This window comes from Ambystoma mexicanum, chromosome 6p (assembly GCF_040938575.1).
Source record: "Ambystoma mexicanum isolate Mex_15411 chromosome 6p, UKY_AmexF1_1, whole genome shotgun sequence".
Lineage (NCBI taxonomy): Eukaryota > Metazoa > Chordata > Amphibia > Caudata > Ambystomatidae > Ambystoma > Ambystoma mexicanum.
The window spans coordinates 388,917,748-388,989,836 of NC_090935.1; positions in this window are offsets into that span (position 1 = coordinate 388,917,748).

Here is a 72,089-nt window from a genome sequence, read left to right on the forward strand (position 1 = left end):
TAATACAGCTAAAGGCTTGAATTATGCTCTTCTTACGGCCCCCCCCTTTGCTGAGCCCACTAGAGCGTGTCGGCTCCCAGGACACGAATAGCACCTAATGGATAGCAAGGTCCGGAATGCAACTCTTCCCCTGCGTATGAAGCTCGCTTCCAAGAACAGAAGCGCAGTGTTCTATTCAACAACTGAAAGATGCCTTCGCACTCACAAATTGCGAATTGTTACTAGAATAGATGTTTGAAGGTGTCATAGTTGTCGGAGATGTCCATCATCACACCAAGTTCAAAGAAACCCAATTAAAGGGGGGTGTTAAACATGTCATAGCTGATTGTTTCATATGCATTTTGTATATATGTAACTGATGTACGTAATTCACTCTCTTGCATCTCTCGAGGTCTAGAGATACACGTCGCGGGACGTGAGACCGAGTTGGCCAACTGAGACTTTTGCTTTGCATTAAACCCTAGCTTTGGGAATACAACCTCGTGTCTGGCGTATCTATCATGTGTGGTGACTCGCCTTGTTTCCATAGACGTCAGGGTCCCCTAGGGGCCCCTTTCACCCACACCCCGGTCATGCCCTGTGTCTCCCTGCTGTTGCCCCCACCCCCCGCTCATGCCCTGTGTCTCCCTCGTGTTCCCCCCACCCCCAGCTCATGCCCCGTGTCTCCCTGCTGTTGCCCCCCACCCCCCTCTCATGCCCCTTGTCTCTCTCCTGTTACCCCTACCCCCCTCTCATGCCCCGTGTCTCTCTCCTGTTGCCCCCCACCCCCTGGTCATACCCTGTGTCTCCAAGCTGTTGGCCCCCACCCCCCGGTCATGCCCCGTGTCTCTCTCCTGTTACCCCCCACCCCAATCATGCCCTGTGTCTCCCTGCTGTTGCCCCCCACCCCCCGCTCATGCCCTGTGTCTCTCTCCTGTTACCCCCCACCCCTCTCTCATGCCCCGTGTCTCTCTCCTGTTGCCCCCCACCTCCCGGTCATGCCCCGTGTCTCCCTGCTGTTGCCCCCCCGCTCATGCCCCGTGTCTCTCTGTTACCCCCCCGTGTCAAGCCCCGTGTCCCCCTGCTGTTGCCCCCACCCCCCGCTCATGCCCCGTGTCTCCCTGCTGTTGCCCCCCACCCCCGCTCATGCCCTGTGTCTCCCTGCTGTTGACCCCCACCCCCCGCTCATGCCCCGTGTCTCCCTCCTGTTACCCCCCACCCCCCGCTCATGCCCTGTGTCTCTCTCCTGTTACCCCCCCACCCCCCTCTCATGCCCCGTGTCTCCTTCCTGGTCCCCCCTACCCATGCCGTGTTGTGTTCTCTTTATACACCCCGCCTTCCCTTTCCATGGTGTCCATCTTGGTAAAAGATTTTACTTCCTACACCGGGACGCCACAGGCGTTCCGGTTTGGGAAGAAAAATCTTTTTTTTTACCACCCCGGGTTCCCACTTTGAGAACTTAGGATGCTAGTGGTCTTCATCCATTGAAAAGGGCGTTATGGTTACGTTGCACTAATACAAACTATGAAATTCAATTAAAAAAATGTGTTAAAGGGACGTTATGGTTAAGTTGCACTAATAAAAAACTATGAAATTCAATGAACAAACGTTGTTTAAGGGACGTTATGGTTAAGATGCACTAATAAAAACCTATGAAAATCAATGAAAAAACTTTGTTAAAGGTACGTTATGGTAAAATTTGCACTATTAGAAACCAATGAAATTCAGTGAAAAAACGTTGTTAAGGGGACGTTATAGTTAAGTTGCGCTATTAAAAACCTATGAAATTCAGTGAAAAAACGTTGTTAAAGGGACGTTATGGTTAAGTTGCGCTACTAAAAACCTATGAAATTCATTGAAAAAACTTTGTTAAAGGGACGTTATGGTTAAGTTGCGCTTCTAAAAACCTATGAAATTCAATGAAAAAACTTTGTTAAAGGGACGTTATGGTTCCAAGTAAAACCGAAAAACCCTTGAAATTCGCCAGTTATGGTAAACTAAGCAACCATAACTCGCACCACCACCATGCACTGCTAAGCCTAACACCCAGGACATCAAAGATGAAATCACAAATGTCATTGATGACATCACTGATGACATCACATGTGCATTTACCTTTCATGAAAAGTCTGTACAAGGGATTCTTAGTGTAATGTTAATTAAAAAAAGCGTCAAAGATTATTGGAATAAATATCAAGTGCTAATCAGTGCATTAAGCTATGCATTAATATAAATAGCATTCTATTATTAACTTCAATCCAGTATACTAAGGTACTCATGTAGAAACATAGGCATTGTGTGCAGCATATATGATGGAGGTGCAATATTCATAAGCTTGCCATGTTGAATAGTGAAATGATAACTTTTTCCATATTATAGTTTAGCGTACAGTGAAACTTGTGATAAGTAGGTAATAAAACCCACTTACTACATAATTGCATTATTATAGACAAATCACAAAGAGACAACACCACATACAAATATGAATATATACAAGGGAATTGAAGTAAGAAACAAAACAGCAATAGTAGCAGAAAGTGTTCATAACCTAACTGATTACCTTTATGCAGAGAAATGATTGCTCTGTTTCAAAGCTGTTACTTACCCTATCTATATATATCACATGATGTGTCTGGACCCTAAGGAAAATAGTGTGAGTAAAACATATAAAAATATGAGCATATACAGGGAAAGTACAGTAATAAAAAAACATAAAAACTATCAGAAAGTGCTGATAACTCTACTGATAATTTCAATGCACAAAAAGGATTGATGTCTTTCAAGGTTGTGTCTTCCCCTATGTATATGTTTCATATGATATGACTGGACCATAAGGGAATTATTGTAAGAACATACTTGAAGGATAAGTCTACAAATATAGTACATTTACAATTTTTAGTTCCTGACTGTTACTGAAGAAAATCATGTGGCCTAGATATGTCAGGAAAGGAAAAAAGGGAGCGTCAGACATTGGATGTCATCAGTGATGTCATCAATGACATTTGTGATGTCATCTTTGATGTCCTGGGTGTTAGGCTTAGCAGTGCACCGTGGTGGCGTGAGTTATGGTTGTTTAGCTTACCATAACTGGCGAATTTCAAGGGTTTTTCGGTTTTACTTGGAACCATAACATCCCTTTAACAAAGTTTTAAAGGTACGTTATGGTAACCTGAATTTCACAGGTTTTTAGTAGCGCAACTTAACCATAACGTCCCTTTAACAAAGTTTTTTCACTAAATATATATATATGTATCCAACCCAAGGGGGTTTTATAGCCAGATCTCTCAATGCCAGAGAATATGCTCTGAGTGAGACCAGTCTAGGAACTACTTCAAAACGAGAGTCAGGTTTCACTGGCCTGATCCTTAGCTCATACTTAATCAACCCCAGATTACATTTTGTATGATTGGAAAACGTTCTGCTAAAGACAGTTGTTTCAGTAGTTTGTTTTACATATTCTTCTGCTGTCTGCAGACACTAAAAAGTATTGCCTCTCCATACGTCTGCTGCATAATGAACTATCACCCTTTCCATTCTGACTCTATTTAGAAAACAAATGGCATCATTCTTCCTTGTACCTATAATCCTAGGTGAGACATCAAGGTGAGAAATATATACATTAAATGCTGGAGGGAGAGTGGTGTCCTGATGTGTAACACAGTGTCATCCATGTAACTCAGGAGTGGTGTTGGACCAATCCTAGCTTATGGTACATACACATCTCTGCCACCAACCGATTGGGAAGTGAGTTTGTTTAAAGATTAAAAAGGAGGGGTGCCAACAAACTCCCATTTTGGACACATGTTCTTACTCCGAGTCCTGCAGTTCACTCCCTTTTTAGGCCAAATTTGAAAGGATAATAATATCCAGTATGGGTGATGGAAAACTCCATATCCACCAGTAGTCTCTGCAACCTCAGCAGAGGACAACTCCCTGAAACCGGTGAAAAATGCAGATTTTCAGAAATAATATTACCCTGCTAACAGTTAAAGATTAACATCCTGATCAACAGTGCTGATTGCTTGCCTGAAAAGTACACTGATATGGTTCCTGTATATAATTACTATCAAGCCAATCTACAAGTCTACAGTAAATAAGCTTAGAAATCATTTTTGAGGTAGCTCCAGTAAGGATATAAAACCAGTAACTTATAGCCAAGAAGCAATTAGTGTCTGACGAGCAACAGTAGCCTTTAAAGATTCCAGCTAAGAAGCATTTAGCTTCTAGAGATTCTACAAAGCTCCAGTCACCTTTAAAGATCGGAGCTAAGAAGCATTTTGCATTAACTATGCAGTTGACTAATGGTTCCCAGAGTTCTAGAGGATGCTTAAAATGAACAACAGGCACAGAATCGATGACCCTTTTGGCCAAAAGCCCTTTGATGATGAGAAGACCAGCAAATGTGAGCTCATTTACCAAAGATGAGACTCATCAAAGTGCACAACAGCCACAATTGAAAATATTAGAGGCTTAATAGTGGGTAAACTGGCAAACTATGCCGCCGGTCTTAACCCTATCTTTCTGGGTAATGTGCCGAAAATGTCAATATTTCTGAATCTAAATTCACCCCGATACAATGGGTCAAACTATCTGCATAATCAATTTTGGAATTCTTTCTGCATACCCCGTGGTCCCTTGCACATCTATTGTGGTAAAGTGGTGTGTGAACATTTCGGTAAGTATACTCTAGATGTGATGTAATTTTTACCACTGAGACGACTAACATTTCATGTTATTTTCCTACGTTGTCGTAACTAGGATCGATCACTGACAAATGAATTTAGTCTTTAAATTGAATACATTTCTCGCACTTATTGCAAATCAAAGTGTTCATAGTTTACGTGTCTTTCACTTTTGACTAACAAACAATATTTGTCTATGGCCCGAACCGTTCTGTCTTGAATGGGTGTTCACTTTTGTAATGTGTTGATACTTCAAAGCACAAGTACATTTTTTCAGAAATCTACTTTTCAAAGGGCAACTGTGCCATCGAAATTAGGATGCATTTTCAAGTAAATCGGTACACTTATCTGGTTCATTTCATTACAATATTTCTGTTTTTCTTTCACATGTGGTACAGGCAGGTGGCCTACCGTTCGTTTACATGCAGCGTCATTGGAGGCTTGGATTACGCGCTCGATGTGTAATACCCTCCTGTGACATTGGAGCCATTTGTACCAAATTCCCCAGTGACAGCGGACAGTGCAGGGGATTTTTAAACACTGTGCTCCAATCTCATGTATACAATTTGTAGTTTGATTATGCCATCAACATCACCAAACTAAATAAAATACAAATGAGCATATACAAATAGTTGCTTGAATTATTCAGTGAGTCTGTGGGGGTCATGAAAGAATGGTTGGTGTCCTTTTGCGCTCACCTCATGCCCATCCATCCCCCTCCTGTATCAATAATGGAAGTTCTTTACTGTGGCCTTGTGCACACAACGTGGCTGGGAGGATGGGAATGCTCAAGGTGCCAAACACCATCTACAACTCAAAAGGATGTTCTACACGATGACCATTGTTCTCACGGCCCTTCCAGACCTGGTGTCTCCAGACTCCCCTTTCAAGACCCCACTCCAGCAATCAACATAAGTTTGTATCCCTTGAGCTGTGTTCTGGGCCTTTTGCGCTGGCCTAATGCCCATCCAGTATCAATGGCAGTTCACACCTATGACCATGCACTACTGAGGGGATTGGGTGGGTTGGAACACTCAAGGTGCCAAACACCATGTCACTTCAAAGGGGTCGCCCGCATGGTGGTCATTGTCCACATGGCCTCCCCAAACCGAGTGTCTCCAGGCTCCCCTTTCAAGTACCCGTCCCTGCAATCATCATACGTTTGTGTCCCTTGAGCAGTGTTCCAGGCCTTTTGTGCATGCCTCATGCCCATCTATCCCCCCTCCAGTATCAATGGCAGTTCACACCTGTGGCCGTCCGCTCACAAGGGGGCTGAGTAGGTGGGAACACTCAAGGTGCAAAACATCATGTACACATCAAAGGGATCTTCCACACTGTGACCATTGTCCACATGGCCTCTTCAGACCCAGTGTCTCCAGACTCCCCTCTTCAAGACCCTGACCCAGCAATCAACATAGGTTTGTGTCCCTTGAGTAGTGGTCCAGGCCTTTTGCGCTGGCCTCATGCCCATCCAGTACCAATGGCAGTTCACACCTATGACCATGCGCTACTGAGGGAACTGGGTGGGTTGGAACACTCAAGGTGCCAAACACCATGTACACTTCAAAGGGGTCTCCCGCATGGTGGTCATTGTCCACATGGCCTCCCCAAACCAAGTGTCTCCAATCTCCCTTTCAAGTACCAGTCCCTGCAATCACCATAAGTTTGTGTCCCTTGAGCAGTGTTCCGGGCCTTTTGTGCACGCCTCATTCCCATCCTTCCCCCTCCAGTATCAATGGCAGTTCACACCTGTGGCCGTCCGCTCACAAGGGTCTACCTCACAAGGGTGCTGGGTGGGTGGGAACTCTCAAGGTGCAAAACATCATGTACACATCAAAGGGATCTTCCGCACTGTGACCATTGTCCACATGGCCTCTCCAGACCCAGTGTCTCCAGACTCCCCTCTTCACCAACCGTGTTCACTATTACTAGCCGTGTATTGAAGTAACTCATCAAACTGGCCCACCTTGCCCCTGACAGTGGGCCACTTTGATAAAATAAAAAAGGCCCACGTAAGCATTTTGCATTTGTGGTTCAGCCCTGCCACTATTGCCCTATAGGCAGTATGAGCAGGCCTATGCCTGTGCGCTCGCAAAGGGGGCTAGGTGGGTGGGTATGGCAGATGTGAAAGATTGGCATCGAGGATGAGTGGGTGTCAACCAACACGTCACACATTCACATACACACCCACTTTTCTAAGCCTTTTTAAACACCTTGACATTTACCAGGGGAACATCTCTGCATTCCACAAGGTATATCATCATTGAGCTACCTGTTCCTGGGCTACCTGTTCCATGGCTACTTGTTCCTCGGCTTGCTGAATCGGCTTATTTGTTCATCCAAGTAAGGGCAGGTCACCTATGTGGTTCTGTATATTCATTGATCGCTTGTCTTAAAGTTTCAATCAATTTCCACCTAGTGTACACAGTATTCTATTTTTCATTTATCTCAAAGACTTGACCGTTATCGATTCTATGATGTATTTTGTTCTCGGTAAATAGCACATTACATCACTGTGCATTGTAACAGAATGGAATGATTCCTGGTCCATGTTTGAAAGCAAGTTTTGTTTTGGTGCCAGAAAGTTAATTCAATGGATCAGTAATACGTTACAATTTGCATTATATCAATCAGTTCTGGCAGAAGTGATCATCTTGTTAATTAGACTAGGTTACACAGGTTTTCTTTCTTTCTTTAAAGCAAACTTTACAGACAAAGCTGTGAAATAGTTGCTTATTCACATTCATAAATGATTATTTGTAATAATAATTAGATTTTTTCTACAGATTTTACAGACTTTTCAAGAATGCCTTCATGAATCGTTTTCGGTTGCCCTTCTGTGAGCCATGACAAAACTCTGGGCACAGTTCTGCATATAGTCCCACAGGATATCGATTTAATAAGAAGATGGATTACAAATTGCATTTTTCCAGTGGACAAGGTTGAAAGTAGAGCCCAGGCTGTCTTGGGAGATGTGAGGGCCAATCGATTCCACCTCTGCAGCCTGCACTTTACCGACGATATGGACGAACAATGCAAGTACACAAAAAGCGTTGACTCTGAATTCTTCGTAAATTGCTTGCAAATGCTAATCCGACTCAATTTCGTCACACGCTGCCGCATGTGAGTAGTGGACGATGAATTTGTTATGTTTGTTGATATGTAGGACAGTGGTCTATATAAATATGTTTTCTCAATGATCTCTCGATTAATTTAAAATAGTGTATTGAAAAGGTAACTTTATGAACGGATTAGAGTTTTTCTGTTTTTAGTTCCATCAAAGTTGTATTGCTCAAGTTTTCCTAGTTACCAGAATTACCCAACTTTTTAAATGTTTCACTTTAGACTACTTTCTTTATCCATGCTTTCGGGACACTCTAATAAATCAGTGAAATGTGACACTTAGTAAAAACTTTCATTAGTGCCCTTTAAAAGTCACCTTATGGTTTCCAAATGTGTGCTGGTTGATATGTCCTTCTTTACATAGAGCTCACTGATGGAAGCACAGACCCTCACCAGTGACAAAACCACCGACAAGTCTAGTATCCCAATGGTGAGCCTAACCCACATGCACAAAGTGATATTTTAGAGCGTTGGATGTGGCCACATTTCTAATAATAATGTACCTTTTCCATTGTACTCTTTTCTGACAATGCACTGAAAATGAAGGAGCAAGATTCTTCATCAATTCCATTTCCGGAGTCAACATCAACCTTACTCGCCTATCAAGTAATTATATTGTACTAGTCCTTTTCATGCAAATGAACAATAGGTGCATGTGTTATGCTTGGAATTTGAACATATTGAAAATGATTATGTATAGTATTGTGGCATGCATGCGTGTCTTTCAGTATGTACCATCGTCTGCATCTCATGTTTTCGGTTTAATTTTGCTTTTACATCCATATTAAACAAGTACTATTTTATAGGGGGATGCTGAAACTTTGACTACAATCAGTTCCATGTTTGCAACAGGCCCAAAGTATGAGGTATGCGTACCTAGTTTCATTGCTACAATGAATGTAAATCCTACAAAAGATATCATTTAAGACTGAAAAGCATGTAACCTTGCACTGTTTCAAACATTTCAGATTGTGGTTCTAAAATTACACTTCCTCCCTAATGCAGAATAGATTTCAAAGGAAACATTACAAAGAAAACTACCTTTGAAGGCAACATTAATCACTATGTTTTGCAGGGTGATCTCAAATCAAGTCCATGTGTCATCTCGGAAGGTTATCAGGTGATATCTGAAATGTATATTCTGACCAAATCACGTACACAGTTTTCGAGCATATGTTCATACAAATGTTCTATTTGTGTTGCAACAACAAACCATATAGTATAACGTTCACAATCATTTTAAAATACTTTGTGAGGAAGTGCTCTGTGGGATGAAAGATTTTACATTTAAGTTCCATTGACATTTAATTTTTTTTACAAATTCTTCTCTCCAAGGAATGTACTGAAAATGTCGAATTTGAAGAGACACATGGACCAGAGGTATACATAACCTAATAAGAAATACAATTGAGCATCACATTGGATTGGGATTCCATTTTTATAATGTTGTAATGTTTTGAAGTCCGTCAAGTTGGTTTCATTTACGGATATGTATATATGTTTGTTTGTCTCGAAAAGAAATGTGCTTGGTTTAAATCATATAAAAAACGCTCTTTTTATAGCTTGATGTTGCGGTCGACAAAGCGAAGTTCACAGTTTTGAAGCGATTTAAGAAAACAAGGGTAAAGAACAAATCAGTTTGTTTTTGAGATCTTTTTAAGCAGATTTTTTAGTCATATTATGTTTTTAGTTGGAAAATCATATCTTCTGTATGTGTGTTATACATTGAGCATGTTTTTCTCTAAATCTGATAGAGGCCCGTAAAGGAATCGGAGTACAAAGACTCAGACAACAACTGAAAACAAAAATGTCACTTGCCAAACAGATTTCACAATGGAGCAACTACTATTTGAGGCCCAGCATCATCCAGCCAATAATCAGACTCATGATACATGTGTCCAGTGTCCAGAAAATGAATGGAATCTCACCTGCAAACTTTAGACAGTTACCATGGACCATTGCTACTTTGTGGAAAATCTCCCAGATGAAACTGAAGACAATGAAGATGAATTGCAATTGCTTACAGACTCTTTAACACAATCTACACACTCTAAAAATGTTCCACCCACCAAGCATTCAATGTTACCTGTTTCTCCAATTCATGTTGAAATATCACAGCCTGAACTACCAGAGGTTGAAGTATCAATGCAATTGACTGATGAATTTGCTCAAGATCTCGACTTCAGCATGCCTAATTTGGGGGAAGTGTCCACCACCGTTGAGTCACAAGACACAATACTGCACGACGATTGGCTATTAAAGGACCAAACATACAATTTATTTTACTGACTGCTGCCTGCTTGAAATTGTACAAATGATTAAATGTGATCATAAATTAAGAGGGAGCATATGCAGGGAGGCATTGGTGAATTTCTCTCATGTATTACAAGGCACCAACCTGAAAATACAGGCCAGCTGTGTCCACCTCCATAACACATTTTTATGGTCTGCTCAACCGATGCTTGGTAAAGTGCCTGCTGGAAATTTACTTTGTTCAGCTGCTTTACTGTTCAGCGGATCGACTTTCAGTAAGATTTCCAGTTTCTGTTAGTTTGTAGGACTTGAGTTCCTTGCTAAAACCCAGTAGTACAAATATCAGAGGGAATTCTTATTCCCTGCTATTAGTCATGCCTAGAAACTCAAACAGATGTCAATGGGCTGTACATTCTCTGGCAAAAGTGTTAGGCTAGCTTCCAACAGACAGTGTGACAGTCCAGGATTTTCTGCTAAGTACTGCACTTACCACTTTCAAGACATGGAAAGTAAAAAAATTGTGAGTTCAGTCATCGTGCAGGTGTCTGAATGAACATCGTCTGTGGCAATGGAGAAACATGGTTTCATTAAATCCATTGAACAACTGGAATCCAGGGGAATGCTAGACATGATAGCCACTGACAGGCATGTTTGAATTGAAAAGGCCATACAAGGGCAGTTTCCACACATTTAGCATCCATTTTATGTATGACACGTTGCAAATTCAATCAATAAAAAAATTGCAGCTGCTGGTACAAAAAGGGTTCAGAAAACCTTTTAAAGTGGTCTCAGTCTATCAGCAACCATCTTTGGTGAAGCTCCAAAATGTGTGATGGATCTCTAGAAATTTTGCTTGAAAAATGGCATTCTTTGATGCACCATTGTTCCAACGTACACTCACGGAGAGTAAACAGACATTTCCAACAAATGTGCACATGGGCCTTAATCGAAGGAGGAGGAACGCAAGAAGAAGTGGTTGGTGCCATGTTTCCCTCCACACACAGCACTTGAGAAGATTGTGCATGATAAACTGCTATCAAGAGACCTGAAGGGACTCACCCAATTCTGCCATACTGGAGATTTGGAGGTGTTCGATAATATGTGCCTAAAGTACGGGCCAAAAGGTTGCATTTTATCATAGATGGTATGGAGGCCAGAACAAGACTAGCTGTACTTGTGCACAATGAGAACGTCGGGAGGGAACAAGCAAAAACTTCAGGATCTTTCGGGATGCTTCGTTACCTCATGGCCTTTACAAAACAAAGCGAACAATGGGTGTACAAGCCAATATGCCAGACAATGGATTTTGAATTTGTGAAAGATCTGACATTGGGCCTCATTACAAGTTTGGCGGTAGCTTTGCCGGTAAAACCGGCACGCTGCTGCCAAACTTGCAAATTATTCTGGCTCCCGCGAATGGGCAATTACCGGGTCATTACGGCCCTGCTGGACCCATTAATTGTCCATTTGCGGGTGCCGGAATGAAATGATCCCCATTGCCATTTGAGCCCCATAGGGCTCAGTGGGTATGGGGAGGCCGAATGCACTGGTGTCATGATTTACAAATATTACGAACAAGCTAAAACAGCTGTGCCACAGAATACAAAGTACACGATTGCACAAGGGCTAGTGTCAGAAGACAAAGTTAGACATTTACTGTAAACAATATATTGTCATTGATAAACGCTTGTGGGTTCAGCGGAAAGCAAGTGCATAGCTTGTTCTGTGACTTTAGCAAAGCGATTAACAAGCCATGATAGATTCCTCTTCCTAACGACAGAATAGAAGCCTCTTGTCTTCAACGACTTAATGCCTTGAAAATACACGTGGTCTTGACACCATCATAGTAATACGCTATGGATGTTCTTTGGGCAAAAAACATGCATTCACATACAATGCGAGCGCGGCTTTCAAAAGACGGAATCAGACACTAGCTGTAAACTCACAGGCACTTGCCATTAGGGTCAGCTAAAGGTGAACAGTTTCCCCTTTCAAACAGAAGAAAGCCAACCACAAGTGGCAGCTTCCTGTTTTAAGATGAGCTCATAAGAGTCAAGAGATGCTGCTGCGCTGATAAGAAGCCAAAGTCAGGAAACACAATACCGAAATAGAAATACACGGTTAGAGTGGCTGAAGACAAGTGTAGCTGTTTCCCTCTGAAAAAAGGCATTCACTAGAATGAGGTTTTAAAGGGGTCAACGAGCGAATGACATGCTTTTCTCCTGTCCCTAACAGGAAGCACATTCACTGTAAGGTAAATATCCAAGAGGCGAAGACGGTACCTGTTGATTGAGTTTTCACATAGGTAAATCACGTGTGCAATGCAAACCGAAGCACAAGAGCAGGTTCACACTCTAGACTTTCTCTCCAGACCGAGGAAGTGATGCACATAGTATATGTAGGCTAAGTCACGCATGTTAATATAAAAAGCACAACAGACTAAGACCTAGGATGCAGCAGCAGGCAGCCACAAGCAGACCACAAGATCGTGGCGAGCTGGGAAGAGCGGTCAATAGCAGGTCACAGCAGCAAGCCCAGAAAATTGTGAGTTTCAAGTATGTTGGTTGAACCTTTTTTGCATATAACAAGACTGAAGGTGTATTTTATTATGTCACTCCACTCCTGATCATACCCTAGAATACCTTAGACAAACATAACATGAGCTCCATGATTGCTCGAGCTGGTGTTTTAAAATGATGAATTGTACTTTATCTTTGTTAAATGCGAATCATGTTTATAGCTTATTCAATAATGCTTTCTCTATATTTAACATTATGCTGTGTTGTCACTGCTCTAATCATAGTAGCTGTAATGATGATCAAATCTGGTAGAGACCAGAAATAATATTAAATGTATTGACTTTCTACCTTCCAGTGTCAGCTTCATATTTTTGAGTACTGCTTCATAATAAGGTTTCTCTGAGTCAAAACAAACTACACAATATTTTCTGGCTGTATTTTGGTCAATTATGACAAGAGGTGCAAACAGTTGGGAAACATCCAAAGCGCTAGGCCGGAACCCATGAGGTGCCTCTCATCATAATTTATGACTTTTTATTTTGTGCCCACGCCACACAGCCCTACCGAGGGTTGAAGGGGGCTGGCAGGGAATCATGCCCTAAAGGGCAATTAAGTCAGATGGCACCCCAATAAGATGCAACGTCTTAAAGATGACCAGAGCATTACTACTATTTAAATAACCTCATGTCCCAGTCACTGGAGAAGGACAGGGCAGATTTCTTTTTTCTCTTCTAAAAAAAAAAAAAAAAAACAATTTAGAGGTTAGAGTGCGCACAGAAGATGGCGCACAATGAAATCAATATTCCCATCCATTGCAGAATTGCTGTATATGATTGACTGAGAGCTGCCCAGTGTCATGCAGTGAACAAAAATTTCACAGTAGCAGTGGCACAACTTGGTGGACTACAAGCAGAATCGCACTTTACTTACTTAAAGACCCCAGGTAACAGAACAAATAATGTATATGCAACTCTCCTAGTGAGAGGGGACTTAGACACCATTCAGTATCGCCCATATCAGTATCCTGAATTAGCTCTTACACATACAAATCATGTCAACTGGTTTGGAGGTAATATAGTTTACCCACAAACAGGTGTAGGGATTGGCCCACTAGCTACACCTAATCTGTCACTAAAATTCTTAGCTCAGTTTCATCCAAACCGTGGAGTTCCGTTCTTGCAGGCTGACTACCAGTTGTTAGCCACCCACTTTGACACAGTGCGAAACATTGCGCTGCAATATGCAGCTCAGCAGGGTATAGCGCCTGCACAGCAACCTCAAGGACAGATGGATGCAGGTGGGGTGCAACTACAGACATTGAGAATAATATTGGGATCCTGTCCATCCAAGAATGAAGACATTCCCAAGTGGTATTCAGAAAAATATGGACAATTGCAAGCTGCTTATCCACAAGTAACTCCCCAGCAGAGACACAGGGCCCTAGCTATGTTTCTTCCATCTGGCTGCACACCGCCTCTAGCGAGCTGTGACAGCTGGATCTCAATCTATAGCTTTTTTTTTGCAGCTGCTAAGCACGCCGTCCATCACATCACTAGCACTGATACTAACTGACATCATGGGAACACAAGGCGCGGCTGTAGCCATGAATCTAGGCCTGTCTATAGCATCTAACAATTATCAAATTGTTGAGAGCATAATGTTACCTTTATTAAAAGGAGAGCCTGCAAGGTTAGAAGTCCATAGAAAATTGTCCCAATTAAATGAGCAAGACAGTTTGGAGACATAGTGACATCCACCTATCAATCATTGAGCAGGGATCACTTGTGCAGAAGACCAGCAGACACACATAAAAAGGGTAACAAGGGTTTTAAGCCAGACAAGGACACACATGATGAAGGGAGATCCTCAAAAGGACGGGACCCTTTACAGGGTAAAAAGGGCAATAAGCCACAGAGGTGGCAATTGTCACCGATAGAGGAAGAAAGATATCCAGAGCATGGGCATAAAAATTTCAATCTGCAGGAGATAGGCAGAGCCCGCAGTGGCAAGGTAACCGCAGGGGTAGACGGTCCTGGGGTAAGACCGGGGGCCAGTCCCATTTTAGACCTACTGGCTATGATTTTAGAGACAGGAAACACCTGAAAAGTCCCAGAAGTACGGCACTGATGAGACATCTCCTTCCCAGCAGGCACGAACACCAGATCGTTCTAAGGCTGAGGGGAAGGAAGTGAAGGTTGAGAAAAAACACACGGCAGCACTACAGGTTTCACAGAATGCAGAGTCCACGCACTCATTGCATCGTTCCCAAGACTAAGTGACACACAGATTGGATTGAAATCCTATTAGACTCTGGGTCTGACATTTCCATATTTGAATGCAGCCCCAAGGCATTATTGAAGCACACAAGGGCACACATGAATGCGCAGATCACTACTCCCACTGGGCAGACGTTGGCTCATAATGAAGTGTATTTTGTGACAATTCATCTAGAAGGCAAACACCCCAAAAAGATTGAAGCACTATTTTGGCCACAGCTACACATTCAATATAAAGGGCTGTTAGAATTTTAAAACTGGCACCTTTGTATCTAAGGCAAGCACCAAGGGGTGAAGAAGTGGTAATGCCTGCCTTTTCAAAAGAGGTGAGTGGGGAACTAAAAAATATGCAAGAAAATGGTCAGTGCTAGCAGCAGTGGAGCTGTTTAAAAATCATGTAGGGCACGATAAAGAATGTCCAGCACATGTGATTCCAGTGCTAAAACCACCCCAGCCAGTCACCCACATGCAAACCATAGTGGACCAGCTAATGGACCAGGGAGTTATCATAAAGCAAGCTAGCCCACATAGCAGTCCTGTGCTCCCAGTTTTAAAACCTGATGGTACCTACCGTTTTATTGTACATTTTAGAATTTTGAATGCACATTGTAAGACAAATGCCGTCCAGAACCAACATAATTCTGTATTGCTACTTACACAGATGCAAATATAAAACAAACCTTGATCTAGGCAATGGGAATTTCACACAACCTTTAAGTGTAGAAAGCCAGAAATACACTGTATTCACTTTTAAGGGAACTCATTTCCAGTTCACTAGAATAATGTGGTGGTATAAAAATTCACCTAGCACATTCTCAAGCAGAATACAGAGCTTACTTGCAGACATTCCTAATTGTTGGCAGTATGTAGATGATATTTACATCACCCATGAGAATCTCAGTGAACAGTTGCAAGAAGTGGACAGAGTCATTCACACGTTGGCTGCAAAAGGATACCTGATTAATTTAAAAAATTCAAGAATAGCTCATCGTGAGGTTACCTTTCTGGGATTCACTCTTTCAGATGAGGGCAGAGGGTTATCAGCAGATTTTCTTGAGAAGTGTGCCAATATAAGACCACCCACTACGCTTGGGCAGTTACAGGCCATTCTAGGTCTGTTAAATTTTGGCAGATGGTATGTTTCTAATTTTGCTGAGCTAGTGAAACCATTGTATGCTTTGATAAAACCAAATTTCAAGGCAGCTCACTGGCTGCCAGAACACACTCGTATTCTGCACCAGGTATATACATTAATGACTCACACTGGTCCTTTGCAGGACAGGAATACAGATAAAGACTTAGAAATAGACCTTGTGGTGGGAGTCAATGCTTTCACATACACAGTGTGCAATCTGGTGGAAAGTTATCCAATTGCATATAAGTCACATGTATATTCCACACCTGAGTTAAAATTTACACCCGAGGAGAAAATTCTGGCTTCAGTTCAGATGATTATTCAGAAAGAGAGACCTCTGGCAGCAAATAGAACCATACACATAAACACACATTTAGCTCAACTGGAAGCTGCCACAAAAGCTAGCGTCCCAAATGCAAAATCATTACACACTAGATAGATTCAATGGTCAGCATCTCAACATGCTCCAGATGTAAAGTACCATTATAAGGCAGAATTGCAAAGACTGAGTAGATTGAGTTGGACAATGGACAGAGAGCCAGACATCTCACGGCCTTACATACCATTGTTTGATTTTTTCCAGGTGATTTACTCAGATGGGTCAGCTATACCAGCAGTGGGGACATGCTCTAAGTACGCTGCCACATGCGCAGCAGTCGTAAGATACTTCACACATGAAGAAGAGTTTATACATCCTGATATTGCAATCAAGCACCTGGGAGAGATGTCTGCCGAGACCGCTGAATTGCATGGGCTACTACTTGCATTGCGCCAAGCAGATTCAGGGAAGCCCATTCTAGTAGTCTCAGATTCAGATTACATTGTCAGGGCTTAAAACACTGACTTGCATTGGTGGATGCAAAATGACTTCAAAGACATTAGGCACAAAACGATTGCTTCCAGGCATCTCTGGAAGCAGGTTTGAGATCTTAAACAGACTTGCCCTTTTCTATGGGTAATGCACACAAGAGCACATACCAACTGGCACATTCATAGCACTGGGAATGCATTGGCAGATAAATATGCCAAAGAGCACACATGGAGAAAAACAATAGCAGCCATAACTCGCTCAGTGACTACAATGGATGAGGAAATAAAATAGGCTTGTTTAGGTATTATACCTAGGCCAAAAGGTTTGCCCACAAAAAAGGGGATCACTTCTGGTGGCCAGGGCTTCGACAGCAGGTGAAAATATATATTGCAAACTGTGACACATGTTTACAGACAACTGTGGACCACAGCAAAAAACCGAGGAGGTTCCTTTGAGAAAGGCAGCTTTGCCCTTTGAGATCCAATATATGGACCATATAGGCCCACTACCAGCAGTTAACAAGTATAAGTACATTCTAGTAATAGTAGATTCTTCCACTATGTTTACCTGGATGATTCCTCAAAAGAAAGCAGACTGCAAATCAGTCATACAGGCAGTTAGGGCTGTAGTAGCCATGACAGCAACTCAAACGTTCCATGCTGACAATGGTCCAGCTTTTTAGGGGCGGGCCCTGAAGAGGCATTGGAGGTGTGGGGAACTGAGATTAATTTCTGGCACCCATTCTCGCCGAAATTGAACGGAATTGTGGAGAGGGCAAACCAGTCTGTAAAAATGGCCTTGACTAAAAGCATTCTGTCATTGGGGGGGGGGGACTGGCTAGACCATGTACCATTAGTGATCAGGAGTGTGAATAACTTACCACACCAGTCTCTATACAATGGTAAGACCACATTTGAACTCTTGTTTGGGAGAAAGATGTATATGCCTGACCTGCATGCTCTTCCCAGCCCCATACCCAGGAACAAGCAACTGCTGGCGACAACGCTGCTGAGGGAATCCCTCCAGGTGGAAGCTGCTGAGGCCAGTCCTGAGAACACTCTCAAAACAGGAGATTGGGTCCTGGAAAGGATCTATGACAAGACTACATTTGGCCCGTTTTACAGACCAGCAGTGCAAGTAATCAGAGTGAAAGGTTCCAGAACTGCCATCCTACCCGCAATACCAGCTAAGAGAGGTACTAGACAAGTTTCTCTGGACCACCTAAAACCTGTGCCAGATGGTTTCCGCGACGTTCCCACGGAACTTGCCTCTTCCAAGTGAGGAGCCCACGGAAGATGAGAAATGGAGATCCGGCAAATGATAATGATAGGTGTGCAAGAAGGGGAAGAATATGGCAATCTAGATTACACGTCCACAATTCAGGAAAGTACTGCAAGTCTTCCAATTTGGAAACAGAAAGCCTTCCAAGTTGCTAAAGTGATGAAAGAATTCTTTTGGACAGACTTCCTAAAATGGTGTTATAAATTACTGGCAGTGTCTTTCCTCCTACTCTGGTTCATCTTCATTTTTTACTTCATCACACTGACTTCTTGGCATTTTCTGAGCAAGGTGTCCACTCCACCTGTAAGCAAACAAGTTGTTCTAAAGCCTTTAAGTTCTTCACACATGTTAGAGAAAAGAGAACTCCCAGAGCCAGGAATTCCCATCTCAATACAAATGTTTCCTCTAACTATGGATCATGTGTGGATGCCATCAATCAAAACCTATAATGGCCTGGCAACACAGCTACAAGTCCACACCTTTTCTGTGATTGATGAATCCAGACTGTTTACACCGAGTAATCCTATGTCTAGAACATACAGAGAACTGTTAAGAACTGGGCTTTAGACATTTGCACAAAATGCATTATTTGAATGTTTGATGATGTGGAGGACCTCCATGAAATGTGGCCCCATGTGTGTTATGTGCAATATTACAATGCCTTTTTACTTGTCAAACGTGGGCCAATTCTGTGGCCTAAATACACATTCTGGGAACACTGTGCAGTACTTTTCAAAACTGATAGTACTGAATTCAAAGCACAGTTCCCATATATTTCACTGAGACCATATCAAGCAGGGGGTCACATGTTAGATATGGCTTGTAGGATCACACATTTAATGTATTTCTTAAATTATATGCAGTTCCAAACCACTTGCAGCAATAGGAACCTGAGTTTCTACCCTGAATGGTTGAAAACAGAAGGTGAGTTCTGGATTGCATCCTATAGAGAAGCAAAAGAACGCAATGGCACCAAGCATATCACTTGTGCATCAGGGGGACCTGTGTCATGGGCAGTTCAAGCAAATTAATGCAATAAAAGAAAAGCAGGACTCAGTGTGGGCCCATATAGGGCTTGGAACTCCCATAACACCTCCCTGACACAAGCTATATCAATAGGTAAGCTGTGCCAAGGATTTAGAGGTTATCTGACTTAATTGCCCTGTAGGGCGTGATACCCTGCCCGCCCCCCACCCTTCACCCTAGGTAGGGCTGTGCGGCATTGGCACAGAATCAAAAGTCCTAAGTTATGCTGAGAGGCGCCTCATGGGTTCTGGCCTAGTGCTTTGACAGTTTCCCTGAGTGTTTGCACCTCTTGTCATAATTGACCAAAATACAGCCAGAAAATATTGTGTAGTTCGTTTTGACTCAAAAAAACCTTATTATGAAGCATTACTCAAAAATACAAAGCTGACACTGGAAGGTAGCAAGTTATTATATTTAATATTATTTCTGGTCTCTACCAGATTTGATCATCATTACACCTGCTATGATTAGAGCAGCAAAACGTAGCATGCTGTCAGATATAGAAAAAGCATTATTGCACAAGCTAAACATTATTTGCATTTAACAAAGATAAAGTACAATTCATCATTTTAAAACACCAGCTTGAGCAATCATGGAGTTCATGTTATGTTTGTCTAAGCTATACTATGGTATGATCAGGAGTGGAGTGACATAATAAAACATGCCTTCAGTCTCATTATATGCAAAAAAGGTTCAACCAACACACTTGAAAGATACGATTTTCTAGGCTTGCTGCTGTGACCTGCTATCGACTGCTCTTCCCAGCCCTCCACGATCTTGTGGTCTGCTTGTAGCTGCCTGTTGTCCCATCCTTAGCCTTAGTCTGTTGTGCTTTTTATATTAACATGCGTGACTTAGCCAACATGCACTATGTGCGTCACTTCCTCAGACTGGAGAGAAAGTCTAGAGTGTGAACCTGCTCTTGTGCTTCGGTTTGAATTGCACATATGATTTACCTATGTGAAAACTCAATCGACAGGTACCGTCTTCGACTCTTGGATATTTACCTTACAGTGCATGTGCTTCCTGTAGGGACAAGAGCAAAGCATGTCATTCGCTCGTTGATCCCTTTAAAACCTCATTCTAGTGAAGGCCTTTCTTCAGAAGGATACAACTACACTTGTCTTCAGCCACTCTAACCGTGTATTTCTATTTTGGTATTGTGTTTCCTGCCTTTGGCTTCTCATCAGCGCAAAAGCATCTCTTGACTCCTACAAGCTCATCTTAAAACAGGAAGCTACCACTTGTGGTTGGCTTTCTTCTGTTTGAAAGGGGAAACTGTTCACCTTTAGCTGTCCCTAACGGCAAGTGCCTGTGAGTTTACAGCTAGTGTCTGATTCTCTTTTTTGAACGCCACGCTTGCTTTGTGTGTGAATGCGTGTTTTTTGCCCAAAGAACATCCAAAGCTTATTACTATGATGGTGTCAAGACTACGTGTATTTTCAAGGCATTAAGCCGTTGAAGACAAGAGGCTGCTATTCTGAGGTTAGGAAGAGGAATCTATCATGTCTTCTTAATCGCTTTTGCTAAAGCCACGGAACAAGCTATGCACTTGCTTTCCGCTGAACCAACAAGCATTGTTTATCAATGACAATATATTGTCCACAGTAAATGTCTAACTTTGTCTTCTGACACTAGCCCTTGTGTACTCGTGTATTTTGTATTCTGTGGCACGGCTGTTTTAGCTCGTTCGTAACATTTGTAAATCATGACACCGGCACCATTCAGAATGGTGCCAGTGCATCTGACATGCTCTGCTCGCTGGTGCCGGTACGCCCGCCAGCTCAGACCTGGCAGGTGGGAAGGAACCCGCGAGCAGAACTCGTAGTTGGCCAGTCCAGTAATAACTGTACCAGCAAGCTTACCAGTATCGTTGTTACCGTACCGACAAACTTATAATGAGGCCGATTGACTGTGTTGACCATGCATACTCATGGAATGGCTCCTGATTTTGTTCCCATGACACATACAATGCCACCGAACATTGCAAATTAGCCCTGCCCTCCAAAATTGGAACTTGTTGAAAGGTTGACTTCCAGATTTAAATAAATTTGTAGCCGTATTCAAAATCTGCTCACAATCTCATTTTTGAAATGTTCCCCATTGTTTGGATATTGTACAGAAACAATCTAATGGTGTCTTGAAAGTGGACATACGAACATTTAGTTTCCATTTCTGTGATCTGTTGTTAAGATCTCACCATGACATCGAGAGAATGGAATTTCCTGAAATGATGTAAACCCAACTGTACATAATATTTGTGCAATTAAAAACAGCATGCACGCTGTATGCATAATGACTAATTCAGCAACGTGTGAATGTGCGATTCGGCCAAAAGAATTGACACAGAACGTTATGTTAAGTTGAATGATATTTATACCGCACACTATAATAAAATGAGTGCGTAACCCTCGTTTTCTGGATCTGTCTCGTAATGATTGATATTTCTGTATAGTTTAAAGATGAGTGAGTAGAGGTATGATTTGTTTGGAGGTATTGCTTACTGGCCTTGCACACCAATATATTATGTGCAGAGTTATGAGTTGTTAGATGGACCATATTCCCATGGGATATCCTGATGTGCTGTATCCGTTGCATCCTTGTGCACCATAAAGTGGGGGTTAGGGGGAGGTGCAGGGGCTGAACCTTTTTGTGGGCACTTGGGCACTTGGTTCTCTTTTCGATCACTAATCTTACCACTTCCATCTGTTTGTGGTTCACCAGAAAACTTTACTATCTCTGTCCTTATTTTCCAGTAGGGCACGCTATGCTAAGTGGGTGCATCTGTTTCTCCATCACATTGGAAGCTATACCTACTTCACAGCGCTAACCTTTCATGCATGTAGTGCTGTCAGCTACTCCCCCATGTAGTCATGTCTGTGTTCATTCTGTGTGGTTTGTGTTCATGATTAGGTTTCATCTGGTTCTGAATGATATGGTAGCTTGTCATATTCAATTACAGAACGGCTTCTAAAATATATTCTTTTATTCTGTTTTCTACACAGCTATATTGTACATTTCTGCGCATGCCATAGTTTCCAGCTACTGTTGGATGGATTCTTCAATCAACATTGGGGGATCATCATAAATGGTGCTTATTTGATAACCGTTATGGGGGCGACCGACAGGGACAAATCTGTCCTTTGGTGGTACTAGAAATAAGGAGAAACTTATCAGTGTTTATGATGTAAAAACGTGCTGAAGTGAAAGCGTTACATTTGAAAGTGCAAAGAATCAATTTCTTCTCATGAACGGAACACCATGTGCGTCATGTGCGAAAGTTTTGATGGTGTAACATAAGGACACACAAGAATTGAAGTACAGGGATTGATCGATCGCTGATCACAATCGGCGTATCATGAGGAATTATTAAGAACATTCAAAGCATGCAATGTTCGCTGGCTATAACTTGTATTGCAAAAACATATTGTTCATTTTGTGGATTTAATCTTCTCTTGTGAGTGTTCTTTGCAAAATAAAAGCACTTGTTACATTGCAGACTATTGAGGTTTTCTTAAAAATAAATGCTTTGCTCTCCTATTTGGGAAAAGAAAGAAAAATTACGCATTGTAAAGAATTCATCGTGAGAACAGCAAAGACAGACACACGTGATCACAGTTCAAGGGTGTAAATTAAACTGTAAATGCAGTGTGGAATAACACCTAACCTAAATCTAAGATGGGTGCAAGCGTAGACAATGAAATGAAAAATAAAGCAGTCCTTGTGGTGTCTTATCAAAGTAAAAAGCCTATACTAAAATAACCTATTGCCAATTCCTTACAACTAATTACAGAAAGAGTATGGGTAGAGTATTCAAAAGAAAGAAGAAAGTGTTCACAAATAATAAATCAGGATGTGATTGCCTCGAGGTCTCTCTTCCCCACGTTTTCTGAGCACAGGACAAGGTGGGACTTTGGAGCACAGCACAAGCTCGAGCCTTGACCGGCACACCCTAACAGTTCCGTATCAGCTATCAGGTTCTTCGATGGTTAAGTCTCTTTGTAAGGGAAAGTCTCTTGCCTTCGAGGCCGATTGCTCTTAACAAAAAAAGATAAAGTTCTGTTCTATGAACACATTGGGTGATGGCTTCACCCCAAGGATCCCCCTCTTCTGGCACAGTCCCCTCAGAAGTCATATTCAACAAATTAACAAGACAGTTCCTTTCTCAGTGAAATTTGGGTTGATAACTTTCATCCCCTGAATCTCCCTTGGTCAGGCTCAGACCCGAGATGACAAGGGGGACACTTCCTTTCCCCTTGTCTTGCAATGCTTCTTGCTTTCACAAATTGCAATGTCTTTTTTGAACTGGTTTCCGGCCTTTGCCCCTGGTTGGCGGCTTCCCTCTGCCGGGTTCATTCTCACTGACCTTTGGTTGTTGTTTTCAACAGTACAGAGGATTTTACAAGACCTTGGTATGACCACTTTGACCATTCTTCATCTCTTCCCAAGGCCTTCTGGTTACGATAGTCTTCACCGTTGGGTTAATCACCCAGAATGTCCTCCTCTGTATCTGGTTTTCCCCCTCTTTCGTTAATAGTATTGTTTTGCTTTTCAAAGTTCAACTTAGCCTTTGGCTACTTTTCATTCAATGCAGTTCGGTTTCTTATCAATACTCCCCTTCACTCACCGGATTTGATGAACTGCTTGGCTTTCTTTTGCCTCAGAGTCAAAGCTGGTACCACAGAGACAAGTGTCTCTCCTGGCTTGGCAATCAGTGGAGGAGGGTCTCGTGTACTGTTGACATCTGGTACAATACATGCTGGCTATTGTTCACAGACTTATCATTCCCTCTGCAGATGTTTCACAGGCCTTGGTCGGAGAGGGCAAGTCCTCTCTCTCCTTGCCATCCTCTCGGTCTGCGCCGTCTTTCTCCTCCTCTTGAACTGCTGTGCTGTGTTAACTCTTACGTTGTGCTGCTTGCCTTGCACATCCAGTGCTCTTGTGCTAAACCTTTTATCACTTTGGGGAAGGAAAAGGGCTGTCAGGTGTGTGTGATTCTGTTCAATTGCCTGACTTTGCCTGACCCTGGCATTGGGAAATGTCAGGTAAACAGCTCTGGTGTCAGTCCGGTGTCTTTCATGTGGTGTGAAAGTGTTTGAGTGGAAAAAGGGGGGCAGTGTTGTGGACTATCCTATGTGGTAGGATGGGGAAAATATGTTGAAAGAAGGGGGGATACCGCGTCCTTACCATCGTTGTCCCATTCATACACCCCAAGGACCCCCCATCCAAGTGATCCTCCCTCACTGGTCCATCCAAGGAGCGGGATCCAATAGCGATGGCTGTGTTCTGGCCACCTGGATGACTGATCCCCATGGCCTAGCTAGGGAGACACCTTCAGGTTTCTCACATACCCTTCCTCCATGCGATGTCGCCACATTTGTTCCACAGGGGAACCGGGAAAGAAAATCTACATTTCCCTGGTATTTTCCTTTTCGGTGTTCCACAGTGAAACAATAGGGTTGTAGGTCTAGAAACCATTGCATGACCCTAGGGTTGGAGTCTTTGCGTTGGCTAATCCAAACTAGGAGTGAGTGGTCTGTAACAAGTGTGAACCTTCATCCTAATAGGTAATACCTGAGATGGATAATGGCCCACTTGATGGCCAGGGCCTCTAGTTCCAGCACAGAGTAATTTATTTCATGTGGAAACAACTTGCGGCTGGTGAACAATATGGGATGTTCTAATCAATCACAAACCTGGGATAGGACGGCTCCTAACACTGTTTGGGAAGCATCTGTCTGTAAGACAAACTCCTTAGAGAAGTTGACTACCCTTAGAATTGGGCATTTGCTTCAAGGTGTCATAACATATCTCATCCTGACATATCTGGGGTTCAGCATTTTTATGTTTATCTGTCAGCAGGACTGTTTCGTCTGAATGTTTGGGGATACATCTTCAGTAGTACCCTATTAACCTGAGAAAAGCTTTAAGATCTCTTATGGTTTTGGGAATTGGTGTATCTAAAACGTCTTTTACCTTCTCACGTTGTGGTTGTACATTCCCGTTCCCTACAAAGAAGCCAAGATATTTTACAGCTGACTGGGCCAATCTGCATTCAGCTGGATTAGCAGTAAGGCCAGCGTTTCTGAGGACTTTTCTGATGGTATAAAGGTGGAAGAGGTGGTACTCCTAGGTCTTGCTATAAATGACGATATTGTCAATATAAGCTCCACAGAAATCCGAATAGGGTTGAAGGATTTTATCCATGAGGCTTTAGAAAGTGGCTGGTGCACCGTGTAGACCGAAATGTAAGACGTTAAATTGGAATAATCCCAACGCGTTGAAAACGCTGTCTTTTCCTTATCTGGTCCATAGACGGGAACTTGCCAGTATCCATTGGTTAAATCTAGGTTAGGTAGAAAGGTGGCTGCGCCGAGTTTACCAATTAGGTTGTCAATGCGTGGCATGGGATAGGCATTGAACTCTAATATGGCATTAACTTGACGGAAATCAATGCAGAATCTTCAGGAATGGTCAGGCTTAGTGACCAGCACTATAGGAGAGGACAATGGGTTGACGATGGCTCAATAATGTTGGCTTTCAACATTTTGTTGACTTATTCGATCAGTATCTGCTTACGGGCTTCTGGGAGTCGATATGGTTTTAAGTGTACCACTTTACTCTTAGTTGTTCTGATATAGTGGTATGTATTCTTTACTCTTCCTGGTTTCTCCGAGAATACATTGGGAAATTATATTAGTACATCCTTTAGATCTTGTTGGTGTTGAGTAGATATCTCAGAAGGAATTAAATCAAAGTTACCTATGTCTTCGGGAACCAGGCAGGCTAGTACTTGGGCGAGTTCTCTTTCCACTCTTTCAAGAGATGTATGTGATATAATTGGATTTTCTGTTTCCTATCCAGTTGGGCTACTCTATAAATACAGATTCCCGTTCTTTCTACTATTTCGTATGACCTGTGCCTTTTGGAGACCAGTTTGGAGACCAGTTTGTTATCTGAGGTTGGTAATATGACTCGTACTTTCTGTCCTATGGAAAATGATCTCAAACCTACTTTTTTGTCATAAGTGGCCTTTTGTTTGCTTTGATTTTTTTCCATGTGAGTGCAATCTAAGTCTCGGACCAACTTCACATGTTCTTGCATTCGAGTGGCGGTTTTGAGAGATGATAGTAGGGGCCTCTTCTGATTCTTACAAGGTTTCCCGCAGCATGTCGAGGTCATCTCTCTCGGCTCTCTTCCATAGAGCAATTCAAAGGGAGAGAAACTTGTGGAGGCTTGTGGGGATTTTCTCGCTGGAAATAGTGCCCATGGGATTACGCACTCCCAGTCTTTCCCGGTCCTTGTATACCCGTTTTTGGAGAATTAGTTTTAAGGTCTTATTGAATCTCTCTAACAGGCCATCGGTTTGGGGATGGTACACAGAAGTTCGCAAAGGCGGTAATGTGGAGTAACTCTTTCACCTCAGCCATAAGCTTACTCATAAAATGCAAGCCCTGTTCCATCAGTTTTTCCTTGGGGAAACCTACCCTGGAGAAATACGGTAGAAGATGTTTAAGGATGGTGGTATTATTTTGCATTGGGAAGGCCTCGGGATATCTGGTTGCATAACCATAATCGACTGCCCCAGTAGGCACTAAGGAGGCAGTGCGCAGCGCGCAAAGCACCATCTTGAAGTAATTTAAACCTTCTTAGTCACTCTGCTTTTCTCGACTTGCAAACTGTATTTGTATGCAGGAATAGAAGCTCAGCCTCCTAAAGACTGAAGCAACGTAATCCTAAATACTCTTATTTGATTTAGCATAACGGGAAGCACTGACTTAAGGTAACCACGTGAAGTTAAATGCACACCAGCATTTTATTTTGAAAACTCAGACTGCAATTGTTGCAATTGAATAGACTGAGTAGTTGATTTTTTACTGTAGCGGCATTCTGAGCCCTTGAACTCACCTTTGTACTTGTTGTGCACTTCCGGCATCCCTTGCCGCCGCAGGTACGCAAGCTCGCACAGTCCGGAACTACAGTTCCCAGAGTGCTCTCACGTCCACTTATAGAAACGTCAGGTGCTTCAGCGCTGGCACTTCTGCAACAAAGCCGGTCTACGCCGGTCCCGGTGGACCCTATTTGAATACCTTTTATCCTTGCCCTCGCTCAGGATTCGACTGCCCCAGGAGGCACTAAGGAAGCAGTGCGAAGCGCACAAAGCACCATCTTGAAGTAATTTAAACCTTCTTAGTCACTCTGCTTTTCTCGACTTGCAAACTGTATTTGTATGCAGGAAAAGAAGATCAGCCTCCTAAAGACTGAAGCAACTTAATCATAAATACTCTTATTTGATGTAGCACACCGGGAAGCACTGACTTAAGGTAACCACATGAAGTTAAATGCACACCAGCATTTTATTTTGAAAACTCAGACTGCAATTGTTGCAATTGAATAGACTGAGCAGTTGTTTTTTTACTGTAGCAGCATTCTGAGTCCTTGAACTCACCTTTGTACCTGTTGTGCACTTCCAGCATCCCTTGCCACCGCAGGTTCGCGAGCTCGCACAGTCCGGAACTACAGTTCCCGGAGTGCTCACACGTCCACTTATAGAAACGTCAGGCGCTTCAGCGCCGGCGCTTCTGCAACGAAGCCGGTCTCCCCTGGTCCCGGCGGACCCTATTTTAATACCTTTCATCCTTGCCCTCACTCAGGATTTGACTGCCCCAGGAGGCACTAAGGAGGCAGTGTGAAGCGCGCAAAGCACCATCTTGAAGTAATTTAAACCTTCTTAGTCACTCTGCTTTTCTCGACTTGCAAAGTGTATTTGTATGCAGGAATAGAACCTCAGCCTCCTAAAGACTGAAGCAACTTAATCCTAAATACTCTTAATGATTTAGCATAACGGGAAGCACTGACTTAAGGTAATGACGTGAAGTTAAATGCACACCAGCATTTTATTTTGAAAACTCAGACTGCAATTGTTGCAATTGAATGGACTGAGCAGTTGTTTTTTTACTGTAGCAGCATTCTGAGTCCTTGAACTCACCTTTGTACCTGTTGTGCACTTCCGGCATCCCTTGCCACCGCAGGTACGCGAGCTCGCACAGTCCGGAACTACAGTTCCCGGAGTGCTCACAAGTCCATTTATAGAAACGTCAGGCGCTTCAGCGCCGGCGCTTCTGCAATGAAGCCGGTCTCCGCTGGTCCCGGCGGACCCTATTTTAATACCTTTCATCCTTGCCCTCACTCAGGATTCGACTGCCCCAGGAGGCACTAAGGAGGCAGTGCGAAGCGCACAAAGCACCATCTTGAAGTAATTTAAACCTTCTTAGTCACTCTGCTTTTCTCGACTTGCAAACTGTATTTGTATGCAGGAATAGAAGATCAGCCTCCTAAAGACTGAAGCAACTTAATCCTAAATACTCTTATTTGATTTAGCATAACGGGAAGCACTGACTTAAGGTAATGACGTGAAGTTAAATGCACACCAGCATTTTATTTTGAAAACTCAGACTGCAATTGTTGCAATTGAATGGACTGAGCAGTTGATTTTTTACTGTAGCAGCATTCTGAGTCCTTGAACTCACCTTTGTACCTGTTGTGCACTTCCGGCATCCCTTGCCACCGCAGGTACGCAAGCTCGCACAGTCCGGAACTACAGTTCCCAGATTGCTCACACGTCCACTTATAGAAATGTCAGGCGCTTCAACGCCGGCGCTTCTGCAACGAAGCCGGTCTCCGCTGGTCCCGGCGGACCCTATTTTAATACCTTTCATCCTTGCCCTCACTCAGGATTCGACTGCCCCAGGAGGCACTAAGGAGGCAGTGCGCAGCGCGCAAAGCCCCATCTTGAAGTAATTTAAACCTTCTTAGTCACTCTGCTTTTCTCGACTTGCAAACTGTATTTGTATGCAGGAATAGAAGCTCCGCCTCCTAAAGACTGAAGCAACTTAATCCTAAATACTCTTATTTGATTTAGCATAATGGGAAGCACTGACTTAAGGTAACCACGTGAAGTTAAATGCACACCAGCATTTTATTTTGAAAACTCAGACTGCAATTGTTGCAATTGAATAGACTGAGCAGTTGATTTTTTACTGTAGCGGCATTCTGAGTCCTTGAACTCACCTTTGTACCTGTTGTGCACTTCCGTCATCCCTTGCCGCCGCAGGTACGCGAGCTCGCACAGTCCGGAACCACAGTTCCCAGAGTGCTCTCACATCCACTTATAGAAACGTCAGGCGCTTCAGCGCCGGCGCTTCTGCAACGAAGCCGGTCTACGGCGTCCAACGGCCCACGGCAAGAAATGCTGCCGGATTCCAAATACAGGCTTGCAGCTAAAAGCCAGGTATGGGTTACCCACATCTTAATGAGTTAATATCCCGAACTACCATCTTACAACAGCAAGGGTTAGTCCAAAATGTTCTCAGACACAGACTTGAGCCACTCGATTCAACCACAACACAGACAAAAAGTATAACAACTAAAGCTGTCACTATCAACAAAACAGACCAGGAGACAGGAGCTGCCAATGTCCACCTTAAAATTGCACTACTAAACACCAGGTCTATGCCCAAACATGCTCAAGAAATCCATGATTATATCATTGACGAGAAATTAGACATTTTATGACTAACAGAAACATGGCTACAAGAGCCAGTTGGCCTACTATAGACACTGCAGTACCAACAAACTACAACATCTACCTACAAAATAGAGAAACTGGAAAGGGTGGAGGTGTGGCGATCATTGCAAAAAACTCACTCAAACTCTTTGCCATCCCTATTCAGTGCTCAGGTTGTGAGGTTATTCACCTCAAACTGACTCCTACTCCAAATAACTGCATTAACATAATCACTATATATAGACCCCCATCTTTAATATCGGAATTTAATGATGAGATTGTGACCTTACTAAACAACCTTAAATCTACCAACACAGAGATCATACTGTTAGGTGACATAAACAGATGGAGGGGTAATCAACAGGATCAACAAGCCATAATCCTAGAAGAGGATTTTGAGAACAGCGACTTCTCTATCATTAACAATGGCCCTACGGCAACCACAGGGAACCAGTTTGATTGGATTGTCACAAATAGCAATAAAGTTACCATGCTTGGCTCTTACCCTTGCATACGGTCAGACCATTTCAAAATTGAAATCTCACGATCGTTGAACTTTAAAAAGGAAAAACCAGCTAACCTACCTAAACCAGTTCTTGCTAGGAATCTGAAAAAAATCACAAGCAGTATGCTTTCAGAGGAAATGCAGAGAATCATGACCACCACTAACGACGAAGACCATAGTGAACAAATAATATCAACTTACAACCAAGGCATGCTAAAACTATTATACCTCCATGCCCCTCTAAAAGAAAAGAATGTCGGGCCCAATTCCAATCACCAAAAATGGTTCACCGCTGAAGCGATTAAGCTTAAGAAGGATAAAAGGAACCTTGAAAGGAAATGGCTAAAAGATCCCACCGAAATTAATAAGACAAATTGGAAGACGGCAGACCACATATACAAATCTAAGCTCATAGATTTGAAGAAAAACTACTATAACTACATCATTAGCACTGCCGCAAACTCCACCGGAAATCTTTTCCAGATCCTCAAATCCATAGACAAACCAATAACACTCACCCACCCTTCCAACCAACTGAAACAGATTGCGAGAATGTACAGACTGCATTGCAAAACAAAATTGCTAAAGCCAGAGAAACCATCATTAACTGCCTGACCACAAACACTTCATTTAAAACCCACCTTAAAGAAAACAAAAACGAGACAGAAATCCCAAAATTTCAATTCAGGTCCATCACATTTGATGTAATGAAGAAAACACTCTCCTCTATGAGGTGCACTTCGTGCTCGGAAAATGTCTTACCACCTAAATTTATTCTAGAAAACCCTGACATCTTTGCCCCTTTCTTCACAAGAATGGTAAATGCATCATTCAGGGATCGAACTGTACCTAACATCATTAAAACGGTCACGGTCACTCCTTTACCAAAAAAACCTGACCTAAACCAACAGGACCCAGCCAATCTCAGACCTATCATGAACTGTAACTTTCTATTAAAGATTATGGATAAAATAGCTACTGAACAACTCCAAAACTATGTAGATGAAAACAACTTACTACACCAACAGCAGTCCGGATTTAGATCCAGCCATAGTACCGAGTCCGCGCTATTAGACCTCCAGACTGAAATGCTGTCTATCTTGGACAAAGGCAAATCAGGACTATTAATATTATTGGACCTCTCGGCAGCATTTGATCTGCTAAATCACACAAAGCTCCGAGAGGCCCTTGAAAACTCAGGCAATTGTTCTTCAGGGGCAATTGAATGGATTGCTTCATTCTTGCAAAACAGGCAATACAGGATTGTCTGGGGAGACAAAGCATCAAACACTAAACTGGTTGACTGCGGTGTCCCTCAAGGGGCCAATTTTTCCCCTTTGCTCTTAAACCTCTACATGCGCTGCCTTTGCACCATGCTATCTCAGATGGGTATTTTCTTTACCAATTTTGCTGATGATACCCAACTGGTGTTTGAACTCAGTGGGGACTACAAATTGGACAACAACAGACTCTCATCCCTATACAACACCACTGAGTGTTGGATGAAAGAAAACTGGATGTGCTTAAACGGCTCCAAAACCGAGCTTATGATATTCGGCTCTACACAGGCCAGAAAGAAATTGAGTCCATCTTACTCCTCGTTCTCTATCAAGAACATCCAAATTCCTATATCAGTAAAAGTGAAGACTCTAGGAGTGTCTCTTCAAGCTTCACTAGGTGCTGAAGCTCACACAGCCTACCTTAAGAAAAACTGTCAGTACCACCAAATTCTCCTCAAAAAAATCAGACCATTACTAGATCAAAAAAACAGCACGATCATCGCTAGAGCCACTATACTGTCTAGACTGGATTATGGTAACTCCCTTATTTTAGGAGCCAACAGTAACAAAACAATGCCGTCAGAACGATCACAGGAAGAACTTGGAGAGAACACATCACCGGAGAAAGGAAGGCTCTCCATTGGTTGGCTATGAAGGAGAGAATCTCCTTCAAGTCTCTCACCATGGTTCATCGTTGTTTATATGGCAAAGCCCCGGTCTACCTCAAGAAACAATTCAAGTGGTACGAGCCACCCAGACAGCTTAGATCTTCTAACACAGGTAAACTGCAAACCACCAAAACGCAAAAGCAGCACGGCCTTGGCAAGGCCTTCCCGACCCTGAGTATTGAAAAATGGAATGAACTTCCCACTTCTCTGAAACTCGAACCCAACTACCTCCTCTTCAGGAAAAAACTGAAAACACTACTTTTTAAATGAAACCTAGAAGCATTCCTTACTGAATTATAATGTAACACTGATCTTCACATAGCTTGTCCCGTGTTAAATTTCAGTTGTCTTGTCTTCTCGTAAGCGCTCTGATGCCCACAGGCTTTTAGCGCTATATAAATAAATAAATAAAATAAAATCAATAAATCCACAATCACAAGGACACATTTATTTCCGAATCTGGAGGTTTCAAGCGGTCCAACTATAGCAATTCTTGAAAAGGGGATTTCTATAATCGGCAACTGATTCAGTGGGGCAGGTGCTGGGATGTGCGTGCTGATCTTTTGACATATTTTGCATGTTTGTATAAAGGTTTTTACATCGCGAATAGCAAAGTGAATTGCTAAAGTGTATTGCTGTCTCGCTGGAGCTGCCGGGTTGCCAGAAGTTTTCGCCGGACGAATCCTCTGTCCCGCTGCACTGTGCTGACCCCACCCTGTTGGAGCCGTCGGATTGCTCCCATTGGCTCACCGATCCCACCTATCCCACAAGTTTTGTTTAAAAACCTCGCGCATGCGCGAATGCGCGCGCGAATAGCAAAGTGAATTGCTAAAGTGTATTGCTGTCTCGCTGGAGCTGCCGGGTTGCCAGAAGTTTTTGCCGGACGAATCCTCTGTCCCGCTGTACTGTGCTGACCCCGCCCTGTTGGAGCCGTCGGATTGCTCCCATTGGGTAGGAGCAACTCTGGACTTTGGACTTTGGGCTACATTCTGAGGCCCTGATTGGTAGACAGTTAGTGATATTTTTCCTTTGTGTTTTTTTTGTTTCCTGTGTAGCTCACCGATCCCACCTATCCCACAAGTTTTGTTTAAAAACCTCGCGCATGCGCCAATGCGCGCGCGAATAGCAAAGTGAATTGCTAAAGTGTATTGCTGTCTCGCTGTCTAGCGGGAAAGCGGGTGTGGGTGGTTTTTGTAAGTTTTCTTTCCTTATTTATTTAATTTCATTTGTTGTCGGTCTTTTCCTTAAATCTTTTTAATTTTTTTTCTTTTTAATTTAGTTTTCATTATTACATTTATGGCACGCCAGACTAATTTATTGACATCTGGCATGCCAGAATCGTTTGTTAATATTTACAATCCATTGCCCTCTCGACCAGACAAGGTCCTCTTAAGTACACGGTCCAAAGAACAAAAAGAGAGACTCCGAGCGGCCTCACTTAATGTGGACATTCAATCATTTTATACATCAAGAGTTGGTCCAGGGAAGCAAACGCTACACATCCAGCGTAACATTCAGCCGCCGACTCTTTCTATCCCGGAGCCTAACCTGGTCCCGGATCCTCATGTTAATTGTGCTAACATGGGGGAAGCGACAGCTGTCCCTATAGCCGTGGCTGAAGTTCATTTACCCGCAGATGTGGCTTTAAAAAATCCTGAGAGCAATTTAGTCACAATTGGCTCCGAACAGGATGTGCCGGACCATATTGCTGGTCCTGCAATTGGGCAGCTACCTCACTTCAGATTCGAGGTGGCCGATGCCACAATCTCTATGGCTTATTCAACAGGTGAAATTGGTACTACACAACAAAATATGCCCGTTGCGGTTTATCCGAATGTTCAATCTCTAATTGTTCCCCCCCCAGGTGCCTCTGTGCTCTGTTTAAGCACAGCGCATATTACGTGCTGAGTCCGCCAAATTAACAACGGTGGGGGAGTTTGGTAATGATACATTGGCCTCCATCCTGGCGTTTAGCCCTCATGAACTCAAGCCCCATGATGTTCTTTACATTTGTTCAAATACGGGCGATTTGATTCAACTCACTGAAATCTCACAGTCTCAAACAAGCGGGTGTAACGATCCGGCCCATAAGCCAAACTCTCTTCCACCAACAGAGTCTAAAAATCCTGACCTATATAAATCACCAGTGTTATTTGATAAGCCGCCATCTCCAATATCTAATACTTCCTTTGTAGCTCCTACACCTAGGCGCACCAGATTTTCAGAACCCGACCATAGTCATCCTTACTTTATTCGCGATAGCCAGGTGCCATACAAAGAAAATAGATTCTCCTTTCCCGAGGCTCCGGCACTAAATAATACATTGAGTGCCATGAATACCGCTCTCTTATCTTTGGCTAAATTATATGAATCCCTTGATGAAAAGATGCGTTCGCAAAATAGTGAACTGCATATGTTACACATGCTCTTGAAGGAAGAACAAAAGGCACGTAGTTTGTTACCCAGGCCTAGTATTTATAAAATGATTAATCAATCTATACAGACAAATCCATGCATAGAATCTGGTGTGTTGTCATCAAATTTGACACCTGAACAACCATTCTCCAATACCACCTTTGATGTTAGATCTCACCTTCCCACGGGCATTTCGTCCGTGTCCATAATGGAGGGCCAAATCACATTGCCCATTGTACAAGAACCTTCTTCGCTTCCAGTTTCTTTAATGAAAAATGGGATAACCCCAAATGTTTTGGGTGTCTCATTCGCCCCCTTGTTTGGTAACTCTAAAAATCCATCTGTAGCAACCTTGGGTTGCACCTTAGGTGAACCAGCAACTAAAAAGCTTCAATCATCTTATACCACAAACACAAAGACAAAAGCGAAGAAAGTTACTAAGTTGGCTGTATCGGCCAGAAAAAAGCGAAAACTATATGATGATACGGAAATTCAGTCCCCTAGACAGGAAACTTTAATGTATCAACCATTAGATGATTTGGTGGAAGTAGTAGATTCTTCAACCACTAACCAAATACATCATAGCACTCGGTCTCCAAGAGTGGAATCCTTGACGCAATCTGTTTCTACTGAAGGTCTCCATCCACTAGCCATCACACAAGGGATGCAGGCCATAGACACAGGTACTGCTTGTATACTTGACTCTACAGTGGCTGTAAACTTGTCAAGAACACCCATTGACATTATTCAAGAAGTGCGAGCAGAATTAAGAGCCTCCTTTGATAAGCAGATTAAAGCCAGTGAGGCTCTTGTATAGCGTTTCAGTGCCCCTGCTAACAAGAGCAAGATTGAACAAACTAATTCCATTGACCTTCAAGAGGTGAGGGGAAAAACTCAGATACAGCACTCTGTTGACCTTCTACAGGATCTACGAGAGGAGATTCGTGCATCCTTTGAAAGGTATACTAGTGAAAATGAATTTAGTAAGTTATTAAAACAAGGTTCACTATACACATCTGATTTTAACACTCAGAATTCTCAAAAGGGTCTACCTAACATTGATCCTTTGATAAAGGGTCCGATGAAAGCACAGAACATACCCTTGCGCCAACCAATGGAGGAAGGTTCTAGGGGTTCTATAGCCCCCAGTATGAGACAACAGAGCGAGCTCATATCTAGATCATCCAGGCACATTGGTAATACTGATTTTAAAAATCATTACCGTCTTTTGATAAGATGTCGTGGCCACCCCGTTCCCACATATGATCTCAATCGAGCCAGCATATTTAATATTTGTGCTGATATTGCCGCTCTTGAAGACATTATATCAGCTGACATTAGTTTGGTCGAGTTTACCAACGATCGCGACCTCACAGAAGCACGTATATTTGTGCAGTCAAGAGTGGTACTAAACACATTATGGCTGGCTCGTACTGCCTTTTACAATTTAGGATTTACAGTGACTCAAGATGTATCCCATGAGGATCAGACACAATTCATTGATGATCATTCTAAAAATCGCATATATGGTGAAAAGATGGCCTCTAATACATCAGAGATGGGGCCTATGCATAATGCTTGGTCCCGCAGTAGGGATCATGTGGGCTCGTAACTAGTTCAGAAGTTCGATTCAGTCAGTCTACTTTCCTGGAACACAAGAGGGCATAAACATTTTCTTAATAATGAAAATAAGGATCTCTCACAATTTGATATCCTGGTGTTTCAGGAAACATGGCTTTGTAATGTTCCAACCTGGGACATATATAACATCCTGATGGTTCCAGCGGCGGAGGCAGTTAAAGGTCGTCCGATGACAGGGCTCTTTATGGCCTTCCGCAAGGATAAGAATATCAAAATAATCTGGCATAAGACGTTTCCACCATGTTTTCAATATGTAAAAATTTGCGTTGCCGACAGTTTTTGTGCCTTGGTAAATATCTATTGGGGGAAAAAGCATATTTCTTCGAATGAATTCTTCGATACTATCAGAAGGACCCTTGACCAACTTTTATTGGATGTGACCATTACCAACACACTCATAATGGGGGATTTAAACTTGCATCTTTTTGCTCTAAAACAATGGTGCCCCTTATCTGATGAATGTCGTTGGCTAACCTTAATGGCTGACCGTAATTTTCTAATGGTCAATGGATCAATATCTGGAGATGTTCCCCCCAAATCTACTTGGCACAATTTTCACTGTTTTGCAACGTTGGATTATATCTTTGTTAATGCCAAATTTCTGAACAATATATCTACATTTTCTATTAAGCAGACCCACTTGAGTGATCATAGTTGGTTACAACTAACATATGAATGGCCTAAAACAAAATCACTTCCCTTAAATATGAATGCGGCAAATTTACGACTTAATAATGTTGGTAATCGTGTACATTGGTCCAAGTGGAAACTGCATCAGCTTAGATACACCTTGTTGACACAATATGCTGATGACGCTGACTGTCTTAGCGGTTGCTACGTACATGCCATCCAACGTTTTGCAACTCAGAGGTCTCGATATAAAGGTTCTACTCAGTTACATCAACATGCCTTTGATCTAGAAGTAAAACGCAAGAAATGTGAACTAAGAAGGGATATCAAAGATCTGTTAAATAGGCACGCTGACGTCCCAGGAGCTAACCAAGATCAGATTAAACAATTGAAAAGGGTGTATAAAAGCTGGATTAGAAATCGGCGTGCGATTCAATATCAATATGATGGAGAGGTCATGTTAAAGCAAATCATCCTTAAGTCAACAGCAGGTATATGGGCATTGTTAACTGATACTGGGTTGAAAACTCAACATGCACTACAAGTTAACTCCATTTTGCATGAATCTTGGAATCATTTTTTATGGTATTATATATACTTCACCCTTTACTGATCTTGGCCTAACTTGGGACGACAGTGTGACCAATCATATTGTCAACTTTGATCGCGAGGATATATTGTTTCTTATATCCAAATTGAGCGAGTCTAGAGCAGCTGGACCGGATGGATTACACAATGTAACGATCAAACAGTATAAACATCTTTGGGCAGATATTTTGTTTGACATGTTTAATCACATTATGCTTACTGGCCTGGTGCCGCCGAATTGGCAAACATCAATTATTCTTCCGATTTTTAAGAAAGGAGATCGAACGGATCAAGCCTCGTATAGACCAATTGCGTTGCTGGACTGCCCTGGAAAAATTTTTGCCGGATTGATCTTGGGTGAATTTAACCGCTGGTTAGATCAACTGTGCCTGCGAGATTCCTTTCAAACAGGTTTTGTCCATGGACTGGGTACTGCTGTTAATTTAATAACTTTGAAAGCCATCATCCTTTTGAATATGCAACGCAACCAAGCAATTTACATGGCCTTCGTTGATTTCAAGGCAGCTTTCTATTTAGTCCCGAGGGAACTATTATTCAAGAAACTAATGGATGCAGGGTGTCCATGGAATATACTTAAATGGATTATCCAGTTACATTCCAATACATCTATTTCAATTCGCCTGAACAACGAGGACCTGTTGTCTGAGCCCATACAAACTACGAGGGGATTGAAACAAGGATGTTTATTGGCGTCAGCCTTGTTTAATTTTTTTCTATTAGATTTTGGTTTATGTATTGAAGGTTTGATTGTTGATTCTCCTAAACTACAAAGTGTAGCTATTCCTTGGCTCTTATACGCCGACGACATGGTATTAGTATCCAAGACACCCTCCGGCCTATGTAATATGCTAAGTGCCTTGGATATATATGCGGAACGAAATTGCATTAGTATCAACACCAATAAAACTCAGGTAATGCAATTCGGCAGTAATAAGGGTCGGAGCCGGTGTTGTTGGCAACTACAGGGCACCAATCTGCAGCTTGTAAATTCCTATATCTACTTGGGAATCTGTGTCTCTAGTAGATTTTCGGATAAAACACAAGATCATTTTTTACAATCAAAGCTTCAGAACGCATTATCTCAACTCCAACTAATTCGGGCAAAATTTTGCAAATTTACAATTAAACCATTGGTTATATATTATAAGCAAAAATTTGTGCCCACCATCTTATATGGATCTTAAGTGGAGATATGTCTAACATATAAATACTGGGCTAACTTCGAAAGCAAGTTTTGGAAAAGAGCGCTTATGCTCCCTAAATCTGAGTCTATTTCGATCATTAGATATGAATTAGGTCTTATATCACTCTACGCTGCATTTAAATGGAAATTATGTCTTCTGTATAGAAAGTGCATCATGAAAGAGAGCACTAATGGATTACTCGATATTATATCTAATTACCTATTAGCAGCAGAGGAGCACTTTCCAACAAAATGGCGGGCTTATGTCTCAAAAATATTGACAGGCGCTGACATCTCCGAAGCCCTACTCATTGAAACCCCAATAAAGCGAAAAATAAATTATTGGAATCAGATTGGATTAAAACCCGTGAAGCGTGCTTGAAAATAATTAAATTTGGTTCAAACCCTTTTATCTTAAAACACCAGGGACACATAGAAAAATATCTTAACCAATCACCACACCCTCAACATCGCACTGACTTTTTGCGTTTTAGATTAAATATCTGGCCTACCAGAGAAATTTTGTTTAGATGGAAGAAGATATTAGTTCAAACTTGTCGATTTTGCCATCAAGGGGTGGAAACATTGAAACATCTAGTGATTGAATGCGTCACCCTTTTACCATCTAGAATAATGTACTTTAAGCATTTGATCAACAAGCCAATAGTGTTGCATGATGAATTGTGGTCAATATTATTTCAAGGCCATACAAAACAACTGAGGTACGCCCTTGTAAATTTTCTAAATGCTTTAGAAATCAAGTTACCAGAAATAGATGCTATTAAAACAGCTTAGTTGTGATGATTACATGTATCTTATGCTAGAGAATGAGCCTTGTTTAGAGTGAGTAATAATTAATATGTAACATGTTAATAGTGAGTTTAACAATTGTATATTTGGAAATACGGATGTATAATTTTCATTTCAAAAGTTTGTAATGTCATGATTATCTTCTCTTGTTGAAAGGTCAGGTTTTACTGATCAAAACAACAATAAATAAAATTAAATAAAAAATAAAAAAAAAGGTTTTTACATCAATGTGGATACCTGCCCAGTACAACTTTCCATTAATATGCGCCTGATTTTTAGAGTGTCCTAAATGCCCCCCGGTAAGGTGGGAATGTGCGATTTGCAGTACAACCTTTTGATGGCTTTTGGGTATTACTAATTATGCTTTTACCATACCCTCTGGGGAGGTTTATTTTCTGTAAAGCAATCATTGTTTTAAAAAGAAAAAAAGGATTCCCTTTCTCTAGGGCATATTCTACTGGTATTGCCTGTGAAAACGCTTCAGTGAGACTGGATAGCTTTGCTGAGCGAAGGCCAAGTCTGGATAGATGCTGGGTTCCTCTTCCTTCGTTTCTTCGATGTCAGTGGATTAATCGGCTTCCCCAATGTTTGCCTCTTTCTGTTGTATCTGGTTCACTTTCTTTATACTGAGGAAATAGAACTCTTTCCAAAATCCCCTGGGCAATTTGGTCTCCGGCCATACTCAAAAAGGATATTGCCATGGCTTTGTAAGTGAATCTTCACACCTCCCCTAAAGTCGGGACCAATAACACCTGCTAAGACTTCTATCCTGAACTTCCACACTAGGCCAGATTTTGGGGCTAATCGACTGTAACACCACAGAGGGGGTATCAAAACCAAGTCTGTAGGAATCAGTCTTCTCTTCCCAGGGGGAATGGTAGCTTCCCTACTGCTACACATATCAAACCCTATTGATTCCTTGGTAGCAATGGAAGGGTTAGAGGCTCTTCGACTACATTTATGACATTGTAGGGTTCCCCAATTTGTTTCAATTGAGTGACATCCTACTGTTGACACCATATGTAAGGAACTCATGGTGACAACAGTAAAGACAGACACAAGTGATCACAGTTCAAGGGTGTTTATTAAACTGTAAATGCAGGGTGAGAAAACACCTAACCTAAACCTTAATCTAAAATGGGACCAAGTGTCAACCATCAAATGAAAAATAAGGCAGTCCTTGTGGTGTCTTGTCAAAGTAAAACTCCTATACCAAGAAAAATGATTGCCAATTCCTTACAACTAATTACAGAAAGAGTGTGGGATACGGTATTCAAAATAAAGAAGAAAGTGTTTACATATAATAAGTCAGGATGTGAATGCCTCGAGGTCTCCATTCCCCACGTTTTTAGCACAGTACAAGGTGGGACATTGGAGCACAGCACACGCTTGAGCCTTCCCAGAACTAGCTAACATTTCTGTATTAGCTATCAGGTTCATTGATGGTTAAGTCTCTTTGTAATGGAAAGTCTCTTTGCTTCGAGGCCTGATGCTCTCAACAAACAAACACAAAGTTCTTGTCTATAAAGACTTTGGGTGATGGCTTTGCCCCTGGGTCCCCCTCTTCAGTGCGCAGACGCCTCAGAAGTCGTATTCAACAAATTAACAAGACAGTTCCTTTCTCAGTGAACTTTGGGGTGATACATTTCCACCCAGAATCTCCCTCGGCCGGGCTCAGACCCCAGATGACAAGGGAGACACTTCCCGTCCCCTCTTCTTGCAATGCTTCTTTCTTTTCACAAATCATTATGTCTTTTTAAACAGGTTTCCAGCCTTTGCCCCTGGTTGTTAGCGTCCCTCTGCTGGGTTCACGCTCGCTGACTTTTGGTTGTTGGCTTCCCTCTGCCGGGTCCACTTGCGCTGACTTTTGTAACACACGATTCATTTACTAATCTTCACCATGCGGGATTCACTTCCCGTAGCATTCACAATTCTCTGTCAGTCAAAGACATTCGACGGTACAGAGGATTTTACAAGACCCCTGTATGACCACTTTGACCGTTCTTCACTTCTTCCCAATGCCTTCTGGTTACGGTAGTCTTTACCGTTGGGCAATCGCACAGAGTTTCCTGTGGTGCCGGACTCCTCTGTATCTGATTTTCCCCCTCCTTCGTTAATAGTATACTTTTGCTTTTCAAAGTTCAACTTAGCCTTTGGCTACTTTTCATTCAACACAGTTCGGTTTCTTATCGACACTCCCCTTGACTCACAGGCTGTGATGAACTGCTTCGCTTTCTTCAGTGTGGAAAAAGTGGGGGGGAAGTTTTTGGAATATCCTGCATCTCCCCCGTCAGTGTCCCATTCCCACTCCCCAAGGACCCTCTATCCAGGTGATCCTCCCTCACTGGTCCACCCCCAGGAACTGGATCCAAAAGCGATGGCTGTGTCTTGGCCACCTGGATGACAGATCCCCGGGAACTAGCTAGGGAGACACCTTCAGGTTTCTCATAGCGCTGTGGGAGGATGTGTGTGTTTATCTTCCTGGTTCATGGGTGATGACGGAGCACGTTTGGCTACGCTGGCCATGAACATAATGAAAATAGGTGTAGCATAGCCTCTGGACTAGTGATGTCAGTTTGAGGGGGGGCGATCTGTATTCTTGCCACGAGGGCACTTAAACTTAGGACAATGCATCAACGGATAAAATTAGCACAAAATGGCTGTGCCCAACTCATTATTTTTGCATGTGTAAAAGTGAGGAATATCAAGGTAAGATGAGTAGACATTTATTTTTTTGATTGATTACTGTATGCTTAAAAATACTAGCCCGAACTATCGGGACAGTAACATTTTTGAGCAAACTTTCCTGCTCTTTGATTTGTATCTAAAATCCATTCACTACTGGCTCATGTCCCAGAACATTTGTTTCCAAAACTGCGCTGATGATATGCTATTCATATTCTGCCCACACACAGACAATCTACAAATGAGCTTTGAGTAAATAACAAATATTGTTATGCACATTGAAAATGTGATGGCTACAAACTGGCTCAGCTTGAATGCCTCAAAACCAGAGTGAATTATTACCTTTATCTGATCTTCTGGGACATCGAGCCCTGTCCGGGAGCAATTGATCATTGGAGACACACCATGACTGGATGACAGATAGGCAGTCAGGAATGATGGAGGAAGTAAGGAGGGGATCAGAGGGAATTTTAAAGAAAAGTTGTGTGTCATCTGCTTAACACTGAGAGTAAGGGGAGTAGGTGGAGGTTAGGTGTGCCAGAGAAACAAGATAGATGTTAAAGAGCCAGGGAGAAAGGTTGGAGCCCTGGGGGATGCCACAGTTGGAGATAGAGGTTAGAGAGGAGAAAGAGCCCAGGATAACCTGGGAGGAACTGTCTTTGAGGAAGCAGGTCAGCCAGTCCAGTGCCCGCTCCGAGATACCTACGGTATCGTGGAGCTGTTTTATGAGGATGGAGTAGTTGACCGTGTCTTATTCCGAAGATCAAGTAGAATGAGAACGGCAGGAGAGTTAGAATTAAGAGATGCAAGCAGTTCTTCATGGGTGTTCAGGAGAGCTGTATCCATTCCTCTGGATGCTTGGAATCCAGGTTGATGGTTATGTCGGCAACCAACAAGCTCAATATGCTTGGTCAGCTTGGGGGAAGACCATCTTCTTCAAGAGTTTCCCAAGGAAGGGGGTGATAGAGATAGGGCGGTAGTTAGCCAGACAAGACAGCTCTGCAGAGGGTTTTTTCAGAAGGGGGCTCACAAGAGAGTGCTTGAGGGAGGACCCAATAGTAAACGAGTGATTGCAGAAATCAGCAGGTGCAGGGACAATAGAGCCAATATTGTCCTTAATGGTTCTGGAAGAACAGGGGGATGCCTGTTTGGAGGAGACCTTCATAGAGCGTACAACTCTTGTGACCTTGCTGGATATGATAGAAGAGAAGGAGGAGAGAAAGGCAGAGTGGTGATGGGACGCCATACGTGGGAGGAGGGTGGCATAAGGGAAGGGGGAGAGGGATGCAAGGGTGGTTAGGGTGTCCTGCAGTCATGCGTGTGGCCAGTGCATTGCAGGGGGCCTGAGAGGGAAGAGGTGCGGTGGAAACGGTGGAAAGGTTGGCTAGTTCTTTGCAGATTTTAAAGAGTTCAGATGTGCCGTTGGATGTACCAGATATACGAGCCTGGAATTGGGCCCTTTTTCTGGAGCGAATGGAGAGTCAGTATTGCTTGTGGAGCAGATGACAGGCCAGTTTGTCAGTGGGTGAGCTTGCGGTCTGCCACTTCGCTTCCGCAGCTCTGCACTGTATTTCACAGCTTCAAGTTCACAGTCGTACTGGGTGTTATGCTTGGAGACATGTTTCAGGAGGATCCTTGTGACTGGGCCAAGAATGTCAAGAGTATTAATGATGGCAAGGTGGGGGTTGTTGAGAGCGGAGAAGGAAGTAGAGTCTGTGGTGGGAGGAGAGGGGGGATGAAGGTAGATGGTAAGGCATCAGCTGACACACGTTTCATCAGACAGATGTTTATGCACGATGTTCGTAGGACTAGGGGAGGTGCATTCAGGTGGCAAAGAGGACCCAGGTGAGAGGTGATTGGAGAATGGTCTGACCAGAAGAGTGGGCTGGTGAGCTGGGAGGAGAGCAAAAGATAAGTGTGGATGATGGCATTACTAGTGTCTCCAGCCAAGTGGGTAGGACCAGATGGGAGAATGGATAGGGAGAGGGAGAGGGAGGTGCAGAGTTCACAGAAGAGAGTGTATGCTGTGATTGAGGAGTCAAGGTGGATGTTGAAGTCACTCAGGAGAAGGCGTTTAGAGGTGGATGAGAGGCGAGAGGAGGAGAAATCAGCCAATTCAGAGAGGAAAAGGGTGGTAGAGCCAGGTAGCCTCTAGATAGTGGCAATGGTCAGGGAGGAAGTGGGAGAGATTACCAGTTTGCAGACCAAGCTCCCGAAGGAAGAGTAAGGCTGGGTGAGTATGAAGGAAGAAGGACCCAGGCCAATCATTTCCACAGTGCATTGTTGTTTTCCTCCAAGCATGCTTGTGTGCCTCTGCACTCATAAGCGAGGCAGCATGATTCAGGTGTTGTTGGTTTAATCCATCCCACTTCAGTAAGTGGAAAAAATGCTATTCAGGGAATTCTTTTAGATATAGTGTGAAAGAGACAGCCACGACCCAACTCTTCCCCTTTTATTCAGTGTGTTGTGTACCCTTAGTGGGCCGCGGTGTGAATTACCATTAGTGTGGCATTCCTAATTCAGGCATGATCACCTGCTTGCACCCCTTCTGGTGCCCAGAACTACTTGATCAAATTCAATAAAAGAGGGTGGAGGGGTGCACTCTGGGCTCCAGCCCCAGTCAGCTCTACCGTACATTGTTTCTCTCCTCATAGGATGCTTTGATGCATCTGAACTCATCTGGAAAAGAAGCTTGGTTCAGTTGTTGCTGGTTAATCCATCCCACTTCAGTAAGTGAACAAATGCAATGCAGAGAATTCTGGGTGCTTCAGTGTGAAAGCCACCCAGCCAGGACCCAACTCTCCCCCCTTTTCTCAATGTGCACCCTCAGGGGGTGCCAGAGGGATTTCTAGCAGTGTGCCATTTCTAAATGAGGCATAGGTCACCTAGTTTCAGCCCGCTTGTTCACCATGTTCAACAAAATAAAGTCCCAGCTGAAGTCAGTTCCACAGTCTATTGGTGTTCTCCTCCTAGCATACTTATGTGCCTCTACAGTCATCATGGAGACGGTGTGATTCAGATGGTTCTGGTTTAATCCATTCTACCAATTCAGTAAGTGAAGAAAATGGTATGCAGGGAATTCTTGTGGCTGTAGTGTATCTATAGTGTGAAAGAACCAGCCACACTATTCGTAATCCCCACTCCCTCCACTGAGGGTGGTCATTGAAGATGGTACTGAAGTCTGAAGTTCATATGAAGCCTTTGATCTTGCGCATATGCATGAGATGGCAACAGGTTGTTTGAATTTTGTTGTAGATGTGAGCTTAACATGGATTGAGAACTGAATGACTTGGTGCTGGCAGCAAGCTGGTAATTCCTCACAATGTATTTATATCAGTCAGTTTTGACTTTGCTAGTAAATGGGTTAGATGCCAAGTATGATGCATTCTGTCTTTCTGAAGTTCAGCTGGGGTTGGTACTTTACATCTAGGTATGTATTAGAGAGAGGAAGACTTTCAAGCAGTCAATGCTGTGGACACAATTGACCTTCAGGTTCTGGCTGTGACCCGCTTCAGATTTTGCTTCCAGTCTCTCCCTCGCAGCTATTCCTCCACCACTACTTCTTCCTCTACCACAGCATACACTATACTCTCCACCGGAACATCATGATCATTCCCAACACCATTACCAATCCCTCCTGTAGCATTGTTTGCCAGATGCAGATTCTATATTTACCTCACCAACATATTAAAAAGTTTGTAAAACTCAGTTTCTCCTTTTTTAGATTCTAATTAGGTAAGGAACATCTGTGCACCCACTTCCCTCTGCATCAGTTTTGCAGACATTTCTACTGGACACCACAAACTCCTCCTCTGATACTGACATTTTTTCAATGTAATGTGTCATTTGTATAGCACTTTTTCCCATTGGTATGGTCTCAAAGCGCTGTAGGCGAACGCCATCGGGGGAACAAAGTCCAGGTGTGGGAAAAATCATCGAGGAGTTTAGAATGCATGTTTGCATTTTAGCCAATGCGAAGGTTGGTAGGGTTGGCCAAGTCCCTACTAGCTACCCATATCGAGCTGGCATGTGGATGGGTGCGGTGAGGTTGTCTGTAGAGTATGCGAGTTCAGGAGACTCATTATGTGTCAACTAGACTGAAGTTTTGTCATGGGGTAAGTGTATTTCAATGGTAGAGGTGATATGTGATGTGTCATGAAAATGGTGTATGGTTTCAGATGCATGCTGGTGATTTGCCTTGTCATCGGCTATCTTCCATAAGCATGGAGTGTGATACTTACCTGTTTGTTCTGGGTGGTTTCTTAGATGTGAAGTAGATTCTGTCATGAGGTCTGCTGAAGTATATTCTCACTGTTACCCTGTAATGTCTTGGTGGGCTCATTGGTGTACCATCCTACCAGAAAGGTGCTTAACATGCAGACTAGTGCATGGGTTTGTCAGGACGCATGAGGCAATTGCCAGGTCTTGAGATCCCTCCAGAAGGCAAGGTGATCCTCTATGCATCGGATGCTAAAGAGAATTGAGTTCCAGATTCAGGGGTCTTGGAGAAGGAGGATCCCTCTATTCTAGTCAATTTGAAGGCAGGGGTCACAAGGAGGAGTGCAGTGCCTGAATTGAGGCTTCTGTTGGGTTGGTAGCGGGTGAGTTTCTGTTGAAGGTATTCTGGTCCTGTCTTGTGGAGGGCACAGTGAGATGCACATGGCTTTGATAGAGGCCTGTTGCCAGACAGGGATATGGTGGAGGACACGGAAGGTGAGTGTAAAGGGCTCTCTGGGGCCAAGGGCAAGGAGGAGAATGGCTGTGTCGTTCAGGCCCCGTTGGAACTTTCTGAATTGATATACATGGACGCCCAGGTATAGGGAATTGGAGTCATCCAGGTGGGAGAGTATGATCAACAAGATTGCAGTGACTCTGTGAGGGTAGGAGAGGTAGAGCAAGATGCATCTGAGAATGCAGAGGTGTAGGTAGCAAGATTTGGGCACAGTGTTGATGTGGTGTGAGAGAGTCAGGTCATCATCCATGGTGCATCCCAGGTTCTTTACTTCAATGGATGCCGCCTGGGGAGGGAGGAGTCTAGAGATGATTGCCAGGGGGTTGTTTAGGAGAAGAAAGCATCTTTCAGCAGATCATGATGCAATAAACATATAAGTATACGACTAAATAAACACAGAATAAAGAGGATAAGAGGTGAAATCCAAAGTCACCCATAGAAAAATATTAACATGTAACTGCCAATGAAAAACAGGAAAAGAATGACAGGAGGAAAAGTCACAAAAATGGAAAAAACGTTTTTTTCCCAATGTGTAAAATCCCACAAATATGCAGCAAATTAAGCTTTGTCTAAAACACAACAAAGATTTTGACAAAAAAGGCTCTCAGACAAGAAAAAAAGTAAGGTACCTCTACAAAAGATTTAAAAAAAGGGATTGCCTTCCAAAAAACAAAGAAACAAAGACATGGGTTTTGATAAGTATAGAATATAATTAAATTAAGTATTACCGAAGTACATTAAATAATCACACGGTTTCCATTTCAAGATGCTTTCAAATCTCCCTCCAGAAAATGTTCAAACTCCACAACTTGATGTTATATCAGGTTATGTTATTTGGATATTTACTGCACACCACTGCCATTTGCAGTCTCCAGGCACTTTCGAGGATCTGAAAGGCAATTGTGTGTGTAGGTTGGTTAGTGGCGAAGGGGGAAGACAAGGGGAGGTGCTTAGCTGTTGTTTTGTGTAGAACCAGGAGCCACTGGCCTCTGTGTGAATGTGCTTTCAAGGTGGGTTTTGGTGTGTGGACCAGAGGCGTTTTATTTCCTGATTGAACGCCTTGAGTGCTTAACTTGTCTGGGTGGGTAGGTCAGTTGGTAAATTGATTTGCGAGGTGTAGAGTTAGGAACGTTTTGTATTGTGAGGTTGGTCAGCATTTGGTGAGTTACAGTGGTTGAGCTTGAAGTTGTTAGTGGGTTTTTCATGATACCGAGATGAGAAAATAGCGACGGGCACAACACAGAGTGAAGAAACCAAGGATCTAGCATCACACAGTATGGCATAATGCAGTAGTGATGCTTAGATGCAAGTCATTCAGGCGTTTTAGGGACATTAAGGCGTGAGCATCATAAGAGTAGCATGACAATGAACATGGACACACAACATAATTATAATTATTATTTTATAACGCGCTTAATACCAATGAGGGGTTTCTAAGCACGGGATCGAGTTTCGAACCTGTGTTGCACTGCGTTATCATGCTTCCAAGACGAACGTGTTACCCCTGAGCTATGCTTCCTCTGCAATATGGAAACAAATCAATGGCTTATCATAGGGGTGCCTACATCTAAGATGCAGTACTACAGCATACAATTGGGATACAACAATTTGAAGCACTGTTTTAGGAAAATCTAGGTGTGAGATACATCAGAGATACAATGGGCCCAGTGTACTGTACTTTTGAGTACCTAGATTGTACTTTTGAGTACCTAGATGTGATACACAGGCAGCAATATGTATTTTTATTTGTTATTAGGTGTATCTGCTTTATACCAAACCTTTATACTAAACAACAATAAATATATGTATTACAATTATCTGTACATTTCTTATTCCAAAAGCACAGTTAATCTAATACTTCATCGGATAAACCGCATATTCATTTTAGAGATTCAGGGAATACTTCTCCGACACATTTTGACAGAAGTCTCAACCTTAAGTCCCTCGTCTAATTATAGCACAAGACAAGATGGTTGATGGTTTCTCTTTCTGCCAGTAATTTACACAATCTGCAACAACTTTTAGATCGATCTATGCCTCTATGGGGGCTCCAGACATCGAATGTGCATAACAGGTTTAGACGAGAACGCATAGACATAGTTTTGAAAAATGTCTACATATTTTTGTAGGTCATCTCTCTGTCTAAACATATTATTGCATTTTTGTAATGACACATATTACTAAAGGCTTCATTCTGTTCAAGCCAATCTTGAATGTTTTGTGTCTAACTTTGCTAGGATAGTTAGCCAGATGTTCCTCGCCCTGAACTGACGTCTTTCATAGTTTGCATTTCACTGTGTTTTTGTCCCCCTTCAGAGCCTTCTCCTCCAGAAAGCAAAATAGGCCCCAGAATCATGAGAGGGTGGGCAAAGTGGGCACTCTAATATGCCAACACTCTACCCTGTATTGCCAGAAATGTGACAAGTGATACCTCTGGCTGCCTACCCTGCTATTTATTGCAGGCAATGGAACAGAGGCTCATCCTCGTCCTGGGTCATCTGCTGAAGACAGCTTGTTTTTACGCAACCCTATTTCCTTTAGCAGCACCATCTGTACCCTTTCCTCAACAATCTTTTGTGTTCCACAACACCTCCTCTCCAAATACAAGGTCAAAACATTGCCACGCATCGTCGAGAAGCTTCTGCAATGTATCCATTTCTACTGTACCCTCCTCCTCAATTATGACAGCCAGGTCTCAGAGTCCATCCCTGACACCATGCCAGCTCTTTCCACACCCCTCCTTTGTCAGACCTGCCTTCTCTACTCTGACTTTTCTATCCCCTAGTGACTCTCCCAACTCAGGCAAAACCTGCTGTGAATGTGGGAGTTGGGCTCCTGTCCACACAACTACTATAGGCACATTATTCTCCTCCAAGACCTTCACCTGGGCATTAAAACCCTTGTCCTCACAGAACTGAACCTGGAGGATGCACATCTTTCTCCTCCAAGACATTCGCCTGGCCATTAAAATCCTTGTCCTCAGATAACTGAACCTGGCGGATGCCCATTATTCTCCTCCAAGGCCTTCGCCTGGCCATTAAAATCCTTGCCCTCAGAGAACTGAACCTGGACATTATTCTCCTCCAAGACCTTTGCCTGGCGTTAAAATCCTTTTCCTCAGAGAACTGATCTTGGAGGAGGCACATTATTCTCCTTCAAGACCTTCAGCTGGCCATTAAAATCTTTGTGGTTAGAGAACTGAACCTGGAGGAGGCACATTGTTCTCCTCCAAGGCCTTCGCCTGGCCATTACAATCCTTGTCCTCAGAGAACTGAACCAGGAGGAAGCACATTATTCTCCTCCAAGACCTTCGCCTGGCCATTAAAATCCTTGTCCTCAGAGAACTGAACCAGGAGGAGGCACATTATTCTCCTCCAAGACCTTCGCCTGGCCATTAAAATCCTTTTCCTCAGAGAACTGATCCTGGAGGAGGCACATTATTCTCCTCCAAGACCTTCGCCTGGCATTTAAATCCTTGTCCTCAGAGAAGTGATCCTGGAGGAGGCACATTATTCTCCTCGAAGGCCTTTGCCTGGCCATTAAAATCCTTGTCCTCAGAGAACTGAACCAGGAGGAGGCACATTATTCTCCTCCAAGACATTCATCTGGCCATTGAAATCCTGGTCCTCAGAGAACTGAACCTAGAGGAGGCACATTATTCTCCTCCAAGGCCTTTGCCTGGCCATTAAAATCCTTGTCCTCAGAGAACTGAACCAGGAGGAGGCACATTATTCTCCTCCAAGACATTCATCTGGCCATTAAAATCCTTGTCCTGAGAGAAATGAACCTGGAGGAGGCGCATTACTCTCATTCAAGTCCTTTGGCTGGCACAGAGAACTGATCCTGTAGGATGCACATTATTCTCCACCAAGACCTTCGCCTGGCGTTAACATCCTTGTCCTCAGAGAACTGACCCTGGAGGAGGCACATTATTCTCCTCCAAGACATTCATCTGGCCATTGAAATCCTGGTCCTCAGAGAACTGAACCTAGAGGAGGCACATTATTCTCCTCCAAGGCCTTTGCCTGGCCATTAAAATCCTCGTCCTCAGAGAACTGAACCAGGAGGAGGCACATTATTCTCCTCCAAGGCCTTTGCCTGGCCATTAAAATCCTTGTCCTCAGAGAACTGAACCAGGAGGAGGCACATTATTCTCCTCCAAGACATTCATCTGGCCATTAAAATCCTTGTCCTCAGAGAACTGAACCTGGAGGAGGCACATTACTCTCATCCAAGACCTTTGGCTGGCGTTAAAATCCTTGCCCTCAGAGAACTGACCCTGGAGTAGGCACATTGTTCTCCTCCAAGGCCTTCGCCTGGCCATTAACATCCTTGTCCTCAGAGAACTGACCCTGGAGTAGGCACATTATTCTCCTGCAAGGCCTTTGCCTGGCCATTAAAATCCTTGTCCTCAGAGAACTGAACCAGGAAGAGGCACATTATTCTCCTCCAAGACATTCATCTGGCCATTAAAATCCTTGTCCTCAGAGAACTGAACCTGGAGGAGGCACATTACTCTCATCCAAGACCTTTGGCTGGCGTTAAAATCCTTGCCCTCAGAGAACTGACCCTGGAGTAGGCACATTGTTCTCCTCCAAGGCCTTCGCCTGGCCATTAACATCCTTGTCCTCAGAGAACTGATCCTGGAGGAGGCACATTATTCTCCACCAAGACCTTCGCCTGGCCATTGAAATCGACCTTCGCCTGGCCTTTGAAATCCTTGTCCTCAGAGAACTGAACCTGGAGGAGGCACATTATTCTCCTGCAAGGCTTTCGCCTGGCCATTGAAATCCTTGTCCTCAGAGAACTGACCCAGGAGTAGGCACATTGTTCTCCTCCAAGGCCTTCGCCTGGCCATTAACATCCTTGTCCTCCGAGAACTGAACTTCCTATTCCTCCTCCATCTTTCAAACCAAATAAGTTGCCCACTCATGTTACATCATTTAATTTCCTTAATAAGTAAGGACTCACAGTTGAAAACAATACAACATTGACCCATAACTGTCTAGGGCAGACGAATGCATTCAAACAAGACGAACAGCTGATTGGAAATGTTTCTGGGATAAACGAAGGGAGATTAATAAATTACAGGAAAAAGGCTCTGGAGAACAAACCAACAGTTTCTTTGAGTGGTGGTAAAGGCTGTGTATCGGCAACAAAGGGAAGACGTCACAAAAGCCCCTGTAGGACAGTTGAACACACATATAGCCACATTTGATTAGATATACAGAGGAATTGTTTTAAAAACATTGGAATGTGTCAAACATGGCAAACGGAACAGGGAAAGAAAAATATCTTATGGGTTTTAAAAATAAATCTTTTGATGAAATCAAAGTAAGGGTAAGCAATGAAGAATGGCAAATGTGTCCTGAGACCTGCACTAAAGCACCATTTGAGGGGATGCCATATGCACTCCTCTTGTGACAACCTGAACGAAACTCACTATATGAAAATGAAAGTGCACTCAGTCTTTGATAGGGTCACTGAACCTCCCCAGAGCAATAAATCTCACCGTTGAGTTTCAGCAGGTCTCATTGATTTGCCAAATGAAAATCCCTGCCTTCCAACCCGACCTGTGGGTTTGAGCGCTGCTTGAGGAGACGCTTGTAATTCCCACAAGTGCGTAGGTTTAATTAATTCCTGGACATGGGATTTGGTGTTCTCAACGAGATGGAATCTTCCCAGCCTTACTCATGACTAATACACTGTTTACATGAGTGTTGCAAAACTGAACATCTCTCGCTGGTAAATCGTACAGTGTTCTTCATCTATGAGCAAAGGCATCTGGAAGAAAAAAAAAACATTTCATTGAAGTGTGTTTACGCAGGGTGCTGATATACCAAGGGCCAGATCACAGAAACGTTGCACCAGTGCAAGTGCAACCTAGCACAACATTAGCACTAGGGCAAAGTTTGCCCTATTTTTAAAAGCACTGGGACACATTAACAAACCATTACACCACAAGTGCAGTTTGGCATATTAAAAGCACCAGGGAATAAAAAGCCCTAGTGCAACAAAAAAATAAATTTTTGATGCATGTTTGTATCAGGGCAATTTTTGCCCTCGTGCTTATAATAGGCCATACTGCACCTGCCATGGTGCAATGGTTTTCTAACGTCCACCAGTGCTTTTAAAAATAGGGCAATATTTGCCCTAGCGCTATTACCTTGCAACTATACACTTGCACTGGTGCAAAGTTGTTTATAATCTGGCCCCAGGTGTGAATAACAGCTTCTCAGGAAAATGTATACGTAGGGTCACTCCTGACGGTCACTCCTGATTCTCTTGTCTGTTCTAGGGCTGTGTCAATAAAGCAAGTTGGTTTATCTCTCTGTCCTTAATGTTAATCTCTAGAAAACGCTGTTCACGAAGGCTATTCGTCTCCGTCCTTTCTTCTCGTGTAGAATAAACACGCCCCACAGCTGAAGAGTTTAAAACTCTACATGTTCCCATTTAACTAATTATGAAGCACTAAGACTGTGTAACTGGCTCCCCACCCATTACTCAAACAATGATGTCATGTTTTCCATTTTAGCAGGTGGATTATTGATGGTACTCCAGAAGACATCTAAATATACTTGGCTCAGCCATCTGAGGCATAATCAGACACAGCATGGCCGGCTAGATTCTAGGCCTCGCTTTCATTAGCAGCTGCTGAGAATCTATACACGGAAACACTGCACTGTGCTCGCGCAAGTACGTCACTACTTGAAGGCATGTCTGATTACCTCATGTACAATGGCGGTACTTGAAGATATGTTTGCGATCCACAATGTGACCGCAAATCATGCAAGTCATTAATGCTTTATGTAAGGAAAATACTTTCGAAACAACCTGCCCTCTTCCTCCTACCAGGGTTGGACTGGGGCATACAAGTGCCTCGAGCACCAATGAAGAATCTGTAGCAATTATTCATTCCTTTTTACACGTATTGACTTCATATGTATTGACTTCATACATTTGTACATGTGATTAGAATTTTCATGAAAACACTTGTAATCTCCTAACACGTATTTCACCACAGCATTTAGCTGTGGTTCTTCAGGAGAGATTCTGCACAAGAATAACAGTAATTTAGAATTTTCTTTAAAAAATATTGAAAATCAAGCTTAACCCAACATTGGTTTGCAATAAATTCAGCATTTATACATTATTATATATTCTCATGCGCCTTGTGTTTCATCTCTATGAGTTGCTCGTACTCATTTAATGAGAAATATGTATTCCGTCTCAGAGAAATAATTTATTTTATTTTTATTTTAGTATTTGTATAGCGCGCTACAACCCAAGGGCATAGAGGCGATGAGAAGAATATGTATGCAGGCTTGCTTAAGGGTTACAGGATAGTGGCCCAGTACAGTGGATTAATACAGTTACACAGTTTACAATAGGTTACATGTCAGGTACAGTAGGCAGTACAACAATGCACCATATGCCTGTGCATAATGCTGGGGGAACGCCCCAACGCCCACAATGCACTGCCCACCACTGACTGTGGCGTATACAGTAATGTGAGGACATTTCATTTGTGAGACACCAATTGCGCTTTGAGACACTGGCAACATATCTATGGACATCAGTTTCTCATATTTGGAAAATAGATATACTTGCCTTTAATCAATGTGTACACCAACAGCATCAATTTATGTGATTGTTACCCTTTAGTCAAAATATGAATGATTATGAGTTTTACATCTGTACCTGCAAATGTAGTATCTATGTTTAGCATGGTAAACTGGAACCTCCTAAAAATAATTGCGATATATATGTTTGCGTTGATTATACACCAAATAGTTACCTTCTAGGATGTTTGACCCTCAGTATAAAACAATGAATTAAGGCAGTGATATGAAATATGTGTGGCTAAAATAGTTTTCTAACATAGGCTGAGGGGATAGCTCAGGGGCAACGAGCGTGTCTTGGAAGTGAGATAACGCAGTGCAACTCAGGTTCGGTTCCCACTCCAGCGTTTAAAAACCAACCTGCATCTCTCTATAGAAGAACAATTATAATGATGAAGAGCAATTAAAATGAATGAAAAAAATAATAATTATAGGCATGCATGTATTTTATATACGCATTCATGTGTATTTAATTGTTACCTTGCCATAGTCCCTGCGCCAAGGCGAGTAATCGACGACACTTACTGCACAACGGTCTCCTCAGCAGATCAAACCTCAACGGACTCATCCATAATGGAACGGCCTTACCCCAAGATCCGACGACCGATTCACCGTGGTAGGCGTATGCCTCCACTTGACTCTACAAATCCAGAAGACCCAAGAACTGCGCAGCACACTAAAGATCTACAAACAATCATAATCTCCTCCATGGCCATCTCCATAGCACCCTTTATCAAAATGTACGAAAATCTCAATGATAACATAAAAGAGCTTTCTACGGTAGTCACTGCCATGAATCACAAAATAGAAGGCATGGAAAACAAAAACCTTCACTGCAAGGATGTTCTACATGAACTACAAAAAAAAACAGACTGGGCGCTTGAAACACTATCAGACCACGCCAAAAACGCAAACCTAGACAAAAAACTTCTAGCTGAAGTAGCCAAAGAAGCATTGAGCATTTTTCAACAACAAAAAAAAGAACATGGCTACCAGGGGGTAGTTTCCCCTCATGTTGGCCTTCAGGCGACACACTCACGTGTCACATCAGTTTCTCTATCCAACACTGAAAGATGCACACCAACTAATCAATCAGAGAACGCTGCCAGTAACAACAACATCACCGCTGCTAACTCATCATGTGAGCTTGCTAATGTGCAAAAAGAGCCAACCATAAGCCATAAGGGAACCCTAAAGGCTAGTGTGCCTCACATCGCCAACACAAACTCGACAGATCTTACCCTGATACCGGAGAAAATGGAGAAACTTGGTAGTACATCTATAAATCCGCATGTTGCTATCATCGCGGTAGACGACTGTCTGATCAGCACTCCGTCTGTAACTGCTCTAAAAGAGAGCCAGGCGGACACAAACTTGGCACTACAAAACCCTCAAGAGGCATCAACCTCCAAGCCGACCCTTAACCAAGAGCTGTTCTGTTCCCAGCTACAACCGATGGCTCCTCCTGCGAGGGTAAACCCTGTGCCCGCTATATACGACATTTTTAAGAAGCCAACTGCTATACACAAGCCTCTAGCAGCTACCGAACAAACCATAGGCAACACACTTAAAAAAACCAAAAATCAACCCGCAAGGAAAGCGAGTAGAGGAACCGACTCTCGAAAGTTTTTACGCAACATTAAAATAGTCAATGTAACTGCTAATGGAGTCATCACTAAGGACTCCACTATTGGAAAAAAGATGGCCGTATGTGCAAACAAATCAATGTCATCAGATCCTAAAGAGATGTCAAACTGTGACAGTGATGGTTCCGATACCCTACTGAATATATCTGTATATGACGACGAAGAACTTATCGTCAGAGACAAGTCAGTAGCATTTTCACAAGGTGGACCCAATATATCTGTATATGACGACGAAGAACTTATCGTCAGAGATAAGTCAGTAGCATTTTCACAAGGTGGACCCAAACTAGACTCTGCTGCACCTGTATACATTGACTTAGATGTGCCTGATACTACACCCCGGGAAGAGACTAGGAGTCCTCGTATCTCATCTCTGAACTGTAGTCAACATATTCCTATTACTGTGAAAGCCTCTAAGAGAGTGTCCAGAATTTGTAAACTTATCAAACAAACACCGTCGCAGACCACAGAGGAGGTTCTGCAGAGTCCCCGCTTTGTGACTTTGGATGCCAAAAGACGGATGCTTGATGCCAAAAGCAGCACAAAGCGCCCTTCTGTAAGCCAGCAGGTCGGAACTGAATCTTCTGCCGTATCCAATGTGTTGCAAGACTCCATATGTGTGACACAGGCGGCAAGGTTCGAGGCCCCCACAGTTCGCAATTCTGGGCCCAAAATGCCTATGATCACAGATGAAAGAAAAAACCAAACAGAGTGGGTGAACCGATCAACTAAACAACCTCAAAAACATATGCCAAAGGTGAGATCACATCAACCAGCGACACGACAAGCACCCCATCGTCTAATACTGGAACGTATAGTATCCTCTGATGACCTGATACTAAATCGATTTAATGTGCTGCGACTGTGTCAGCTGATTCCCAGCTTACGTGCGATAACTTCTGAAGATCTCAAAATTGTGGAATTCCAGAACGAAACGAAAACTGATGCTGTAATTCTACATCTACACTCTAAGATCATAGCAGATGCACTACTGGATGCCGGGCCTACACTGATGTCTCTAGGATTTGACATAATCAACGCTGAAAGGGGTGTTTGGAGCGCTGACTCCCAAGTAAAGCCCTCCAGTAGACCAATGAATAACGGGAACAAAAGATCCATTGAAGACTTGGAGAGCAGCATCGAGAATCAATCCAAAGAAACTCAAGCGACTAGTCCCTTGAGACTAAGTGACTCAGCAGCTTTGCCACTTGAATGTGACCTGATAAGAATTACAGTTAATGGAATGACAAGCCCATCCACTACACATGACAATGAGAGGAACCCTGCCATCATATCAAACAAATGTGACGATTGGTCCTGGCTGGCCAAAACCTTAAACACTGAACCGAGGAAATAACGCCAGGAACCGGGAAGATCTCACATATGTAACATAGGTTCCTGGAACACTAGAGGATTCACGCATCTTTTTGAAACAACATGGGCTTCTGAACTGGACATTTTGTGTTTACAAGAAACATGGCTCTCTCAAAGCCCGCTGATGGAAGGATTCGAAATAGCAATTAATCCCGCCATAAAACAAACAAAGGGAAGGCCGATGGCTGGCCTACTGTTGGCGGTGAGGAAAAGCGCTGGATTCCGGATCCTCAACTCATACAATCCCTCACCTTTTATTCAGGTATCCACCGTCGATGTATATCCAAAAGAAACAACCAAGAAATCACGCTTGCACATTATCAACTTATACTGGAACCACGAACGCAACGAAGAGTGTACCTTTATTGACCTTGTAACAACCGTGATCGACGATTTACTCACTAAGGAGCAACCGTTAGACCTAATTGTATGTGGTGACCTAAACATCATCTGTATTCCGGATAATGCTCACACCGACGAAAACTCAAGAGGCAACTGCAAACGAGAACAAGCTGCGACTCAATGGTGTTTAGAATTAGATCTGAGAGGCTTGCACATGCTTAACGGGCAAACAGCTGGTGATATTCCGGCTTGCCCTACTTGGAGAAGAGATGACCAAAAATCGGTCATTGACTACATATTTGTGACTGAAAACATCCACAAGAGAACAACTAAATTGGAAGTCACCAAAATGCAACACAGTGATCATGATAGGCTAAAACTATCAATTCATCACCCTTGGCTGGACGAGCAGAGCTGTTGGCCATTTGCGGTATGCACTGGGACAGGCAGAATACGTCTAAACCTTTTGGACACAGAAGTAATGGCCATTTCTAATGCCTTTCAACACACTGTCAATTCCTTAGAATACCAAAATCTTCTGTCCAACTTTGAGGAACACAAACGTAACCTAAAACACGTCGAATTTTGCCCAAAACATAAATTCGACGTTTCCATCCTGCAACGCAAAAGAGAGATGAGACAAGAGCTACGAAAACTCAAAGGTCCGTATACCGACAACATGAAAGAGAGCAAAAGGGCGATCAAGGCCAAATACCGAAACTGGCTTAAATCACATGCAGTGATTATGTACCAAAACGACTCAGAAGAGATGCTGAAAAGAATGGCTGGCAAAAACTCGGCAGCCTATTGGAAACTGATAAATAACACTATGGCCCCACAGCAAGCCCTCCAAGCCATTGCAGTAACTGAAGCTGAGTGGGTGACCTTCTACACAGACCTCTTTTGCAATGATAAACCCGTACCATCTTGGGTTCCTACAACGACAAACAGATGGGACCTGGAATTTAAAAGAAGCGACATCTTGGACATAATCAAAAATGTGCACGACTCTAGAGCGCCTGGCCCTGACGGCCTAACAAACTATACACTGAAAAAAACACCAGCCTTATGGGCAGACTTTTGTGTCACTCTGTTTGACCGAGTCATCACGAGCCGATCAACCCCCAAGTCTTGGAAAAGCGCTGTAGTGGTCCCAATCTTTAAAAAGGGAGACCGTCTAAATCCAAAAAACTACAGGCCCATAGCTCTGCTAGACGTGTTGGGGAAGATTTACGCCACCCTGTTGAAACAGAAACTACAAAAATGGGCCAAAGACTATAACCATGTAGACCCCAGACAAGCGGGGTTTGTAAAGGGAGTTGGATGCGGCTTGAACCTATTGGTATTGAATCTCCTAAAGATGGAAGCAATCAGAACCAACACAAAGATCTACCTGGCTTTGATAGACTTGTCCCATGCGTTCGATAGCATAGACAGGGAACGCTTATGGGAGAAACTCATGAGATGGAACTGCCCTTCAAGCTTAGTGGAAGCGATACGTGAACTACACACGGACACTACCATTCAGATTCGCTTAGACACTAAAGGCACGTTAACTGCCCCTATCAGCACACAGAAGGGTGTGAAACAAGGATGCCCTTTAGCAGCCATCATTTTTAACCTCTTTATATCTGACATAAATGAGGCATTCACTGGCGCATCAATATTTCCTCCGAAATTACATGGCTCGCCCATTAACTATCTGGTCTACGCTGACGATCTTATTCTGATCGATTTGACTCCCATTGGCCTGCAGCGTAAACTAAAGTGCCTTGACACCTATACAACAGCGAACGGACTTCGAATCAACAAACAAAAATGCGAAATTCTAATTTTGGAGAAACTACAAGGCCGCATCACTCGACGGAAAAAGAACAGATGGTCTCTTGGTAATGAACAACTTCAGACCGTAAAATATTCCACATACCTGGGCATGAAGATCAGCGCCAGCAGAAATGACGCACCGTGGGCAGAACTGATAAAGAGCAAATGCCGACAGATGGCTTGTCAGGCGACTCTAATCAACAAAAAATTTGGAAAGTTCACCCTAAAACCAGTAATTGAATTTTTTCAACAAAAAGTGGTACCTGCCCTAATCTATAGCGGCGAAAACGCCTTTGGCTGTTCAAGTGACTTGTGGAACTCACTTGAAAACATATTCTGGACCAGAGTACTACAGCTTCCCAAAGGCACCTCAACGGTCTGTCTTCGATATGAACTGGGCCTCATCTCGATAAATGCAAGAGTCTCTTGGAACTTACTGAGTCTGTTTAGAAAAACTCTGATAGAAGATCCAGCGATCCAATTTAAAATACTACACAGGCCGGACACCGCCAAAGAACACACGATCTTCTTTCAATGGAACCTCCTTTGCGAAACACTTTTAAAGGAGTTTGACATTTCAGCCACAATGCTAACTAAAAATCCAGAGCTGGCAAAAATGAAAATATGGAGGGCTGACTGGATAAAAACTTGCGAAGCAAGAGCTAATTCAACTCTAATGCAAGATGTCCCAGGAGAAGCCAAAGCATATCATCAGAGGCACACTTATCTAACTCTTCTTCCAGATCAGCATGCTAGATCTTTATACATGCACTTCAGACTAAATATGCTAAAAACAAAGGAGCGGATGAACATTTGGGCGAAGGGTGCGGGCACCAACCTAAGTTGTAGCTTCTGTAACAATGATAAGGAAACCTTAAAACATCTAACGATGTTCTGCCAATACTTTCAGCATCAAAGGCAAATTCACTTCAGAGAGCTGATCAAAGAGCACCAATGTATGACGGCTGATGACTGGTGGATAGCCTTATTTGAGGGATCGAACAGAGCAGTGCTATTTGCACTAATAGGTTTGAAGAAAAAGTGGCAGAAAAGGCCAGCAGGATACAGCGCATAGAACGGTAACTTATGTGGCTGTGATAGGGCTGCGGCTGAGAGCTTGAGTAGGAGCCTGCCAAATTCCCACTGGAAATTGGAATTAGAGAAAGAAAGGGTTTGCTCTCAAACTGCGCACACACATAGAATAATAAGCAATTGCAAATTAAATGAGTGGTTTTAATCAGAATTGGTGCAGCCTGACACGTGTTTCGAGCTTCCCGCTCTTCTACTGAGGCTTAATCTTGGCTAGTGTGTATTTTGAATACAAAGGTAGAAGTTGAGTAATCTGACAAAGTTAGGCGTGGGCTCCCATTATTTTGCAGTTGCACGAATGAATTTTCAGTAAATTATTATCTTGCAGTACTTTCACTGCTATGTGGGGAACTGGCTGCACTAATAAACTTTCTACGTGCAGTAAAAGGACAGCTGGACGATCCAAAACTCAACGTGGTCCAATCAAAGACTTGAAATCTCTATCGGCCACCATGGCAGCATCCTTTAATACGACACGTTGGAAGTACAAATCGAGTTGTTAAGACGACACTGATGGTGGGAGGGATGGAGGGAGGTAATCAAAACGACACGATTTCACATGTGACGTATCCTTCCTCTTGTTCTGTTTTAGTTATTTCTTTTTAAAGGTTGAACAAACCAATAAAAAAAAAAAAAAAATTGTTACCTTGTATCTACATTTATATAGATGGGAAAAACCTGTTTTCAAAAGACCAAGCCGTCTATGGGGAATATAACGCCACTTAATCTGCCAATCAAATTACTTTGTCCCACGTAGCTGTATTTAGAATAATAGCCGACATTCTATTGCAGTTTTAATTAGAAAAAAAAACTGTGTTTGTAGTAGTCCTGAGCATTTTACTGTGTTACTAGCATCTGCGCAGTGCAGACTTGTAATTTAACTTTGCGTCAAACGTTTTAGTGAAATTGTTTTAATGCGCATGTAATTTGACTTATATTACGGTCAGACCCTTTTAAGCATTATACTTCTTTCACTTTGCCCGTAAAACATCGAACAGCTAGAATAGCACGCTCTAATTATTTTAACTCAGTTAGAGAAACTACATCTCCCAGAGGGCTTGGGGTTTCTCGTGCTCCTAAATTTTAAAATCAGGTGCAAGAGCGCCGACACGAGACCACCAATTGGTTTGTGGCGGTCTGTGAAGGACCAGAAGTAGGAAGCTCCCCGCTATGGGAATTGCTCAAGTGCTTGTGGCAATCGCTGCAGCAAGAACTACCTTTGTGAATAATGATAGGGGGAGAGATAACCTCTCTATGGTCATTCCTTCTGTTTATTGGGTTCCGGTTAGTTCTGAGGAAATAACTCCTGATGCTTCCCTTTTGTATATGGCTGGTCAATTTATAAATGCCACTTATATCCCGGGTATGGCATTAGTTGCTTCACCTGTCTTGTTGGATTATAACAGTCCTTCAGAGAGTTCTCTGGAATTAATTGTCAAGATGCTCAATCGTCTGTTCACATGGGTCCTTTACCCTTAGAGCTGGCCTCGAGGGAATCAATGATGTGTTGCCCGTTGCTGGATAATGCACACCCAGTCTCTCTCATCAAAATAAAAATTACCACCATATCCAAGTTAAAAATTGTTTTTTTAAATACTCGGTCCTTGATTAAGCATGCTGTTCAAGTAGCCTCATATATCACAGATATGAAAATTGATATCTGTGCTATTACAGAAATCTGGGGCCACAAGGCAGCTAGCCCGTTGTTGAGTCTGGCTATTCCTGATGGCTACAGCATTCTTAGACAGGATAGGCTGTTGGGAAGAGGAGGGGGGGTTGCACTCATTTTTAAATCTCATCTCTCCATTTGGGAGGTGAAATGTCAAAACATTGAAGGCATAGAGTTGAAATGTATTAAGGTTGACCTCAATGCAGAGTCTACTGTTAATCTCCGTTTGTGATACAGGTCCCCTACTGTTATGGATGATTTCACCAGTGCCTTTGATATTATTCTACCATTCCTTAAACTAAAAACAAGGTTTTTAATTTTGGGCAATTTTAACCTTTGGTTAGGGCAGGACTCTGATAGTAGAGCCTCAGACCTTGAGTGTGCATTGTGTAATCTGGGTTTTATTCAAAAGATATTTGAACACACTCATTGTAAGGAGCATACTCTTAATATCACTACTGAAGAGTTTTCTGTACTTGTGTGTACGTGGTCAGATACTTTTTTTGTACATTTTACGTTACAATCGGAATGCCCCATTAAATTGAAAGGCCTCATTAAGCAAGAGCTTGTTTCTAGAAATCAGAGGAATCTCACTCGGGAACGCATTGAACCACTTTTGAGTTCTACAGTTACTAATGTATCTAATATAATATAATAACACAAAAAAGAAATAAAAAGCCTGACCATGAGCGAGTACCGCACAGAGCCCTACCGAACTGGAAAATCACCATTGACCAAGACAAAACAAGAACGTACCGTTGGATGGAAGTCAAGGAACTTCTCTGAGTTCAAAGACTAACAGTCAAGGAACTGGGCTTGGTTACCAAAATCATTGGCCAGTCATCGAAGATCCTAGCCACAAAAATAATTACCCTACTCATTCGTTGAAGAAGGACAATAGAACCTCACGATGAAACTTAACTGACCCTAGCGTCATGGACTACCTCAGGCTTTACCCATCTAACGCCACTTAGCGACATTAATTTAGGAACCTTCAACCTTTTGTGTCTTCAAGAGACTTGGTTAATGAATTCACCATCCTTAGATGGATTCGAAATCGCGGCTTCTGCAGCAGGTAAAGGAAAATTTGGGAGACCATTTTTGGGTCTTTTAACTGCAGTGTACTCTGGCAGCGGCCTCCATCTAGAACAAATCTTGCTCATAGATACCTTCATCTTGGCAATTATAATGGTTTGGAAACCCTGTTGAGCTCCAAAGGAAGCTATAAGAACAGAGAAATGTTTAGTGCTAAACATGTACTGGAACCCCAAAACGCAAACAGATTGTACTTGTCTTAGTAACTTTGAAACCTTAATAGATGAAGTCATGGAAGAAATCGACTTGGACCACATCATTATATGTGGAGACCTGAACGCAACATGCATAAATCCAGGGAAAGAAAACACACCTGACTCAAATTTAATCCCAAAGAGGGGAAGATGCTCTGAGGGATACTCAACAGGCTTGGCTCGTAGAGGAAGACTCTGGTCTATCCTTATGGATTAGCGAAATTTGCACAATCTCTGCTTGTTCAAGACATCCAAAGTGCCCCTTATTCTAACCTGGGAAAACACGGGCACAGTATCAACACTGGACCACATCTACGTATCTAAGGGTCTCTTAGCTCGGACGACATCTTTCATGGTTGTGAGAATGACCAACAGCGACCACAATCTGTTGGTCCCCTCCTGGGCTGCATTCGAACACACATAATTCGCAGAGGGAAAACAAATGGGAACCTCAATTTAAGTGGCCAACAGTGGCACGAGACTGAGACTCACCACTGCTCCGATAATGGAAATCACAAGAGAATATTTAACATTAAAGCAAGCTGATGCTAAATCAAACTATTGTCCTCTGCTGGTTCCTTATCACCAATAAAGGAGAAGCAACACACTTCACAAGCTCTGTCTACACCCCAAAAACCATCTTTTGATAGAGAAAAGGAAAGACATGCGCCAAAAGATGAGAAGAGAAAAAATCTCGCCATCACTTGAAAATTCAGAGGTGGCAAAAAAAGCTGTAAGGACATACAAAAACTGGCTTAAATCCTACAAAATAACTCTTTATCAGGAAGACTCTGAGCAAATGCTCAAAACTCTTAGTGGGAAACAAGCAAAGGCATTTTGGTCTTTAATAGTGCCAGGAACAAAATCTACACAAGAGGCCCTTTTGAACAACGTTGGTGAGAAAAAATGGGTTTCTTACCTCTCCAATTTGTTAAAACAACCTTTGATACCGACAAAAAATGCTCCCTTACCATCCACAGAAACCTGGGACATCGATCAAGAAAAGGCCTTCATCCTCCATAAAATCGCCAAACTAAAGAACTCAAGGGCACCTGGCCCAGACGGGATCTCAAATATAGATCTTAAAAATAACTCTGAAGTATGGGGCTCACTTATCACAGAAATACTGGACACTTACATCCATTCACACTCCATCTCGAAGTCGTGGAAAACATCCAACGTGGTACCAATATACAAAAAAGGCGGTTAAAAAAAAAAGGGAATCCTGAAAATGATGAGCCCATAGCCCTTTTGGATGCCCTAGGAAAACTCTTTGGAGCTCTTCTTTTGGATAAATTTAAAGTCTGGGTGCAATCATCGGACGATATTGATCCCTTCCAGTCAGGACTCATAAAGAGCATGGGCACTTCCACAAACATCATGCTGCTGAGCTCACTTAAAGCAAAAGTATTGGAGGGAAGCCCCAGAATATTCCTGGCCTTCATAGACCAAACCCAGGCATTTGACAAAGTAAACTGGGGGAAATTATGGTCGAAGCTGGAAAATTGGGAATGCACTCCCTCAAGTCTTGCACCCATTAAAGAACTATACTCTGGGACAACTATGAGAGTGTGCCTTAGTGGCGCAGGCCACCTCTCAGAAGAAATAGCAACTTTCAGAGCCATGAAGCAAGGTTGCCCCTTGGCACCAGCATTATATAACACATACATTGGCGACTTCCACCTTTTTGAAAACAATATCAGATCTTTCCCCCCAAGAAAAGGCAACGAAAAAATCAGCTGAATGCTTTACGCCGATGATATAATTTTGCTGGATCAGACTGTCATAGGCCTATAATGGAAACTGGATGGTCTTCTCACCTATCTACAAGAGAACGATTTAGAGATCAACTCTAAAAAAACTAAAGTCATGATTCTCGAGAAGAATCCAAAGAGAAGGGAGAAAACACACTGGCAGTCTGCAGGGGAGCGGCTAGAGAAAGTCAAAAGCTTCAAGTATTTGGGCGTAACAATCAACGCTAGCCAGCAAAAGACCCCAATGCAAGAATCCCTATACATCAAAATCAAAAGCCTAACGTCACAAGCAAAGATTTGTGACAGAAAATTCGTCCGCTTCTCATTGATGCCTGCAATGAACTTCTATAAGGCCAAGACTTTGCCATCAATCACCTATGGAGTGGAAGCAATGCCCTCTATTCTGTCCCACATCTGGCCTAAATTAGAGGGTCACTCCTGGAGGAAAGTGCTTAATCTACCATCACCCACTCCTTTGGCCTTTATACGAAGAGAACTCAGCCTGGTGTCACTCAAAGGTACAATTGACGTGAATGGTCTCATCAGAAAGATCAGCGTCTCCAAACAGAAAATACATGAGCTGATCCGTGAGGAAATGATCAGCAGCAACAAAAAGATGTTATCCAAATGGGCATCTAACAACATGAAACTCCTGGAAGAGATAGGAGGCTCTGAGCAGGAACTTGAGAGCAACCTGACGAAAACATCAAAACGCCTGAAAGAGATCTGGATTGGATCAGAACTTTAGAGACTGCTGCAAGAACAAACTAACAACTCACTTACCCTCTAATTCCCAGAGAATAAACAAACCAATGGGATACCTGATTAAATTCCCAAACAAGAAGTTGAGAGGAACCTTTTTAAGGGCCGAATTGAACCTCTTAAAGACCAAAGAGATCCTGGCAATACGTGGAGGCCTGAGTGAAAACAGTTGTCGATACTGTGATCGGAAAGATACTGTGGAAACATTAAGACACATGCTCCTTTCTTGCCTTGGAACCTCAACTAAAAGAAGAATCCACATGGGCCATCTCTTTAGAGACACCCGGACGCTAGAGGAGTAGAACTGGTAGAATCATCTCATGAACGGTCGAAGCACAAAATCAATAATAGCAATCAGTCGATTTCTTAACAGTATTGGGCTTGATACTGACCGGCTTACCCAATCTATACAACCTTAACTGCTGAACTTGATACCAAAACTATCAACTGTTTTAACCAAGGACGAGCAGTCTGAATGCCTCAATCTTCAGATGGACTCTGTGGTAACACAATTGTTTTATAACAGAAGAATGGAGTTCTTCCTTGAAAAAATTGCGTAAAGCAATTAAGCCAAGTAAGGAGCTCTCTAATGCTCTGGTTCCTTCCTTTGATAACATCACAAACTCCTTAGCTCATTTAAAGGAGAAACTTCAAAATGTTGCTTGGCATAGGAACACTTGGTTTTTAGGAGAACTTAAAAAACTCAAAATGCATATGCTGAAGTGCTTATATGCTTGGGAAATGAACCACTCTTCTCTTACTTTAGCAACATATAAAAGAGCAGATAAAGACGTTAAACTAGCTGGTTCAGTTATCAAAGATGCTGCTTGATGTGCTTCAATTCAAGAAGCCATGCAGGGCAACCTCTATTAAATTAAATCAGATATTGTTAAAAAAAAAAAAGAGAATCAAAATGTTATATTTGAGGTCAGTGACAATCTCACTCTAGTAAATAATCTTGATTCCTCCTTTTAGGTTCAGGGCTATAACGGTAGCTGAACTAGCTACATTTATAGAACAGCTTAAAACCACAACATGTAAATGAGATCCCCTCTCAGCAGTCATTATAAAATCCTTTCCTTCCATACTGTTAGATGCCATTTGTAAAGTTGTCAACACGTCTTTTGAAGAGAAGTCAGTGCCTATGGGTCTAAAAAAGGTGTGGATAACACCTTTCCTTAAAAAACAGGTTTACCAGATGATAACCTGCTGAGTTACAGACCCATTACAAATACCATATTTCTGTTTAAAATCTTAGACCGGGTTTCTTATGTTCAGATCTCTGCCCATCACAATGCCCATCCTATTCTTAATATGTAGCAATCAGGTTTCAGGCACGGGTTTGGGACAGAGACTGCCCTGTTGGAATTGAAATCTAGGTTAGTGGAAAGCTTGGATAAGGGTTTGCCATCTCTCCTTATGTTTTTGTATTTGTAGGCGGCCTTCGACCTGGTGGATCATTCCATCCTGATCCCCAGGTTGAGGGAGGTGGCCAACTTCTCAAACTAGGCAGCAGAGTGGCTCTCCTCCTTCCTGAGTAATCAGGAGTATAGGGTCTACTGTGGTGAGGGGGAGGCTCCTCCGACTATTCTAGAATTTGGTGTACCACAAGGAGCGTGTATATCACTGTGTGTTTATAATATTTTCACGGTTCTTTTTTTCACGCTCCTTGAGCAAAATGGTATAGCATTTACAAACTATGCTGATGATACTCAGTATGTCATCCCTCTTAGAGGTAACCATGATAAAGATGAACTTCATTTCAATAAGGTATATAACATCATTGAAAACTGGATGGTTCGGAATAACCATGCTCTAAAAAAGGGATTGCGCAGATTGATGTGTTAGGAGAGATAGATAGAGATCAAACCGCATCAATCCGGCTTCACATCGTCATGGACACGCCGGATTGAGGCGGTTTGACTTTTTGTAACGGAATCACCGAACATTCTGCTGTGGCAACTTGCCATAATATTTGTGACAACATCATGTTCGTAACTTTGTGGATTAACTAAGGACAACAATACAAAGTTCTGGCTAACTGCCATCTGCAATGAAGGTGTCTGGTCTCTAGGCACTGACCCAAGGCCTCTTCAATATTTGATCTGTATCTATCTCTCCTAACACATCAATCTGCGCAGGATTAACAGCTAGGAACCCATGCGAGAATTATGGAATTTTGTTTTCTGCCTTCAGAAAGACCCACCTGGCCGAATCACGTGTCCGCACCGTTGTACCAACTAAATACATCACCATTAAATTGCTTCCTGCATCAGATTTTGCATATCAATATATTTTTTGAACATATGTTAGTGCATGCTTGGTGATCAGCTTCTTTCTTTTCAGTTTTGTGCTAGGTAGGGGTAGCCTATTGAGTCACCATCTGCAGCAGACACTATCATATTTCATAAACCTCAATTCTACAGACACAGCACCCATATACCTGGTAACCCCAATTCCATGTTTACAATTTGGTAACAATCTATGCAATTTCCCGTGGGTTTCCTGATTCTTGTGGCCAAATCAAATCCTTCAGTCCCTATTAATATATGAACTTGGTACCCCTATTTTGCATCATGTTTCCCACAGCAACCACAACCTGCACCTTTGCCCCAAAATACACACACACAACCAGACGCACATACGCAAACACATATGTAAGCACAAGCACACAAATACTTGTATTTATTTTTTTAATATTTTTTATTATTCCTGTGTCTATTTTATGAGCCTGGAATCTAGGAATGGATAGTTATGTAACACCTGACATTGGAAAACTTGAGAACTCCTGAAACTGTTCTGTAGATCTTGCTAAATTCAAGACGCAGACACCCCCAGAACAGCCTTTGTGATAAACCCGTCTGCTTGAGAAAATTATGTATCCTGTCCTCATGCACATTGTTCACAACATGTGCACAACAAACAATCAGTTGCAACACTCAAACATAGCTAGGACGTGTGAGAGGAAAAAGGCCACCCCTCCGTTGTTCACCATGTCTACTGCAGCCATTAATTTAATGCTTTGGTGATTAGCGCATAGAAGGCCTGGGTAGAGTAAGCAGGACACTTTCTACTACCAGTGTAGTGTGCCACTGATGCTTGCCCTGACTGCAATCATGTTGTCTGTGCTCAGCGTTTCTCCCAGGGAGCACTCGCCTATCCTTCAATCATTTTATGCTTCACAACTGAAGATCTTTTTTGTATTTGATCTGATTCATTTTCTGGTTGAGGGCTACTTTAATACATTTCTTTAGGGTACCATCAACAAAGTATGCGGCAGCTATCTGGATCTGCAGCTATTGCACTCCAGGTGGCCATAAATCCCCCCAAGCCTCCATCATACCGATATTTATGAAGGCCAATATGACAGGGCACCGCTCAGATGTTGGACCGAGCAAGCTTGCTATAGTTGCTGTTTGCGCACCATTGCTATATGCATCTGATCTGATGTTGTGCCCAAAGGGATTTAAACTTCAAGCTCTTTCAAACGTTTGCTTCTGTCCTGAGACTGGTGACCTGTCGAAGTCCTGTAGTATTAAAAGTATGGAAGCCTACTGAAAAATTGCAATACAAAAGTTACCCTGCTTCTCTGAGAAGGTCTCGCAGCTCAGCGTGCTTCAAGTGTACTTTCTACCTGTAGAGCGACACTAAGATCACGATTCATGGAATACATTGCATGGTAAATATGGACTTTGCGTGCCAAATCGTGCACGAAACCCGTTTCTTGGTTCATGGAATCGACTGCACAATACTTTTTTGTACACTGCAGGGACTTTGTGCAGGCTCGGCATGTCTATGCGAGCGGTCGAGTGCCTTGCGGGAGACAGTATGCAGAGCGTTTACTTGGCCTGCGCACAGACCGGAGTAGGGGGCAGAACTCGCAAAATGGGGAGGAACAAGGGAAAATGTGGGCGGTACAAGGGACAGCCTGCGTGAGTTGATTGCACGCCCACAAATGCTCTGTCAAATCGTTTTCATGAATCTGACCCTGCACCATAACGTCAGGGAAATGACTACGCAAAGCTCTCGATGTAACCGCCACATGAAGGCAGGCAGACTAACAATAGCGCATAGGAATCACCATCCAGAGATAATATCCCATGGTGGATTTAGGAGTGCGTGCATGCATTCGGGTTGCGATAGAAGTTAGGGATGCATGTAAGCAGTGTAGCTGGGTGCAGGAACAGTTTACAGGGTTTTGCACTCAGTTTTTCCGGAGTTTTACCAGTTACAGAAATGTGTATGCATGTTGCTGGGGCGCCGGTAATAGTTACGGGAGACCCTGCACAGTGTCCCTGAGGTGCAGGCCTGGTTGTTGGGGACCCCACGCACTGTTTCAAGGGAGCATGTGTTCGCGCCCAGGGAGCACGCAGGCTAGCTGTATCTGTCTCTCTTTGCTTTGCTTCGGTGTATCGCGGGCATTCCGGCCGCAACATGCCTGTAAGGTCAATTTGTGTGAACAATTCCATGAAAATGAATAACTTCTGCACACAGGCTCGCGCAGTGGTGTTCTCGGTGCACAGCCTTTGCAGGATCTCTGTGCACTTTCCATGAATCGGGCCCTAAACCTGTTAAAGGATGAGATGCACAGCCTGGCACTGCCCTCTCTGCAGAGACTATTTTACCAATATGTTCCAGCATTCTCTTGCCACACGCAAACCCACACATATATGCACACACGAAACAAAATCACTCACACACAAACGCTTTTCACTGTTAACTTGTTTTTTTTTTCAAAGCTATACCTATTAGCTTAGTCAACACCTTTTATAAACAGCACTGGTTGTCAGTCTTGACACTTCCAAGAACTGCATGTTATTCTCGATCTTTGCAGCAGCTGTGTAAACCAACTCAGCTATTACACAGGTCGTGGGGACTTTTCCAATGATGGCATCTTCCCATTCTGCCGCTCATGTGTATAGACATTGCTACCATAGTCTCTCAGGCTGTCCACTCCCCTGAAACACTACACACCCCAATCGTCTCCACCTCAGTATTTGCAATGCCACATTGCCTGCCCTATGGCTGTATCACCGTGTGTACTGTACTTCCCAAAGAACTGGAAGGCGAGACAGTTCACGTGACACTTTTCATTGACTATGGGCCTCATTTTCTAAAAAGTACATATTGCATGGAGGAGAGTGGCTACATGTGTTCTTTCGTGCACTCTGGTCCCCTCTTTGCACTTAATGCCATTGGCACGATGACATGCAGAAGACCACCGCTAAACCAGGTGCAAACAGGTTACAAAGCGTATTTTTCAGTTCGAAATTGAAACAGTGCAAATTCCTCCCGCAATTGACTCTAGTGGGAGGCATTTACGAAGCATTAATTCAGGAATCTGCATGTTTTTCTCAGCTGATAAAAGCAGGTGTTCTGCATTGGAATCATATGGATTCCTATTTGCATGATAACGGCATGCTGGCAGAAAACTGTTTGGTTGTGACCTGGGGAGCATGTCCCCTATTCTATGACCCCTTTTGGCCTGCCTAAACAAATCCAATTCCCAGAGGATACAAGTGTTAAGACGGGTCTAACACTTGTATGACTGTTGTAGCAGCTTTTTTCCCGCTCTGCGGGACTCAAAAATGAACATGAATAACCCACTTCCCAAAGAAAGAGACTGCTTGCTTAGCGCATAAGGCACATCCTAGAATAGAAACATTGTTAATAACAGTACGAATAAGCAGCAAGTTCGCTTACTAGTTTTTGTTGCTATGACCACAGACCCCTCAGACACATGACGCATTGAATTCACCCATGTCGTTTTCTTCAGCAAGGTGGGCATTTCCTTTGAAGTGCGAATTGGCTGAACGGCACTGCCAAGGTACGCACTCCCTTGCATGTGGGCCCCCCTCCGTGCGACATTCACCATTTACACTACGAAGTGAAAATACAGTGCTAAACG